At 36.5% G+C, this 72,089-nt stretch overlaps 3 protein-coding genes across 3 annotated transcripts; all 3 read left to right on the plus strand.

The window, feature by feature from the left end:
• The first annotated feature begins 15,527 nt into the window (after positions 1-15,527).
• LOC143627678 (uncharacterized) lies at positions 15,528-18,423 on the plus strand. Its single transcript, XM_077097451.1, has 7 exons — positions 15,528-15,717; positions 15,774-15,867; positions 16,126-16,896; positions 17,140-17,425; positions 17,481-17,669; positions 17,778-17,920; positions 18,060-18,423. Exons 1-7 carry the CDS (start codon positions 15,528-15,530, stop codon positions 18,421-18,423), a joined length of 2,037 nt encoding a protein of 678 aa, XP_076953566.1.
• Positions 18,424-26,672: 8,249 nt separating this feature from the next.
• LOC143627680 (uncharacterized) lies at positions 26,673-31,704 on the plus strand. Its single transcript, XM_077097452.1, has 2 exons — positions 26,673-26,860; positions 31,065-31,704. Exons 1-2 carry the CDS (start codon positions 26,673-26,675, stop codon positions 31,702-31,704), a joined length of 828 nt encoding a protein of 275 aa, XP_076953567.1.
• Positions 31,705-33,988: 2,284 nt separating this feature from the next.
• LOC143627681 (uncharacterized) lies at positions 33,989-34,459 on the plus strand. The gene is made up of 2 exons (XM_077097453.1): positions 33,989-34,184; positions 34,263-34,459. Exons 1-2 carry the CDS (start codon positions 33,989-33,991, stop codon positions 34,457-34,459), a joined length of 393 nt encoding a protein of 130 aa, XP_076953568.1.
• Positions 34,460-72,089: the final 37,630 nt, after the last annotated feature.

Below are 72,089 nucleotides of genomic sequence, written 5' to 3' on the forward strand. Positions count from 1 at the left end.
AGGGCTGAGTTGGATGTTAGTTGCCTAAACGAATCTTAAACGCGCGAGTTAGTATCACCTAGTGCTTCCGGGGGTAATTTGGGAATTCTTTATTCCCGGGAGTATCCAAGGGTCGTGTTGGTGGATGTAAGGCCCCGGGGGCTTTTATGAATGAGTTTGTTGAGGTTGAGGCTTTTGGTAACTCGAACCATATTAGGACGTCTCGTAGGATAAACGAGTCCTTTCGATGTCATTTGTGATGATTGTATGTTTACCGGCAGCCGTTTGAGTTTCGATGTCATTTGATTGATGAACCGTTTAAACTATTTTAAATAGGCTTACTTGTATTGGGTAGGCCTTGGGATGATATTATGGTATGTTTGTAGGTATTATTGTATGGCCAATAATTGGCGATGTTATTAGTCGTTATCGACTAAGGATGTTTACGTATGCCTACTTTGTGTTTGCATACGTTGGATGAGATGTTACGTGTTTGGGTTGTACGTGTGCTCGACCCTGATGTTATTACTTGGATGATATATATATATATATATTGGGATGTAATTATAAGGATGTATATATGTATATATATATGCATATATATATATATATAAGAATGATTATTTATTGATGATGATGGCCTAACTGTTGTATCCCGTTTATTTTAAAACTCTTGGAATGACTATTATAATTATTAGTTAATTATTAAAACTTGAACTCACTCAGCTCAAGCTGACTTTGTGTGCGTGTTAGTGTGAGTTTCAGGTTAGGAGGTGGATGCATTACCCCTTGGACGTGCACGAAGCTACTTGGACGGTGGAGGGCATGCTTAGTTGGAAGTTTTACTAATAATAACATTTTTCTTTTAATGTTTTATTAAATACATTTCAATTTGGTTTTGGGCATGATCCCGGGGTTTGGGAACTCGTTTTATTAATTATGATTTTCCGCTGAATTATACTCTGAATTGGTTATTTTAATGGAATGAACTATTTTTAAGTTTAAGTATTTTTGTAAGTATTTTGGATGAATACCAACTGTAGGATTCCCGAGATTCAGGGTCTTATAAGTTGGTATCAGAGCCATGGTTCGAGGGATCCGAGCATTCCCGAATGCTTGGACTCGAACTGTAAAAGAAGGGACTAGAAATGCCAACTGCGAGTAGCTGCACGCCAAGAGGTTAATTTTAATTATGTAGTCATTCTTACAAGTTAAGATGTCATTTTGTGAATAATTGATTAAGTGTAAGATGCGATGCTGATATGGTTAGGGGCAGGGGGTGCTTAGGATTGGCGGGTAAAGTAAACAATTAATAACACTTGATCAACGTTATTAGTAGTTTACCATTACCTTGCATGTTCTAAATACTACTTGTGTCTGACTATGTTAGGGTTCTGTCTTTGTAGGGATAGGATATGGCTAACGCTCGTGTCATTAGCGTTAAAGTTCATCTCATTCCTTAAATCTCCTGTTCATTTTCCATCCTCTCGAACGCTTTGCGCGTGATTGTTTAGCTGAGGTGTAGCATGCTGTCACTCTGGGTTCCTTTGTACTTAACCGCTTAAATTCCTCGCTACTTCAAGAATGTATGAGTAACGGTTTAGCTAAGTAGGAGTGTAATTTTATCCTAGATACCTTTTTACTTGATGAATTATAGGCTTCGGTCTTATTTGATTCGGGTGCCTGTAGAAGTTTTGTGTCTACCGCTTTGTATTCCACGTTGAATAATTACTTGAGCATGTAGCCGATGTGTTTGAGGTTGAGGTCGCCGTAGGGAAGTCCGTTTTTGTGTCTAGGGCTATTCAGGGTTGTTCCATCGAGTTGTCGGGATATAGATTTCCAATGCAGCCGTATTTAATGCCGCTGGGTTGTTTTGATGTGGTGCTTGGGATGGATTGGCTTGCTAGTATTGATGCTCAGATCATTTGTGGTCAGAAACTTGTACGTCTAAGGGCTCCGGATAGGACCCAAATTACGGTCTTCGGTGATCGGAATGGTGCGACGCCATATATCATATCTATGCTTAAGGCGGGGAAACTGATGCATCGGGGGTGCGGGGCGTATCTGACGTATGCTATAAACGTAATAACCGCGGTGGCTACCATCGGTGATGTTCCTATTGTTCAGGATTTCCCGGATGTATTTCCAGATGATTTGTCAGATGTGCCGCCGAATCGCAAGGTCGTATTCCAGATAGACCTTGTACCGGGCGCAAAACCCGTTGCTCGAGCCCCTTACCGTCTAGCACAGAATGAAATGAAAGAACTTATGACTCAATTAGAAGACTTGTTTGACAAGGGCTTCATTCGACCGAGCATCTCACCTTGGGGTGCCCCGGTCCTGTTCGTCAAAAAGAAGGACGGTAGCATGCGGATGTGCATCGACTACCGTGAATTGAATAAACTTACTGTGAAAAATCGGTACCCTCTACCAAGGATCGACGACTTATTTGATCAGCTCCAAGGAGCTAGTTGGTTCTCGAAGATCGACCTTAGGTCCGGGTATTATCAGTTGAAAATTCGGGAGGAAGATATCCCTAAGACTGCCTTTCGCACTCGTTATGGGCATTATGAATTTCTTGTGATGTCTTTCGGTTTGACCAACGCATTGGCTGCGTTCATGGATCTTATGAACCGGGTGTGTAGGCCGATGCTTGATCGTTCTGTTATTGTGTTCATCGACGACATTCTTGTGTATTCCAAAAGTGAATCCGATCACGCCGGTCATCTCACAAAAGTTATGGAGACATTGCGAAAGAATAAGTTGTACGCGAAATTCTCTAGGTGTTCTTTCTAGTTACGTGAGGTTCAATTCTTGGGTCACGTTATTAACCCGAGTGGTATTTTGGTTGACCCTGTAAAGATGGAAGCCGTAAACAAATGGGGATCTCCTAAGTCCCCATCTGAAATTCGTAGTTTTATGGGCTTGGCGGGGTATTACCGCCACTTTATTCCCGACTTTTCTAAATCGCTTCGTCGTTGACCAAGTTGACCAAGAAGAACGTTAAGTTTGTTTGGGGTTCTCAGCAGGAGGAGGCTTTCCTCGAGTTGAAAAAAAAAATAGGTTAACTCATGCTCCGATTCTAGCTCTGCCCGATGGCACTGAAGATTTGGTCGTTTATTCTGATGCCTCTTATCAGGGGCTTGGGTGTGTTCTGATGCAGCGGGCCGAGTCATAGCTTATGCCTCACGGCAGTAAAAGCCTTATGAGGAGAATTATCCTACTCACGATTTGGAGCTGGCGGCGGTTGTGTTTGTGCTTAAGTTGTGGAGACATTATTTGTACGGTGTCCCATTTGTTATCTATACCGATCATAAGAGCTTAAAGTATTTCTTCTAACAAAAGGAACTGAATATGCGTTAGCGTCGGTGGTTAGAATTGATTAAGGATTATGATCTGGAGATTATGTACCATCCCGGCAAGGCTAACGTGGTAGCCGACGCGTTGAGCTAGAAGGAGAGACCGAAACCTATTCGCGTGAAATCTTACCAGCTTATTCTCAAACCCGATATTTTGAAACAGATAGCCAATGTTCAGAATGAAGCTTTGAAGGTGGAATGGCTTATGTCAGAACGAATTTGGGGTCAGGAAAAAATTTTTGGAAGACGTCGGTGACGGGGTGAAGTATAAGGACGGTCGTTTATGGGTACCCAGGTATGGGGGTTTCAGGAGTAAGATTTTGGATGAAGCACACAAGTCGCACTATTCCATTCACCCTGGCATGACCAAGATGTACCAGGACCTGAAGAAGAATTATTGGTGGCCTGCAATGAAGTATGAGGTGGCTCAGTACGTGAGTAAGTGTTTGACGTGTCTACAAGTTAAGGCTGAGCACCAGAAGCCTTTCGGGAAACTTCAACCCCTGGAAATACCAGAGTGGAAATGGGAGCATCTTACGATAGATTTTGTGACTAAACTGCCTCGTACTCCTAGGGGTAACTATGACACCATTTGGGTAATCGTGGATAAGATTGACTAAGAGCGCTCACTTCTTGCCGATTCAAGAAACTTATAATTCCGAGCAGTTGGTCGATGTGTTTATTCGTGAGATTGTTGCTAGGCACGGGGTGCTTGTATCTATTGTTTCGGATAGAGATACGCGTTTTACCTCCAGGTTTTGGAAGAAGTTTCATGAAGAGATTGGTACCAAACTCCTCATTAGTACCGCTTATCTCCCGCAGAGGGATGGTCAATCCGAGAGGACCATACAGACTCTCGAGGATATGTTGCGGGCTTGTGTTATCGATTTTGGGTGGTGGTTAGGATCGTCATTTACCGTTGGTCGAATTTTCTTATAATAATAGTTACCACGCCACTATTGGGATGCCGTCGTTTGAGATGTTATATGGGCATAGGTGCAGGACTCCAGTCTGTTGGGGCTCTGTTGGTCAGAAACAGTTGGGTAGTTTAGAGGTGGTCGAGGCTACGACTGAGAAGCTTGATAAGATTAAGGCTTTTATGAAGGCCGCTCAGGATCGTCAAAAATCTTATGCAGACAAAAGGCGGAGGCCTATTGTGTTCGAAGCTGGTGACCTAGTTATGCTAAAAGTATCTCCTTGGAAGGGCATCATTCGTTTTCGTAAGAGGGGGAAGCTTAGTCCGAGGTTCATTGGTCTGTTCCATATATTGTCCCGTGTTGGTGAGGTAGCTTATAGACTGAATTTGCCCGATGAGCTCGCGGGAATTCATCCTACTTTCCACGTGTCTCATTTGAGGAAATGTTTAGCTGATGAGGAGGCCCATGTGCTTCTTGGTGATATTGAGCTTGATAGTAAGTTGAACTACGTTGAGGAACCTATCGCTATTCTTGACTGGAAGGAAAGTCGTTTGAGGAATAAGGTGGTCAGGTAGGCGAAGGTGCAGTGGAGGCACCGTAGGGGCTCTGAGGCCACTTGGGAGTCCGAAGATGAAATGAGGAAACTCTACCCGCAATTGTTCCTGTCACATCGGGATTCGGGGATGAATCCCATTATAAGTAGGGTGGACTTGTAACGCCCATTAATTTCATATAAGAGATTTAAAGCATGTAAAGTATGTACATCTCTCGGGATTTATCCGTCATTCCTCGGAGGCTTTCTCGTCATTCCGGTTCATTAAACTAATTAACTTTTCCGCCAAGTTGCGACTTTGTTTCAATTGGAGGGGCTAGAGTGTAAGATTTTCCGCCAAGTTGCGACTTTTCTGCCAAGTTGCGACTTTTTTTCTTTTTTGCAGCCAAGGTGAAGGTGTAAAACTCCAATCGAAGGTTAGTCCCATGTTCCTACAAGTCTTTTACACCTTAAACCATCCATATATATCGCGTATTGATCGTTAAACCGCTTGTTTTAGGCTTACCGGGTGGCTGTCCAATTGGGCAGTTTCGGGGCTATGTCGGCTAAGGTTTTTGCACCACAATCTTTCTAGGTATGTCCCATATAACATACTTTAAAATCATGTGCATTGGTGTTCGTTTGATTGGTCAACTAGTTGTAGTTTGAAAGATTGTTTTAAGTTGGCTAGAATGGTAGATTGTTGCGTTTAACGCGAGATATGAAGTAAGTGATAACCAATTCAGTTAGGATAGCTTCGGTTTAGTGTACGGGCTGTTGGAAAATGATTTTGATAAGTATTGGGGCTGAATTGGTTGTCGGTTACTCAAACAGGTCAATACAACGCGCATTTGCGTTTATTGAATAGTTGGTGCGTTGTACTTGCGAGTTACCGACCCATTTGACTCGTGTAGCGTCATGTGGACTTGTTGGCTGTGCATTTATCATATCAGGTCCACACGGGGCTGAGTTGGATGTTAGTTGCCTAAACGACTCTTAAACGCGCGTGTTAGTATCACCTAGTGCTTCCGGGGGTAATTTGGGAATTCTTTATTCCCGGGAGTATCTAAGGTTCGTGTTGGTGGATGTAAGGCCCCGGGGGCTGTTATGAATAAGTTTGTTGAGGTTGAGGCTTTAGGTAACTCGAACCATGTTAGGACGTCTCGTAGGATAAATGAGTCCTTTCGTTGTCATTTGTGATGATTGTATGTTTACCGGCAGGCGTTTGAGTTTCGATGTCATTTGCTTGATGAACCGTTTAAACTATTTTAAATAGGCTTACTTGTATTGGGTAGGCCTTGGGATGATATTATGGTATGTTTGTATGTATTATTATATGGCCAATAATTGGCGATGTTATTAGTCGTTATCGACTAAGGATGTTTACGTATGCCTACTTTGTGTTTGCATACGTTGGATGAGATGTTACGTGTTTGGGTTGTACGTGTGCTCGACCCTGATGTTATTACTTGGATGATATATATATAGGGATGTAATTATAAGGATTTATATATATATATATATATATGCATATATATATAAGAGTGATTATTTATTGATGATGATGGCCTAACTGTTATATCCCGTTTATTTTAAAACTCTTGGAATGACTATTATGATTATTATTATTATAGATGTTAATTAATAAAACTTGAACTCACTCAGCTCAAGCTGACTTTGTGTGCATGTTAGTGTGAGTTTCAGGTTAGGAGGTGGATGCATTATCGCTTTGACGTGCACGAAGCTACTTGGACAGTGGAGGGCATGCTTAGTTGGAAGTTTTAATAATAATAAACAATTTTCTTTTAACGTTTTATTAAATACATTTCAATTTGATTTTGGGCATGATTCCCAGGCTTTGGGAACTCATTTTATTAATTATGATTTTCCGCTGAATTATACTTTGAATTGGTTTTTTTAATGGAATGAACTATTTTTAAGTTTAAGTATTTTTGTAAGTATTTTGGATGAATACCAACTGTAGGATTCCCGGGATTCGGGGTCTTACATTACCCTTAAACTCTCTGTCACTCATCAAATTCTTGATCAAAAACTTATCGCTTGATATCAGATAACCTATTGAATCAGTTTAAACCGTTACTCAAATCTTAGGAACTTAACACGTTAGACCATAATTTTTTTTTTCATTTTAAATCTTCCTTAGGTATTTAGAGTCTTATTCAACAATTTTCTTTAATTATATTTCGGGTCGAAATTCCCTTAAGTATGGGAGATTGTAACATCTATGCATTTCCATTCAATAAATCGCAAGTCTTTTATACTCGTATTTAATAAATTTAGTGTATTAGTTCACCATATATATATTATTATGGAATCATATATTATTTATTACTATATATTAACATTATTATCATATGCATAATTGCATGATTCTATGTTAATTTCATTATATACATGCTTAATCGTTAATGTGACACGTTTAACCAGGAATGCTTAGATTTAATATTTGTCATTATTAATTTTATCCTCAAAGTAATTTTATTTATATCCTTAATTCATATTAAGAAGAACCTTCTAGTATATCATATTCTTGATCTCCAAGATCTGCCTTATCCAAATTTTGAATTCAAGTCCTAGTCAAATTCTATCTCTAATTTATCCAAATCTCTTCTCGAAACTCCCCTATAAATAGAAATCCCTAGCACCCTCAAAATTCATTCTAAACTTGCATATTCCAAAGATTCACAGCTCTTTTCCTTACTAGTAAGTTCTGATTTTCGCTTAATGTTTTGTTCTTTCATTTTGCAGAAAAAAAACCTTTTATTTCAACGCTTAAATCTTGGTCATAATATATCCAAATCACGAATTTCAAAAGCCTAAGTTGGTTCTTTATGTGTCTTGTATCTCAGTAATTTTTGGTGTAATATTTTAGAAAGTTTAGAAACATTTTGATTATTTTTCTTTAACAAAAGGTCTTGCTGAAAATCCTAACAGATAACTTTAGCCTCAAAACGAATGTCATAAGTCACTCATGTTTACGAATTATGACCCAATTTTTGGATATATTGTAAACCTATGAATTATAAAAATTATCCGCTTGGAATCTCCTTAAATCGTTAAAGTATCGATTTTTAGTGAATTTTCTACTAAACTGACTTCGAATCAGACCCCTCGGTAGAATACGAATTTTCTATTTTTTTAATAAATATTTAAATCTTATAAATATTATATAAGGTATAAAACTCGTACGTTTACAGTATATAAAATTTTCGTGATATAAATCAAAGGTTTACTATTCTTAAAAATTCGTGTTTTGAACAACAAGCAACCTATTTTTTTCTCAAAAAGATAATCTAAAATCTTAAACAATAAAGTTATCATTTGAAACCCTAAAATCCAATTGTACTTCTAGTCAAACACCAATTCTATAGATATTCAACCAAGGGTTCTGTCACAAAGGCTACGACATAAGGAAAAACCAAGTGGTGTGTCCGGACGTGAATTGACCCACTTACCTTTTTCCTAGGAAACTGAGGTTGGATATTTTATTCCACTGAAATAAAGTAACAGCATCCTAATAATAACGTTATTGATCATTAGGGCTCTAAACCTAAGTGTTTCAATTCTCAATTCATCAACAACAAAGGTGAGGTCATAGCCCCTTTTACATGCTTTTAAACGTTTTATAATTTGGGGTGGAAAACATGCATAATCAATTTGTTTTACATGCTATTTGATTCAAGCTTTATTTCATAATATTCGTTATGTGTGATAATTACAAGTGTATACATATTTGTATTGACAGCCATTAACTTGTTAAGCACGTGGTAGTATGATAATAGATCTATTGTTCCGACCCGCCCACTTAGGCCTCGGGCAGAGGCCTGTGTGTTCATAATTCGACAGTCGTTAAACATTAAACGTAATAGTCTAATCGTGAATTGGACGACTCGCTTAACGTGTCAGAGGTTTGGTTGTAATCACAAAAGTATACAAGTAACTTAACACATATGGATTGCTTCCAACTTAAAACTTATTTTTATTAAAACCTATGTTCTCACCAACTACTTTTAGTTGACACTCTCGCATGTTTTTCAGATATTGGAAATTTGTTTGTTGAAGATTACTTGGTGTAAGATATATGATTGTATGATTGGACCTAGCTTAATATAAAATAATTTATTTCATTGTTTCTCTATATTGCTTGATATTGAATTGAATTAAACAACTATTGTAACACGTAGTATCATATGCTATGAGAAATCACCATCTCACCTCGGCGTATTCCTCTATCGGTTGGAGTGTAACAGTTTACTTGTTTTTTTGTCACCATTAAGATTTAATGTTATCTCAAGTTGATATTCAAGTTGAAGAACCATGAAAAGATAGTGTCTACCAATTCTACACTCAGCAATTCTACACTCAGAAAGTTGTAATCTGAATCTCAAGAAATGCCGAACCGCCCATCATTAGATTGTAAGGCTATATTTCCTTTTTGTTGATTTTTTTATTAATTATTGTCGTTCTTTAATGACAATATTTATTAATCATTTTTATGAAGAATGTCCCAATTTTTAGAGTCGCTTTAGACCTTTAAAATGATAGTAATTTATTTTATTTTATTTTTTGCTGATATTGATTTTTATTATTGAGCATATGTTTTAGGGGAGCAGAGCCTAAGGAATTGGCATTTTCTACAGCTTTTGGCATTACTTTAGGAGTGTTCTCAATTGTTTGTTGGTTTTTATCCGTCTCTTTCTTACCCTAAAAAAGGACATGCTTTATTAATTCAGCCGAGTGCTTCGGGTCAAAACATTGTTGGGTTGAAATAGGCAGGGTTATGTTTGGATTGTTCAACAAAAGCAAAGTAATAGGTTTGTAAATAACTTGTTAGCTTAAATGATAAAGGTTCTTTCCTTAAGTAGTTCTCAATTATCTTGACAGTTTTATAAATTAATAGAAAGCAGTGTGCATCACTGCATTGTAAATTAATTTGTTTAATGAGTTGTGATTCCTTCGAAATTGGTTTCAAAATCTGTGTTATTTTTGAAAACCAACTCACTTAAAAGGTGTGTCTATTGTGAATCCTTGGTCATTTCACCACAGCTCAAGGTTCACATATATCAATTCTTTAGACAGATCCTTTAGTGAGTTTAATGTTTTGGTCAACTTTCCAAAAGAGTGTATGAACCAAAATCAAAACAACTAATAAAAAACACAGATAATTGATGTAAAAAAAAGTTAAATGCATAGCATAAAATTCTTAAAAACCTATACTTAATTTTAGCATTATCGAAGTGTTATGATTATTATGTTTCTAAACATATAGTTTTTATTAACTTATGTCCTACGCTTTTTTATTACAACTTTATGGAATGGTGCAGAGACAAAGCCAAAAGTTGGGAAATATGCAGGATCATTTGTGCGTGAGGTTGCTAATGTAAAAGGCAATGCTTCTGAAGTAGCAGAACGGGTCGGGTCGGTGATCAAAACCCGATGGTCATTTTTTAGCAACAATATACACAACAGCCAATGCGATGTTGTTAAAGATGCAAAAGGCAGCATCTCTATTGCTGCTAATACAAGTTAATATGCATATTTATAGGTATTTAGAAATCCACTCATATGTTGCTTATTTTCATTTCATGGAGGATAGACCAATTTACAGAATCGAAAGGAAGAAGCAACATAATCACATGACCAAGAGAATAGAAAATAAAATTATCAAAGAAGAATTGTTAGTTTTCTGGCTCCTAATTGTATTTTCTAATACAAGGAATTGCATCATAAGAACGTGAATGGAAATTCGGGAATTTTATGGTTGGGTAATAACGTTTTTTGTCGTCAACTTAACTAAAATGATATGGTCCATGTCAATGACTTAATGAATAGTTTGTTCATTTAAAAGGTGATTGCACTAATAATTGGATAAGAGGAAATTCTGGAATTTTAATATTTAATTTTTTATTATATTGACAGTAGGCCTGTAAACGAATCGAGCGTTCAGTTAATTGCTCGTAAACTGTTCGGCGGGAAGTTCGTTTATGTTTGTTTATTTAATAAAGAAACAAACATGAACAAAAAATTTGTGTTCGTTTAATTAAAGAACGAACAAGAACACATGTTTCGTTCGTTCATTTACTTTCGTGAACATTCGTTTTTGTCCTCTTATTTATGTTCGTCTATGTCCGTTTACATATTAATAAAAAAAGAATTAAATATTATCCAGACGCACCATCTACTTAATGGTATTATATTTGTTCATTTGTGTTCATTTAAGCGTGTTCATTTGTTAGTTTATGTTTGTTTGTGTTCACTTACATATGTTCATATATGTTTGTTGAATTATGTTCATGTATGCTTGTTTATGTTCGTGAATTGTTCGTTAGATTTAAAAAAAAAACAAACATAAACAAGCATGAACATGTTCATTTCGTAGATAAACAAACTTAGACACATTTATTTGTTTGATTACGTGTTCGCTTTTGTTTAAAGTTAAATGAACGAGCACGAACATGCTGTAAGTCCTGAGAGAGGATCTTTCAAGGTGATATCAAATAACTTAATGATTAGGCGGAAACTAATCACCAGGCCGATTCTACAAAGCAAACACAAACACAAACAAACACGAAGAATAAGCTTCAAAAACACACGTATATTAATACGTCGAATGGTTAAGCCCTTAACAAACTTACATGGGTGGAAGATAAACTTGAACGAACAGCCCTACAATAGTAAATACATGTCCTAGACTACCAACTAGGCCCAAAACAAACTAAAGCCTGCCGAGATCAAATGATCTCGGTGTACATACGAAAGCCCAACTAAGCCCAATATCACAAAGCATAAACCATAATCTTTGTCCCAACAATCTCCCCATTGGTTTATTGCTTTATTCATGCTCAAGTATATCTGCATCTGCCGCATTGAGTGCACCTGCCCATAAGCCTTCACGATTAATTGCTCATATCATACCAGTATACTCCTTAGCAGCTAGCTCATACAGTGGATCAGCTGATATCTGAAATCTGCTACGAGTCTTGAGATCTTTCTCTCCAAACTTCAATAGATCCCTAGGATCAACAAGACGATATTGACCCTTATTCAATCTGATAATAACAGTGGCCGTCACACCATCATATGTCCAAAACTTCATTTCATCATGAGCTCCCTTAGGAAATCTCTTGGAGATCGGAATTGACTTCACTTTATCCGTTGGTGGCCACGTCACATTTACCATGGTCTTGTTGGTATGAGGGTCACGAATACCCTTGGCTTTCTTAAGGAAAGATCCGGCAGTAGGCATGCTTGGAAATCCACGTTCCACTTGAGAACTCAAGAACTTCCAAAACTTGTCAGCTCTTGGTTCATTGTACGGATTGTGAAACAGAGCATGAGATAAGTCAGTCAGATCGACCTTCGTCCAAGAGCCAAACCTTTTCATTTTATCATAATACTCGGTGCTACCAGATTTCCATTTTACCCACCGCATTTCTTTGTCTACCGCATATCCCCACGAAAGAACTCCAGACTGATCACCGTATTCATTAGAGAAGCTCTTTTGTAGATTTACAACAAATTTTTCAGGATGATCAGATGACACCACGTTCTGATTAGAATTCTTCCTTATCAACATCTTCTTCATTAATCGTTCCTTTTGTTCATCTGTCTTCGGTGGAGCAGACAAGTGTTTTTCCATTCCAACAGTGTGATCAATGATCCGAACATGGTGTTTATCCTTTTCAATGTCAGTAGCACTGCTAAATTCATCTCCAAATTTCTGAATAAGTTTCTGCTGAAGATCTAGAAACATCGCAGTAAGACTTCCGACATTAGCTTGAAGTTCTAGAATCTTTGAGTCTTTGTCAACATGGCTCTTTTCAAGCTCTTTAATGTGAACATCCTTTACAGCTGAATCTTGTTCAAGCACAAAAAGTCTATGTTGTAATGCCTGAATATCAACAGGCTCAACTTCTATAGCAATCCTTTTTCCCTTGTCTTGAAAATACTTATCTTGCATTGCCAAAATATAAGCCACCTTTTCAGCTACACTTAAGCTTTCTTGATTAATCCGATTAAATGATCCTGAAGGTTCAGTGTTGGAGTAAATATGAGCCTCAAAGTCAAACTCGTGCATAATGTCTTCTAGAATTGGTTCCTGAGTTTGCTGATCGATGGTAGATGGAACTTGAGCAACTTGATCCTCAGCATTTACGGGCTCAGTAATAGTAGGCAGTATAGTTGGTGTTACATCAGCAGCCAGCACACCCGGTCTCGGATCTTTCTTTCGTCTTTTTCGTGGAATGAGATCGGCGGTCGGCTCTTCTTCACCCTCATCTTTTGCTTGTGTCACAGTGACTGACTGAGGAGGCTTCAATGCAGTCGACTGGAGCTGTTCTTTGAATGTTTCAAATTCTTCGAGTTGTTCAGCAGTAGGCACAGACTGTTGTATCTGGTGCTCAATCTCCATGGGTTGTGACAGAGAAATATCAAAATCATCATCATCAGATAATACCTCAAAGGCAGTGACAAGCCTTTGAATAGGAACCACATGTTCCTCAGCAACAGCAGCACCAACATCTCCCACAATCACATTGGTTTCTGCAAATCTTCCAAATTTAACCAACGGATGAAGTCTTTGATATACTACTTTCGTCCCTTTCCTTTACTGTTTCATTAAGCCGAAAGTGCATGGTCCCAATGCCTTCATATCGAGCGTCTCCACTGATTTGATCAGATCAGGGTTTTTCTACTCAGTTTACCAACAAGGAATGCTTGATTCTAAAACCTGGTATCATTAAACCAGAGGAGTGGGTTCTGGTTAGATCTCAGAGAAATGATAATTCCTACCTGATCGACATGAACAAGAACTTTCCTGATGAAATTACATGTTTGTTTTCTAAATTGTCGGAACATAATGCCATGCTTTGGCATCGTCGCCTTGGTCATGCCAATATCAAAACCCTAAACCATTTTGCAAAAAACAATATTGTATGTGGCTTGCCAGTTAAAGATTTTGTGACTATCGAGAAGTGTGTGGCTTGTGTGTTAGGCAAGTATCATCGAAAAGCACACAAGCCGAAGCTGATTGATATATGGCTAAATATACATTAATCCCGTGTATATTTTATATAATATTTTATTAGTTTATGTTTGGTTTTTATTAGGATTTGTATACTACTAACATAATTGAATAATGTAGGTTTCGGAGGTTGATCGTGGTTAAAATGGGCGAAAAACGAGCTAAAACAAGTCAAACCGGTGAACCGGAGCATCAGAATTGAACCGGACCGCATCAGAATTGAACCGGAGCATCAGAATTGAACCGGACCGCATCAGAATTGAATCGGACCGGTCAGACCGGCCCCTCCCACATTGCCGGAGCGCTGCGCGGCCACAACTGGCTTCCCCGTCGCGCAGTGCGACGGCGATCAGAGTCCAAAAACTTCGATTTTTACCTGTTTTCGGCCTAGAAAACCTATTTAAACACCTCCAAACTTAACCTTAAACATACCCTGATACCCTAGCCGACCAGGATGAATTTGGGAGCATTAGAAGTGATATTTTTGAGGTTTTGGAGGCTTGGAATCATACGGTGGCGAGCATATTGATCAAGAACGAAGACCCCGGGTTTTATCGCCTTTAATCTTTCGTTTCTTTTATTTTCCACCATGATTTCGTTTATTATTATTATGTTTGATTTTAAGATGCTAGGCTAAACATTATAGACTGCCTAGGCTTATGATGAACCTACTTTGACGTTGTGTTTTGATTTGGGACTTATTTATCGTGATGGTTTTATGATTTAGTAAAAGGTTTACTTATATTAAATTGATGCGTATGGATATTTAGGATTGTTTGATTAATTGTTATTATTCCATAGTTGCCTTGATTATTGTTTGTCATTATGATAGGTTGCTATTAGGTCAATTACTTTGTGTTCTTGATTATTTTATGATTGATTTGCAATAAGATCATAGGAATAATAATTATTAATTAAATAAACTTAAGTGTACTGCTAACCTAAATCTGTAAAATGCTAGGTTATTGATAGGTCTTTATCATTTGATCTTGCTAGATTTAGTTCTTCATAAAGAGTCCATCTATGTTTGATTATTTAATTATTGTCTATTAAATCAATTAAATATTTTAAGCTGCCTTTGATTTCCGCGCTGTAAGGTAGGATTTCGTATAAAGGAACTAAATCATAAATAATTAGGTGACCGTAAGGAAACTTGATTTTTAATACTGGTGTGCGTTAAACTTATTAGAAACCATAGGTGCCTCTTGAGAAGGGTCAGGGGTCCTGTTCGGGCTTTCTCTTAGGTGTCTATTTTACAATCCCAGTCCATAACTAAATATTTTTCTGATTAATTAACAACTGAAATTTAGGGGATTCTAGCCTAGGTAGTTATCTCATCATCATCTGAATTAAGTCCAAGTTCTAAGTTTAATCGTTTTTTAGTTTTCTTAATTACTTTAAATTATCTTAAAATTAGCTTATTAGTAAAACCCCCCCTTAAACAAATAATATATAAATAGTCGTGTCTGTAGTTGAGTCTAGTTTAGCTAGTTTACGTAGTTTAAAGAGCCTCGTGGGTCCGATATCCGGACTTACTTAGCTGTACTATAGTCGACCGGTTCACTTGCCGGTTAGTAGTTTTAGTTAAGTTAAGAGTCTAGAATTATTACTTAGTGTCTAGATTAGCGTGTTTTTATTAGACTACTTTTAGCACATCACTGATTAATACCATTTCCAGCATCTTTCAGTTACTTCACATGGACTTGTTTGGGCCAGTTCATGTCTTGAGTCTCTCTCGTAATAATCATTGTTTGGTCATCACCTACGACTACTCTCGCTTCACTTGGGTGTTCTTTCTATCGAATAAAGGTGAGACTGCAGAATTGATCAAGAAGTTCGTGGTGCTTATGGAAAATCAATTGAACTTGAAGCTCAAGGGGATTCGCTGTGACAACGGCACGGAGTTTAAGAACTCTACATTGAATCATTTTTATGCTGACAAGGGAATTCTTCGTCAATACAGCTCAGCTCGTACCCGCAGCAAAATGGTGTTGCTGAAAGACGAAACCGTACTTTGATCGAAGCTGCAAGAACGATGTTATGTGATTCAAAGTTACCGTTATTCTTCTGGGCTGAAGCGGTCAACACTGCTTGTTACGTTCAAAATCGGGTTTCGATAAACAAATCTCAGATGAAGACTCCTTATGAAATTGTTTATGGTCACAAGCCCACAGTCGCACATTTTTGAGCCTTCGGTTGTCCGTGCACCTTATTAAATCTTGAGTCGACTCTGAAGTTTGAAGCCAAGGCAGATGATTGTTACTTTGTTGGTTATGCTGGTTGAACTGCCTACAGAGTCTACAACAAGGCATCAAAACATATTGTCGAATCATTTGATGTGCGCTGGCTCGAAGAAAATGAGACAGATGCTCGTGTGGGGCCTAACTGGTTATTTGACTATAACAAACTGTTCAGGCCATTCAATGTGTTTCTAGTAGTCGATTCAGATAACTCAGGTAGAGGAATTTCTACTGTTGTTGATGACGAAGAAGATGCCCCTATTGACACTCAAGAGTCTCTTATGCTGAGTGTGGACCCGTTTGAATCTTTAGACACCACTCAGCCATCATCAGAGAATTTGGAAGAGACCGTCATCGAGACTGTGTCCCCACAAAGGCCCTCTACAGCAGAGATTTCACCAGTTGAGGGGGAGCGTTTCATTCATCTGATATTCGGTAGCACTCTATTCCCTGATGCCTTTCCAAACGAGTATGTTGCCAGTACCTCGTACTCGCACAGTACAGCAGCATCGGGATGGAAGAACCCTCTCATTGAAGCCCTCGAAGATCCAACTAATTTACCAGCAAACTGTTCTGTTCCTGGTCACTCTATTCCATCAAGAATTCAACGGGATTACCCCATTGACAGTATTGTTGGTCCCATTGAAGCTGGCGTCTCAACCAGAAGTCAGACTGGAACAATCAACAATTGCTTGTGTTCTTGCTTCATTTCACAAATCGAGCCTAAGACAGTTGATATGGCTCTGCAAGAACCAAGCTGGGTTGACACTATGCATGAGGAACTTGATCAGTTTGAGAAACTCGAGGTTGGTCGAGCTACCCGCTGGTAAGAAGTCGCTGGATACAAGATGGGTTTTTCGTAACAAGCAGGATGATACTGGGGTCATTGTTAGAAACAAGGCAAGGCTTGTGGTTCGTGGTTTTCGTTAGGTTGAGGGTTTGGACTATACTGAGGTGTACGCTCCAGTGGCTCGTCTTGAATCCATTCGGATCTTCTTGGCATATGCATCATACATGGGATTCACAGTCTATCAGATGGATGTCAAGACAGCGTTCCTATATGGTGAAGTGAAGGAGGAAAATTCTATGTGGATCAGCCACCGGGTTTTGTGGATTCTAAGCATCCGTCGCATATCTATAAGTTAGACAAGGCTCTCTACGGCCTTCATCAGGCTCCTCGAGCATGGTATGCGACGTTGACAGCTCATCTTTTGGAGCACGGGTATAAGCGTGGAACCATTGATCAGACACTGTTCATAAAGATTGTTGGAAAGGATCTGATCTTGGTTCAGATTTATGTGGATGACATCATCTTCGGTTCTACCTGCACTACTCTCTGTTCTGAGTTTGAAGAAGTGATGAAGAAAAGGTTTGAGATGAGCTCGTTGGGGGAGATGACTACGTTTCTAGGTTTGCAAAATTTATGGATATGGTGGCAAATTTGAGTTTCAAGATTCCAAGAGTGCGGCGACTCCTATGGTTGAAAGACCTCTTCTATTATCAGATCCTGAAGGGAAACCCGTAGAACAAGCGTACTATCGATCTATGATCGGGTCCTTAATGTATCTTACCGCCAGTCACCCTGACATCATGTTCGCAGTTTGTCATTGTGCTCGTTTCCAGGCTAATCCTAAACTCTCTCATTCAATTGCTGTTAAACGTATCTTTAGATATCTGAAAGGGCAACCGAAGTTCGGTCTTTGATAGCCCAAGAATTTAGAGTTTGATCTGTATACTTTTGCTGACAGCAATTATGGAGGTCATGATATTGACAGGAAATCGACGTCTGCTGGATGTCACTTTTTGGGGGATCGGCTAAATCACAAGGAGTTTAAATCCATGATCGTTGGGTTGAACACCTATAGGATTTCTCACGCTTTACGAGAAAATCCTGTCATATGCAAGAAGATGGTGAATGACTTCTGGAAGAATGCGTCTATCAATCCAAGAGGTGCCGGAGGATTAGCTGTAATTGAATCGAACATTTAGAAACGGCCTGTCATTGTTTCTAAATCCATCACCCGTGAGGTGTTATTATTCGGGGATCAACCTCACTACCCCCACAGAGTTTCCTGTTGATGATGTTGCTGTGATTTCTAGAAGAATGAACTACGAAGGAGCTTACCCACCTGCCATCAAGAAGCTCTTTCATCCGTATTGGAGATTCTTAATTCATACGTTCTTTGCGTGTGTCTCGGGACGTAAAGGGCGTACTGATGAGATAAGCCTTACTCAGATGTTAGCTGCTACTGCTCTGATCATGGACTGGGATTACAACTACTCCAAGTTTGTGTTCGATGAAATGTTGAGAAACCTTCAAGGGAAAAAGAAAGAATTGTTTCTCTATAGATGATCTTTGTTTCTCACTATCCTGCTCTGATACCAATTGTAAGTCCCGAGAGAGGATCTTTCAATGTGATATCAAATAACTTAATGATTAGGCGGAAACTAATCACCAAGCCGATTCTACAAAGCAAACACAAACACAAACAAACACGAAGAATAAGCTTCAAAAACACACGTATATTAATACGTCAGGTGTTTAAGCCCTTAACAAACTTACACTGGTGAAAGATAAACTTGAACGAACAACTCTACAATAGTAAATACATGTCCTATATATAGACTACCAACTAGGCCCAAAATTAACTAAAGCCCACCGAGATCATTTGATCTCGGTGTACATACGAATGCCCAACTAAGCCCAACATCGCAAAGCATAAACCATAATCTTTGTCCCAGCACATGCCCATGTTTGTGTTCGTTCAGTTCATTTACTATTGGAGAAACAAGGAACAACATCTATCTTCTTATTGGATTTTATGGACCGGTTCGGTTAAGTCAACGCGGCTGACCGAGTTTTGACCCGTGAGAGTTACACCTTGGGTAACGAGCATAAAACCTGCTTAAATTGGTTAACCGGTATTTACACATTATTAACGAGATGGAAATAGATGGACTGGGCTTTGGAGTTTGAGATGGGCTTGGTGGCCCGGTTAGGTTTAACTTATTTATTAGTTAACTTAACAATTGTTTAGAGACAAGAGATTTGACAAAACCCTAGCCATATGTATGTATATATATATATATATATATATATATATATATATAGGATTAGGTTCATTTCAGAAGTGATTCTTATGGCGAGAAGTGCGAGAAGTGATCTCAACCATTAGATTATTAATCAATGGTTGAAACATTATTGCATTTATTATAATTAATAAAATTTGAAAGACATTAAAATAAATAAGAAAAGGGTAGTTTAGGTAGAATAAAATAATTAATCATTTAATTTATTTTATCTATCCCTAAATAAAAGCTCAAAGCATAAATATCACTAATTTATGATTTGTAAGTTACAATTTATTTATTTTATTATATGTTAGTGTAAGATTAAATTTTGTTCTTTTTTCATCAATAAAGAGTTTTTAATTTATAAGATTTAAGTAAAATAGAATCTTCATCTTTGATTACTCCTTTGTAAAAAAAAATAAAAATAGTTCGAAGATGTGTAAGATGGAAAAAAAAATATGTACGAATAAATTGAAAATGTGTAGGAAAAAAAATAAAATGTGTATGAGAAAATTAAAGATGTGTAGGGAAAAAAATTAAGATGTGTATGAGAAATTAAAGATGTGTAGGAAAAATTTGAAGCTGTGTAGGAAGAAATTAAATATGCGTAGGAAAAAATTGAAGATGTGTAGGAAGAAAAAAAAGTGTACAACGAATGTAGATGTGTAGGAAAAATAATATGTTGTGCATGAGAAAATTAAAGATGTGTAGGGAAAAAAATTAAGATGTGTATGAGAAAATTAAAGATATGTAGAAAAAATTTGAAGATGTGTAGGAAGAAATTAAATATGCGTAGAAAAAAATTGAAGATGTGTAGGAAGAAAAAAAAGTGTACGATGAATGTAGATGTGTAGGAAAAAAAATATGTTGTGCCTGAGAAAATTAAAGATGTGTAGGGAAAAAAATTAACATGTGTATGAGAAAATTAAAGATGTGTAGGAAGAAATAAAAGATGTGTATGAATAAATTAAATATGCGTAGGAAACATAAGAAGATATGTATGATGAAAAACATACGTATGAAGATAATTGAAAATGAGTAGGAAAAAAATTAAGACGTGTATGAAAAATATTAAATATATATAGGAAACATTTGAAGGGGTGTAAGAAAAAATTATAGTTGTGTATGATGAACTCAAGATATAGGGTAAAAACTTATAAAGATAAATTTATTGTTTTATGAATTTATTGATTTTTTAATTATTTTAGTTATTTTGATTATATTAATTATATTAGTTAGAAATGTAACTCATATGGTTTAATTATATATATTAATTGGAGAGAGAATAAATTTATATTACTTTAATATCCCTTTTCATATATTTTAATTATGTAAGATTGAAATTAAATGTGGCCCAGATTGACTTCTCGCTGTAACTTAACTTCTCGCATGATCCATCCCCCATACATACATACATACATACATACATACATACATACATACATACATACATACATACATACATACATACATCTCGGCCACTCCACCATAGCCGCCGGCCAGCCGCTATCTGCCGTTGCCTGCTGTCCGCCGCCTACTTCCTTGCCGCCGCGTCGCTGCCTGCTGTCCGTCGTGCCGCCTCCGCCGCTAACTACAGTCGATTTCGCTGCCTTCGTGCACCGCCACCGTCGGGTCTCATTTGGTCACCTATCGAAGTTTGTTATCCCTCGGTGCCTCAACCGGTTAATTATTAACCGAGGTAAAATTAATTATTGTCATTTAGATTTATATTTATTTGGTTGGTTTCGTATCGTACTCGTATTTTTTTGTAACCGGATCCTATAAGGTTCCATAAAGTGATGATTACTCGTTTATTATTCCGTTACATTCATGACAATATCTAATGAGATTAAATAATTATGAAACTGTAATTAAAGCAGGGTTTAAATGTTAAAATGTGACATTTGATACAAAATCAGGTATACCTTAGTGTTTACGTATTGAATAAACAATTAACCAGTTATTGCATAACGAATAACCAAACGGGAGTGGTATGACGAAGGGCCATCTATAAGTGATATACATTTATTATAAGCTAACATATTGATGTTATGGCCATAGTACAATAGCAAACCAGTTAAACGAAAACATACTCGTTTAACTATCCATTGTGACTTCAAACGGGAAAGATAATTACAAAACAAGCATTATATCTTTCGTTAAGACGAAAAATACCTATAAAACACTTGTTTGAAATGTTCTAATCGATCCATGAAAATACTTTGAATTTTACAATCAAATAGTATGTTTTTCTAAATTTACAAAACTTTAGCCGAAAAACACTCATTTTCGCACTGTTTGTCGTACATGATATATTTTTCTCGCCAAAAACCAAACCCAAAATAAAATTGGACTCGGGATTTTATGTTCGGGCATGCAAACGAGGCAAGTGGGCCAAAATGGAGCCTGAGGAGGCCCAATACCAAGCGGCTTGAATACCTACCCTTTATAGACTATAGCATTTCACACATTCTAAATCATTCTAAAAGACCAAAGTGATATTATTTGAAGTTGCTTCTGCTGTTCTTACAAAAACCCAGCCAAAACCCTAAGGTAATTAGCAAGTTTGATCAATTTTTAACTTATTTAAACAGGTTAAATTACATAGAAACATAGTTTGATTACCAAAAATTACTTCTAACCATGCAAAAAACCCTAAAAATGATCCATAAATATATTTTGATCATACACATGGTTAGAAATATGAATTAATAAGTTTTTTGGCCATAAACACGGATTAGAGGGCTTATATCGCGTTTTTATGGTTCAAAAGTTCGGTTTAAAACCCTAACCGAAACCCTTGTTTCAAGACTGGATTTTTGATGATACATGCTTGGTTTTGTGATATAGGACCTATAGTTACATTACTTAGAAGGACAAGAAACTGGAAAATTAAGGAAAAGACTTGAAACGAATGAAAACCGCAAAGGTATTACCGAAACACTTGTTTAGGGGCTGTTTAGGATTAGATTATGACGTGCTTGTTGTTAACTTGTAAAAATTTTCAGGGATATCAGGGACCATATGAATGAGTCCCTGTCCAAATTTGGTAACTTTTCAACAATTCAAGAATATTTGTCGAATTTATTACCGTTTGGGAACGTTTATTTGAGAAAAATACTTAAACTGCTTGAAAAATTATGAAATTTTGTGAAGAACTCTGGTATGGCATAAATATCACATATGAAATTTGGGGTCATTTGGAGAACCCTAGCTATGTTTTCTGGATTCGCGTTTATTCGAGTTTTTATAATCGTTTTTGGCTCAAAAAGGTAACTTGGCAAGATTGTTAGGTTCTAGAAATTTTACAGGCTATTTTGGGAGTTATTTGGATCACTCAGTAAATTTATCAGAAATTTCAGAAATTGTTTGGTATAAACGGACGATTTACGGGTTAGAAATAACATATAAAATGATTTTTTGTAAATTAATAAATATAATTCCAGAAATATTTCTATAAAAATCCACATATTTTAATTAGTGAATAAATAATTTTTTGTAATTAAACGATAAACGGATAATTAGTTGTGCTAATTTGAAAGTTAAACAAATTCAATTATAATAAAAGCCGCCAGGTTTGTGATTAACAAACCTGTTGGAATACCAGAACACCAAGAGTGATCAAAATTTATATTTTTGGGTTAACTGAGTAAAACCAAACTTTTTGTGAGAAATTCTGACAATTCGGATGGATTGTGCACATTTTTCTCCAAACCAAACTAAATAAACAGAAATGAGCCCTATAGCGAATCCAGACATCTAATCGATGATCTTCCTTTATAAATTTAATCATTTTATCAACCAAGATGTTTACCCAAGTTTATGTGGTCATACTTGTTTTCTAAACGCGTAAACGATCAACTTGGATCAGCAGGTAAAACGGTGAAACTGAGCCAAGTTCAGTTTTAAGCATTAGACATTGAACAACGTCACAGTCTGAGCCTATTGACATGTTCTTGGCGTGACAGCTATACCCAGACTAGATATACAGCCCAGTTTAGTATGAAGATTATAATAATATTAAAATATTAATATTATTATAATATTGATTATAGGGACTAAGTGATAGTGAGTGAGAGGAACCAGGAGCTGATTCGGTACTGAATATCTACTAAATTATGAGTTTCATGACCCATCTTTCTAAACTATTTTACGAACTTTTGGGGTGAAAAGCAAGTTGTTTATACTTCTATACTTGAGAACATGTGATGATGTGAATTATCTAAGTGCTAACATATAAAAGTCCCCACTAACACAGTGATTAACTTCGACCCAGTGGCTTGTGAATAGTACTATTGGTTTGACAAACCCAAACGGAATTGGCTTGGTTATAGTGTCACACATAACACCCTTTGGACATGAACATAATTATACAAACATGCTATGTAGTGTTAGACATAGCCACTTGGGGCATGTTGTGGGCGGAAGGAGGGGGGGCATGGTGGTTGATTGCACATGGGAAATGGAGCCACGCAACACGAATGAACAGTCAAGGCTTCACTATAGCTTAGCATAATTACATCACATACATACTTACATACTTGCATGCATATAAAAATTATGACTTGTGACTACGCATAACTGATTTCTTGAAACTCGTGAAACTCACCAACTCTTGTGACTACGCATAGGTGCACCAAAGTTGGAAATAAATTGATGATGTGCTACTTGTTCTGGAGCATGATCGATGCTATGTGAATAGTTACAAGCGTACTAGTAATGAATGGGACAGTCAATGAATTGGTTTTGTTTTGTATCACCTAGATTGTAAACGAAGATAGAACTATGTAATATATTGTAAATTAGTTTGTAATGTTTCTTTATAAACAATGTGGTTGATACAAGAGGCGTCTGTTACATTCCCGTTTTACGCTTCCACATTTGCTAGTCGGGGTGTGACATAAACCGTTGACGATCACCACTGGAACCCAACAGTGGTATTATAGCCTTGGTTACAACATACAAGTCGAATATGGTTCCATGACCGGTTCTCCATCACAAACTTCAAGGTTGTTGAAGTTTTTGATCTAGATAATATTTTAGGGCAACATTGGTTGGTCAAAATTTTGTTTATTTTATTTGACCAAAACGATTGCCCGATTTTTATTTTTATTGAATATGTAAATCTAGCCCGACCTTGTGTGTTTGGTTGATTGTTTTGGTTTTGTCCATATAGATGGTTCAAAAGTTGTATTACTTTTGGTTTTTAATTTTTTATGTCTTTTGACCATTTTGATGGTTCAAAATTGTAATTGGTAGGGTTTATTTTTTCATTATATGTATTAGTAGAATATTGTAATGAAGAAGACCCGAAGGAAAAACTGAGGATGAGGACATGGAGTTCTTAAAGTCAGTGGGAGATACTAAAGATGACGGGATGCACAAAGAGTCCATCCTTGTTGTTGTTTTGTGTTGTGACCCCTTGACCCGATTGATCTTGCTAATAGGCTCTAACAAGATCAATCATCATACTTGGCCATTTAAGATTTACATATTCCTATTTGCTATTGTGGTTGCTTGCTTTATTATAATTAGTTATAACACCACCAACCTAATACTAAATATTATAAAATAAACTTATTAACCAATCATGTTTTTCAAAATTAAACTAAATTTGATTTTCCAAAACTAAAAACTTAATAGTTTAACTATTATCTTAAAATTGTTACTTATATCGCAACAAACTTAGTTCTAATAGGTTATATAAAACTACAGTAAAACTGGACTTTTTATACTATTCGGTAATATTTAAAAAATCCCAATTTTAAAATCAATAGTCTATTCCATCCTACTATAAGCCACACTTGAGGCATACTGTGAAACTTCAAGTGTTTGGAGCTATAGCACCGAACTTGATTTCTAGCCTATCCCTTCAAGGTGAAAGGGTTTCGTTGACACATCTGGCCATTTCACAAGTGACTGTACTAGGGAAACTATTACTTTAATCTCTTGTTACATGCTACAAGTGTCTGGAGACTAATATGGACATAGATTAGGCTAAACGTATCTACTTCGGCAAGTGTTGTTGACGGGTGGATTGTAGAGCCACCCTTAAGTGTAGTAACTTTAGTTAAAACGTGTGCGTTTATGTTTATTTTTAAGGATTTGGATTACTACACTATGTTTTGTGTTTGTAGGTACAATGGCTGAGGAAAGACGATTCAAGTGAACTATGATGAAGAGGAGCAAAGGACTCGAGAGTTGGTGATAGCAGTCAACAAGTTAAACTAGCAAGAAAGTTTTAGTCCTAAGGCCACCATAGCTTATGGTAGCCACCGTAAGTTACGGTAGAGGTCCAGTGTAGGATGGCTGCCCTACACAGAAAATTTCTGGCGTAACAACTTTTGAAGCCATCGTAAGCTACGGTGGTCACCGTAGCTTACGGTGGACCCTGCGCGTGGGTGACTGTTACATCTCGAAAAAGATGTTATATTTGCCTTTTTACATGCCATTCAGGCTATTCCGTTTGGAGACAATTTATTCGGGTGATTTTGGGGCTTGAGAACAAGTTTTTGAGGATTTTGAATTGAAGATAAACATCATAATCTTGGATTGCTTTGGATTAAACTTGGTATGATGATTTCAATTATGTGTGGCTAAAACTTTTAGTATTTCTCTTGGTTGTAAGGTTATTACAAAACTCTTTATGTTTATTGTTCTTGCACTTGGATTGATTATCTAATCGTTTAGGTTAATATAATCACGATGTTTGTTTGATTGTTTGTAATTTGTCCATATCCTTTTAACCTAGTTTCATTTTATACGTTCTTGGTGTTGTTGACAATCGAGATTTAGTAGAAGAAATTAGGGTTCAGAATATATTGATTGATTACCAAGTAACGACCTCGCGTTTTAGGAATCCGAGTACTTAGTTCTTGATTAATCACAAACAATTACACTTACACAAAATCAAGATATTATGATTTATCCATTGAACTTTAACAAAAGTGTTGCGTAATAACCGAACTCCAAGAAAATGTTCGTTTAATCAACTGTTTACAACTTTCGTTTAGTTTATTTAGTTTATAAAATCAAATCAAAACCAATTTGAGAATTACTTTTTCGTCATTTACATTTATATTAGTTATTTGTTGAGCTACTCTATTAACACATCCACAAACTCCTCGTGTTCGACACCCACTTACCACTATCTAGTTAGTTGTATTTGTTTTATTTTTGCGCGAGTCTTCGACCTCACGTCAGTTGTCTTAATAGGCCTCATGACCGAGAGTTATGCTTTATTCACAATTGGTAATTGTTTTCTGTCCACCTAACCACATATTAATGTTGTGTGCTACAGCTGCCATTAGTAACTGGATGCCAGATTCTCAAGTTCCTATTTTATTAATGTTATTAGGTCATTGATAATAGGATTAAACATCAAAAATAATTATTAGATTACTTTTGCTTATTTAACAGATGTAAACTGAAAATAACTCCTCATTCACCCTCAAGACTATTCTTGAGAAAGAAAAGTTGAATGGCACTAGCTTTCTTGAATAGCACAGCAATCTGAGACTTGTTCTCATAATGGTAAAGAAGCATTATGTTCTCAATGGAACAGTTTCAACCGAGCCTGTAAACAATACTGCTGCTGGCAGAAAAGTTCTTGATAAGCATGATGACGACTCTACTAAAGTCGCCTGCATTATGATAGCCATCATGTCCTCCGAGCTTGTTAAAGGCTTGGAGGATCTTGGTGCCCATGAGATGCTTGAGCAACTCAAGCGTATGTTCCAGAAACAAGCCCGTCAAGAATGTTTCGACACCATGAAGCAACTAATTAGCTGCATAATGGAACAGGGATCCTCTGTTAGAGCGGATGTCGTCAAAATGAAAGGGTACATCGACAGTTGAAGAAACTTAATTATCCCCTGTCAAATGAAATGGCAACAGAGTTCATCTTGAACTCTCTCCCCAGCTCTTATGACCAGTTTGTAATGCATTTTAATATGAATGCGTGGGTGAAGACAGTGCCAGAGCTTCTTGGTATGCTCAAAACGGCTAAGATGAATATTCCAACTAAAACTAATCAAGTTCTAATGGTTCGATCTGCTGGTGTCAAGAGGCCTATTCCCAAGAACCGGGGTTATAACGGTAAAGGAAAAAAAGAAGGTTACTGTTGCTACCAAGAATGCCAACAACACTAACAAGGGTGTTGTGAAGGTACCACCGTCGCCTCCTGAGGAGCGCCAGTGCTACAAGTGCAACAAAATGGGATGCTGGAAACTGTCCCGACTATCTTGTTGAGCTGAAGAAATAGAGGACCAATGGTGAAAGATCCTCTAAAGGTATTTCCATTTACATTATTGAATTTTTCACTGTTTCTAGCAACACATAGGTATTTGATACCGCATGTGGTTATCGCATCGTTAATGTCTTGCAGGAGCCTGAAAACCGGAACAAGCGGAAACAAGGCAGCATAGAACTCATCGTTGGTGATGGGAAGAGAGTCCTAGTTCTTAAAACTGGCACGTATCATTTTTCTTGTCCATCTGACCTTGTAGTTACTTTGAATAACTGTTTGTTTGCACCTAGTTTGACCAAAAATATTATTTCAGTTTCTTCACTTTTTGAACAAGGATTTAAGTACGCTTTTAATGGTATTGCTATTTCTACTTACCTGAATGATGTCTTTTATTTTGAGGCAAAACCTTGGATGGTATTTATGAGATTGATGTTCAAATAAACAATAATGTATATAATCTTTATAAACATAACAGGTCTGGCATCAATGATACATTTCTATGGCGTTGCCGACTTGGTCACATAAGCAAGGCACAAGTTAAGAGACTCCAATCCGAAGAGATTCTTGAATCCATAGGACTAGACTCTTTTGACGACTACGAGTCTTGCTTAGCTGGCAAACTCGCTAAAGACTCCTTCACTCATAAGAATGAACGAGCAAGGGATCCACTAGGACTCATACATACTGATGGCTGTGACCCTTTCAGAACCATGTCCAGAAATCAAGAAAGATACTTTGTTTCTTTTATTGACGATTAAAGTCGATATGCTTATGTATATCTTATGAAACACAAGCATGAAACTTTTGAAAGGTTCAAAGAGATTCAAAACGAAGTAAAAAACCAACTCAGAAAAACAATTAAAATGCTTCGATCAGATCGAGGTGGAGAGTATCTCAGCTCAGAATTCATCAATCATCTAAAAGAGCATGGAATTGTTTCATAGCTCAATTCACCCGGCACACCCCAACATAATGGCATGAGCGAGAGGAGAAATCAAACATTGCTAAACATGGTCTGATCGATGATGTGTAGAACTAACTTTCCTCACTCCTTTTGGAGCTTTGCCCTTATGACCGCCACCCGCATTGTTAATCTGACTCCAACTAAAAAGGTAAACGAAACCCCAAATGAGATAGGCATGGACGTAAACCCAATTTTTCTTTCCTTAGAGTATGGGGATGTGATGCGTATGTCATCAGTGATTCTAATGACAAGCTAGATCCTCACGATGTAAAAGTTGTTTTTGTCGGATACTATAACCAAAGCAGATATTATTTCTTCCATCCTGATTAAAATTTGATTTGTATCAAAAAGAAGGATCACTTCCTCGAGAAGGAAATTCTTGATCGAGTAACTGGAAATAATATTGTCGATCTTGAAGAAATTTAAGAACCACGAACAATGACTGAGGAAGTTAGAACGTCTGATCAATAAGATGTTGTTGTTGATACATCAGACATAAACACAAGTGTTTGTAGAAGTAGTAGGACTCGTGTACCAAATTCTAAATACCTATGGCATCTAGATGGTCCCCCTTTTGGTAGCCGAGTCAAATGAAGAACCTACAAGTCTGTTGTCTTAGATCCGGAATCTGAAAAATGGCAAGAAGCCATGAATATCGAGATGCAATTTATGCATGAAAATCAAGTATTGAACTTTGTTGAGCTACCCCCCGAAGGTCAGGCAGTAGGGAGCAAGTGGATTTTCATATGAAAAACCGACATGCATGGAAATGTGCAGACCTATAAAGCACGGCTAGTCGCGAAAGGTTTTACTCAAACTCAGGGTATTGACTATGATGAAACCTTCTCACCCATTGCTATGACTAAGTAAATAAGGATATTGCTAGCCAAGCCGTATATTATGACTAGGAGATATGGCAAATGGATGTCAAAACCGCCTTTTTTAATGGACACCTTTCTGAAGATGTCTATATGGTTCAGCATGAAAGTTTTGTAGATCCCAAATATCCTCATAGGGTGTGCAAACTGAATAAGTCCATTTATGGACTTAAACAGGCGTCTCACAGCTAGAATCTTCATTTTGATGAGAAAATCAAAGAGTTTGGTTTTATCAAAAATTAAAATGAGCCTTGTGTTTACAGAAAGGCTAGTGGGAGCACTAAATCATTCCTCATATGTATGTGGAAGATATACTGATAATTGGAAACAACACTCCTATGCTTAAGGAAGTTAAGCACTAGTTGGGATCTTGTTTCGCAATGAAAGATCTTGGTGAAGCTGCTTATATTCTAGGAATCAAGATCTATCGAGATAGGTCTAAACGGTTTCTAGGGCTAAGTCAAAGTACATACATAGACAAGGTAATGGCTCGCTTATCTATGGATAACTCCAATAAAGGAACCGTTCCCATTGCTAAAGGAACCGAGTTGAACAAATCGCAATCTACGGCAACGGGCATTGAAACTAAGCAAATGCAAGCAATTCCATATACTTCAGCGATTGGTTCTATCATGTATGCTATGTTATGAACTAGACCTGATGTCTCGTACGCTCTAAGCAAGACTACTTGTTTTCAACAAAATCATGGCTTTGCCCATTGGACTGCAGTAAAGAACATTCTAGCGTACCTGAAAAGGACCAAAGATATGTTCTTAGTGTTTGGAGGAGGGAAAGAAGAGCTCACTGTAAGGTGTTACACTGATACTAGCTTCAAGACTGATGATGGTTGGGTAAAAGTTAGTTATTATTATATATTATTTAGTTATATTTAGATAAATAAATGAATAAACATTGGTACTTCAAGCATTGTTATATGTTTCAGGACATTGGACGCTATGGAGCTTATCGGGATGATTTACGAGCTTGGAATGAAGGCTTAGAAGTGTGGGAATGGAAGTGTACGCATCACGAGGCATAATAAAAAACAAAAATAAATTATGCTGAAGTGTTTGTCCTTCGCGCGACGCGAACGAATGAGAGGATTCTTCGCGCGACGCGACGTTCTTGGATTTCTGCCTCGACTATTTTGTGCTTCGCGCAACGCGAAGGACATGACCATTATGACTTCACGCGACGCGAACCGACCTATATTTGAAGAAAATTAGAGTTAATCACTATATAAAACCATTCAAACCTCCATTCGTCATATCACTAATTCCTAAAGCTAAAGAGGCATCCTGGGGTGCTTTTGACCATCCTAATGCTTCCGGTTAGTCTTGGATTCACATGTTCATTAAGATAAGTTGTTTTAATGATATGTCGATGATGAGGTCGAAACTGAACCGAAAAATAAACCGAACAAAGTAATTAACAAAAATAAAATTGAATCGGTAACTAAAACGGGAACACCAACCGACAAGGATACGGGCTCAACGAGTAAAACCATTCCATTCCATCGGGCATTGGTGAATCCCGAGACCTCATCGGCACTTAGAAAGAGGGGCCCACAAAAGTAGGTAATGTGGGAAATATTCAAACAAGTTAAAATCAATTTACCCCTCATAGATGCAATTAAACAAGTCCCTGCATATGCAAAATATTTAAAAGACTTGTGCACTCAAAAACGAACTCACAAGTTGCCAAAACAAGTTGACTTAACTGCAAATGTGAGTTCGGTTTTGAGGGTATCCTCCCACGCAAGCTACAAGATTCGGGAAAGCCAATCATACCCATTCAAGTGGGCGATTTTAAAATGACAAGGGCGTTGTTAGATCTTGGAGCCGGGGTGAGTATTCTCCCGGAAGCTTATACGACCAATACGACTTTGGTCAATTTAGAAAAGCCGACACCACCGTGGTGTTGGCCGATTTGACACTTAAGCTTCCTAGAGGACTCGTGACCGATGTGATTGTGATGACAGAATATTTATATTACCCGGTTGACTTCCTGGTTCTAGACTACGTGACAGTTGACCCCAAACGGCAACCGAACGTGATTCTCGGTCGCCCCTTTTTGGCCACCGCAAATGCTTTAATTAACTGTAGAACCGAGGTAGTGGACATGGGTTTTGGTAATAAGAATCTTAGGCTTAATGTGTTTTCAAACGTTTCTAACTCTCTGGTGAGTGATGAATGCTTCGCGGCTGAAGTTATTAACGGGTTGAACCCTCACGAAAGTGAGGAAGATGCCACAGAGGAGTGTGCTATTTGTTGCTATGCATTGCTATTGCAAGAAGAAGAGGAGGCGGATGAGTTATATGCTGCAAGTATTGGGAAACCGCCATGGTCTCAACAGGTAGAGAGGTTGCCCGACACGATTAATTCTAAGTTGAGACCATCGTTGGAGAGTCCGTCGGCTGTGGAGTTGAAGGAGCTCTCGAGGCACCTCAAGTATGTGTTTTTGGGAGAATGAGAGACTTTACCGGCCATGATCACCTCAAATTTAGAAGAAAATCAAGAGAAGGCATTGGTGGAAGTCCTGGAAGAGCACAAGGCAGCTATTGGTTGGACGATAGTTGACTTGAGAGGGATCAACCCATCCATCGTCATGCACAAGATCATCAGAGATCCCGAGGTAAAACCCGCTCATGATGCACAAAGACAGTTAAATCCAAACACGCGGGAGGTTGTGAAGAAAGAGGTTTTGAAGTGGTTAGATGAGGGCATCATCTTTCCGATTTTAGATAGTACATGGGTAAGTCTAACACAAACGATTTCAAAGAAGGCAGGTATCCAGATAACTCGTAATGATAAAAGTGGGGAAATTACCACCCGACCGGTAACTAGGTGGCGAATTTGTGTTGATTATAGAAAGCTTAATGCGGTGACATCCGAAGACCATTTTCCTTTGTCGTTCATTGACCAAATCATCGAAAAACTTGCAGGTCAGAAATTTTATTTCTTTCTAGATGGCTATTCGGGGTACAATCATATTGCTATCCACCCCGATGACCAACATAAAGCCACTTTCACGTGTCCATACGGCACTTTCGCATTTAGGTGAATGCCTTTTGGTTTGTGTAATGCCCTGGCTACCTTTCAAATGTGTATGATAAGTATCTTTTCAGATATGCTCGGGGATTAACTTGAAATTTTTATGGACGATTTTTCGATTTTCGGTTCATCTTTTGAAAAATGCTTAAATGAATTAACTAAGGTTTTAAAAAGATGTGTGGAAATGAATTTGGTCTTAAGTTGGGAAAAAAGCCACTTCATGGTGCAAGATGGGACGGTATTGGGACATGTCATCTCAAGTAGGGGAATTGAGGTTGACCAGGCTAAAATCCAAGTCATATCTAATTTACCTCCACCTACTAATATAAAGGGGATAAGGGAATTTTCGGGTCATGCCGATTTTTAACGACAGTTCATTAAGAATTTCAGTTTCATATCTAAACCGTTGTGTAATTTGCTTTTAAAAGATGTGCCATTTGTTTTTAATGAAGAATGTCTTAATGCTTTAATGTGCTAAAAAAACAAATTGGTTGAAGCCCCGATCTTGTTGTCACCTAATTGGTCACTTCCCTTTGAGATTATGTGTGACGCAAGTGACTACGCGGTCGAGGCCGTGTTGGGTCAACGGGTGGATAAGAAGCCCGTTGCCATATACTACGCGAGTAAAACCCTTTTCGATGCTCAAGTTAATTATACCACTACGGAAAAGGAGTTGCTTGCGGTATTGTATGCATTAGATAAGTTTAGATCTTACATTTGGGGGAGCAAGCTTATTGTTTTTTCAGATTATAGCGCAGTCAAGTACTTGATGGAGAAGAAAGATTCAATGCCGCGCTTGATCAGATGGATTTTATTGCTACGAGAGTTTGATGTGGAAATCTGTGACAAGAAGGGGAGCGAGAACGGGGTAGTAGATCACTTGTCGAGACTAGTGGGGACAAGAAGAGAAGAATGATGAGAGGGCCATTAATGAATCCTTCCCTGATGAGAAATTGTTTTATGTTTCAACTTTGCCATGTATTGCTGATATTATTAATTTTCTTGTTGCAGATACAATTCTGGAGTTTTGGCCGAGGAAGAAGAAGCAACACTTTCTCTCTCAGGTAAAACACTATGTGTGGGAAGATCCGGACCTATTTAAGGTTGGCGCGGACCAAGTAATGAGGCGTTGCATACCGGAGGGAGAGGTTAGGAGTGTCTTACATCATGCCCATTCCTCAACTTGTGGAGGCCATTTCAGCGGTCAGAAGACAGGGCATCACGTGCTTGCATAAGGATTCTAGTGGCCTACCATCCTTAAAGATGCAGCAGCATTTGTTAAATATTGTGTTAGATGCCAACAGATGGGTGGTATTTCAAAGAGGGACGAGATGCCCGTGCAACCGATCCTCGTTTTCGACATCTTTGATGTTTGGGGGATTGAGTTCATGGGCCCGATCCCTAATTCATTTGGTAATTTATATATCTTGGTGGCGGTCGATTATGTGTCTAAATGGGTATAAGCAATCGCCACCAAGACAAACAACCATACCGTTGTTTGTAAGTTTGTCCAGTCAAACATATTATGTTTTTGGTGTCCCTCGCATTATTATTAGTGATGGGGGTTCCATTACAAAATTTTTAATTTTGGCAAACTACTTAAACGGTATGCCGTAAACCACCGAATCACCACTCCGTATCACCCTAAAACGAGTGGGCAAGTGGAGGTTTCTAATAGGAAAATTAAAGAGATTTTATAAAAAATGGTAAGACCCGATCATAAAGATTGGTCAAACAAATTAAATGATGCTTTATGGGCTTACCGCCCTGCTTATAAAACGCCTATTGGAACCACCCCTTATCGGCTGGTTTATGGGAAAGGGTGTCATTTACCTGTTGAGCTAGCCCATTGTGCACTATGGGCGGTTAAGAATATTAACCTAGACTATGAGCGTGCAGGTAAGCAAAGAAAGCTGAACATCTGTGCGCTGGAAGAATTGTGATATGAGGCTTATGAGTGTGCATCCGCGTACAAAGACAAGATAAAAAGAGATCACGATGCTAAATTGAGGAGAAAGACGTTCAAAAAAGGACAGCGAGTATGGTTGTATAACTTGAGAGTGAAGCTTTTCCCGGGAAAATTGAAGAGCAAGTGGGCGGGACCTTATCAAGTCAAGCGGTTTGGCAAGTTTGGAGAGGTTGAGATAGAGGATTTCGATAATCATCTGAGATAAGTGGTGAATGGGCATCGTTTAACTGAAGAACCAAGGGATGCGGATTTGAACAAGGAGATGCGGATTTGAACAAGGAGATACACGAGTCGGAAGTTTGCTTCTTGGCGGACGAGCCGACTTTTTCGGTTGACTGAAGAACCAAGGGATGTCAAGCTGTAGACATTCAATTTAGCGCTAACCGGGAGGCAACCCGGTATTTGTAAGTTGTATTTTTGTGTATTGAGTCTAGTTAGTTTAATTGTTTTCCTCGAAACGTGCAGTGTAAAACAAAGATCGAGTGTGGGGACGCGGCATGTTGATCTTCTTCAAGAGGATTTGGTAATTTAGATTGTCGCTAGAGGGAGCCCCAGGTACGTATTGTTGAGTATATGGAAACCGAAGTTGGTGACGGGGAAAGGTAACCCAAGAAGCGTAAAAGATAGATACTTTCGAACACCAAAAATCGTTAAAAATTGTCTGTGAAAATGCATCTTCGAGCCACGCGAAGTCGTTTAGATCTGCAGAAAAAAAAATTATAAAACCGATGGCTATCATTATCAAACTAGATTTTCTTATCCCCATATCACTATCACCATCAAAAATCCGGCCACCACCACTCCCGTCACTACCGTCGCCGACCGCCACCGTCACCACCACCATCATTCTTGCCTATTTCCGTCATCTAGAGATAATCCGTGTCAAAGGTATGTTAAGTATTTTCATTTTAATTTGGATAGTTGTCATGGTAAGATTGTTTCAGATTGTTTTGATTAAATGAATTTGTGTTGATGGGTGTCAGGTTGTTGGGATTATGTGAGCATTTGGTGCGGGTTGACGAATTTCGTTTGTTTGAGTGGGTGTTTAATGTCGGGATTAAGCGGGTTGGTTATCGGATTGATTTATGTTTTTGCCCGGATTTTGGTACCAATGGTTGTGTTTTTGAATTTTTGGGTCGCCAGAATTATTTTCTAGCAAAGTTTTGGTTAGAATTTTGGAAAAGTTTAGTGGATTGTTGGTCGGTTTGTTGGGTTTTGAAAAGTTTGCGACTTGTGTGTGCATTTTTCATTAATTATTAAGGCTAAGACAAGTTTTATAAATTTGTTGGGTTAACTTTTATGATAGTTACGGTTTTGACAAATTGAGAATGCGGGTATTATGTTTTTGGTTGAAACGGGCTTTTCATGAAAACAATAATTGTGTTGTACATGCGGTTTTGAGGAAATATTGTCCAACTTTTAAGAGTCTTATGGTTATTGATTTAAAAAAAATCCTAAAAAATTTTCCTTGTTTTATTATTAGTTTTATTTATTTGGTTTTATTTCTTATTGTTTTACTTTACTTTATTGTTGGGGGCAATCGCAACCGAAATGCTATACGGTTGTCACCCAAGGTTTGTCTTGACATGAATTAATTGTTTAAATTTATTTGCAGATGTCGAGGAAAAGATCGAAAAAACAACAACGCTTGATTATTCTTCTCAGCAGTACGTGCGGGCACCGATTCAGTATGAGGTTGACGAGATACATGTTCATGGTGTGGTTGTTGATGATATCACAGGAGGAGAGGATGAGTACCATATTATCCTACGGTTCCGTTTTAACACCCCGGAGAGGAAGATTTTTGAACGGATTTGTAATGTGGATTTATTGAGACATCGTACATTTGATGGGGATTTGTTGGCATCGTTGGGACAACTAGAGAGAGTTTAGAACTACTTGGGTGGTCGCCGGTCTGATGTGTTATAGTTTTGTGAGACGCAATATGAAGATCTAGTCTATGAGTTTTATTCTACATTTCGGCACCAAATTGGATAGTTTGATGAGTTACATGTTGTGAGTATTTCTCTAGGATGACAGTTATATGAGATGTCTGTGCCGAGTTTTGCGGTTGTGACAGGATTATATGGCAAAGATGAGGTTCATGGTCAGGCTTTAAGAGAGAGCATTCGGGTTCTACTACTGCTTCTCGTCCCCATTGGATTCTGACGGCGAGATTGGGTACTTTTTGGAGTACCATTGCTGACGGGGGGCACTCAAGTAGTGTTGTTTCTTCTGTGATCCAGGATCGGATACACAGGTACATTCATCGAGTTATTTCTTCCACTTTCGTGGGCCTCCAGTCGGGTCCCGATAAGTGTAGTAATTTGTATTTGATGTGTTTGATAGGGACGGTTGGAGGCGTAAACGTAAACATGGCCACTTTGTTGCTGAATTCTCTAAGTCGAGGAGGTCGTCGGACTGACACTGCTGTGACATGGTTATTTTTGGGGGCCATCATCACGAGGATGGCCCGGTATTTGATGGTTTTTGGAAGATACCCTGTGGAGTATACGGAGGTTGTTTCTCTTAAGGATGCCCGGAAGGCGGAAATTTGTATTAATGATGATCCACCATAGTTGGTTGAAGTGAGAGGTCAGGGTAGTTCTAGACGGTAGCTCGTGGAGAGGCCAGCTGCCCAGCCACATCAGCGACAGCAGCAGCAGCCCCGACAGCCCAGCCCCCCACCAGTGCAGCATCAGCACCCGCAACCTATGACCCTTGATCATATGTTTGATCGTCAGTTGTAGATGCAGGATGAATTACATGATTATAGGAATGAGTTTCATGAGTATAGGGATGAGACCAAAGGGTATTTCCGGACCATGTTTGATCACAGGAGCATCCTGTTGCCAGATTTGTTGCAGCCGTCACCACCTAATACTGGTGGCTATGGTTATATGGGAGGTGGTTATGGTGGAGATGCTGGATATGGTTCTATGGGTGGAGGATACGGTGGTACAGGTAGTTATGGAAATGTGTCTGCAGCTGGATATGTTGACTATGGAGGTTATAGATTAGGTGCTTATTATAGAGAGGCAGGAGGATCAGGAACCGGCGGGCCCGGAGATGATGATGATGATGATGATGATGATGATGATGATGATGATGATGATGATGATGATGATGATCTAATGAGGAGCAGTAGTTTGTGATGGAAGCAGCCAGCCCAACCGTAACTTTGGTCTTATTTTCATTTTTCTCTTATTAATGCTTTTATTAATATTATGGGTTGTACTAATATTTATATTCTTATTATGTTAATGGGGTAAATGAATCGGGATGGTTTGGTTTGGTAACTAAAATGGACTTATTTATTTACTTGGGTGGTCGCTTGTGTATATTTTTGTTGTAGTTGAACTTTGTGGTTGTAGTTCACTATAAACCCTCACGAGACCATACTCGTCCACCCGAGCTACCGAGGGGTTTAAAGGGCTTGTTGTATACGCTAAATGTAGTCGTGATCCCTATGAAAGTGAGTTTGGTCTTTCAACATTTTTACTCGTTTAACAAAGTTTATTATGAAATTTGTTAATCTTGGTTGGTAATTTAAAATTAATGGCTTTGCAAACGGTTTAAGGACCTATATTTTAATACTTGTGAGAAGCGTGCTTCTACATATTTGAGAGTTTGCAGATTTAGTTTTGAAAGTTGAAGAATTAAGTTTACCTAGAGCATCACCGAGGGCACGAGAGTTGCACATGAGTGTTTTATTTCCAATCAGGTGATTTCGTTTTCATAATCTTCTTTGTTTTGCTAGTTTTTGTGTTGTATTATGTATAATTAATAATAACCATCACATTATGCCTGGTTTTAAAATTGATCAAAGTAAATTTTAACCCCGTCCATAGTTATGTTCTGATAAATTTTAAACATTGAGGGCAATGTTAGCCTCAATTGTGGGGATGGCGGAGGAATTGAAAATTTTAAAAGTTTAATTTTTTTTTGTATTAAAAACTTTTTCAAAATAAATGGAAAATGATAGAAAAATCGGGGATTGTTTTTCAAAATTATTATATATATGAGATAATTAAAACAGGAATGCACTTAATTTGGGATGTGTCGGTAGGCTTAGCTTTAAGAGTGAAAGGATGGTCTGGTTGTTGACTTAATTGAACCTTAAAAACGCTTGATTTTTAGTGGAAACACCATCAGGGTTTTGTTTGTTTCACTAAGCCTGCGTAAGGACTGGAATAAAAGATTAGGCCATACTTAAGCCTTTTGTTACATTTGATCACCAAAAATAAATTTTAAAATATGAATAGTCTATTGTACAGTGCTTGGATAGGCTTAACGTTAGAATATGCTAGATGACTTGTGATATAAACTTAAATAAAAATACTGCTTGTTTAAATGGTTAAAACTTCATAGGTGTATGGTTTTATAGCCTTAAATCCTGTATTGATGGGATGCTCCGGAATTCGGAGACCATGGGTCTGTATGCGGTTTATCTTCCGAGTATGCATATTTCCTAAGTGGATTTATGTATATTAAAAAAGCTTAAAAAGAGCAAACCTGCAATTTATCTGCCAAATCATAAGTCATTAAACATGATCACTACGTGCTATAAAAAGTACAAATTCACTACTGACTTGATCATCCACGCTATTAGTCATATGGGGTCCCCGTGCTCGCGTCTCATTACCATTAAGAAACGGACACCACGGGACACGTCATCTGTAAGCCCTACAGATGAATTCGTGTATACTCACCTATGGTGATGGACTTTTGGGTGTTGCTTGATAACTGGGGTATGTCATGTAGTGGGGACTATTTGCTAGTTAGTTACTTAATTATACCTTAATCGTATCTAATGGCCATTCTGGTAGACTTTGATGCTTAAGTTTACGTTTGGTTCGATAAAATATCCATGATTGTCTTAGCTGTTACATATGGGCTTAAAAAATTGTACAAATTATGATTGTCTAATCTCAAGGCTTAAGTCAAGTTAGGGTGGTCTGGTTTGGTAAAACCATAATGAAGCATGGTAAGGCGGCTTCAGGGCTTTGAGGTATGGGTCCCATTTTAATCATATAAACTAATAAAACTGTCACACCTTATTTTTCCCGGTAAGTATTGAGGCATGGGTTTAAGTGGACAAACAATATCGGAAATCGCGGTTTTTGTGTTCCTTGTGCTTAATTAAGATAACCTAAAAACCATTTTTTAAAAATAATCTTTAATTCTGATTCCATTGCAAAGTCTTTTTCGGGATGAAAAAGGATAAGTGTGGGGATGTGATTGTTAGGTAAAAGTTAGTTATTATTATATATTAATTAGTTATATTTAGATAAATAAATGAATGAACATTGGTACTTCAAGCATTGTTATGAGTTTCAGGACATTGGACGCTATGGAGCTTATCGGGATGATTTACGAGCTTGGAATAAAGGCTTAAAAGTGCGGGAATGGGATTGCACGCATCACGAGGCATAATAAAGAAAAGAAATAAATTATGCTGAAGTTTTTTTCCTTCGCGCGACGCGAAGGACTGAGAGGATTCTTCGTGTGACACGAAGTTCTTGGATTTCTGCCCCGACTATTTTGCCCTTCGCGTGACGCGAACTGACCTAAATCCAAAGAAAATTATGGTTAATCACTATATAAACCGATTCAAACCTCCATTCGTCATATCGCTAATTCCAGAAGCTAAAGAGGCATCCTGGGGAGACTTTTGACCATCCCGAAGCTTTCGGTTCATCTTGGATTCACATGTTCATTAAGATAAGTGGTTTTAACAATATGTCGATGCTTAGCTAAACGTTTGTGTTCATTCTAGGTTAAGGTTTTGTGTAATTCTTCTTAAGACGACATTCATTGTGCTTCATGTTAAGAACTTGATTTAGTTTATTGATTTTATGTTGTTCTATTATTGCTTGGTTGTTTAAATAATTTGTGTTTTAGATTATTGGTTAAATACATCACTTGTTTGGTTTTGTTCATTAACACTTAGGGTTAGGCACTTGTGTCATTGGACTAATAATCATCAACTATTGTCACTTAATTAGTTTTCATAAAACATAAATTGGTAATTGGGTAGATCGAGTTCAGTTGTGTCAACAATCCGGTTAAGTTATCGTTAGTCATCACAATCAAGCTAATAGGTCTAGTAATTACTGTTCAATCAAGACAAGTGAATCTGGTATTAAGTTGAATATGGCATCACCTGAACCTAGAGTGAATAGCTTTTAATTAATATTATTCAGAAATCTTTAAAAGTAATCGTTTTAGTTTTAATTAATCTTCTAAAAACAACTGCTTGATATCGTCTGTTCGCCTTGCATTTAGTTAAATAATTAATTTAGTTAAAATCATAAAATATTAAATTAGCACTTTTCTTGAGTTCCTGTGGAGATGAACTTACTTACCCATACTCATAGGTATTTAAGTTAATAAAAATCTATTGTTTGAGTAAACCACGACAGCCTACATCAACTGACCGAGATGATTTTCGCTCACAATCAGGATCTGTATTTACTCTCAATGGAGAAGGTATTTACGGGAAAAGCTCCAAGCATAGTGTGGTGGCGGATTCCAAAACTGAATCTAAATGCATAGCTGCATCAGATGCTGCTAACGAGGCTGCTTGGAAGAAGAAGTTCATCATTGACCTCGATGTGGTTCCAAGTATATGTTTAAATCCATGAATATTGTATTCTAAATTATCCTTAGTCGGTCAGACTCGTGAACAATTCTGAATTAAGACTATTCTGACTTTGGACTCAAGGAGTTGACTTCCGAACTCAACCTCATTATGAATGACGTTTGATGTAACTCGCATCAAATCACCTTCATGTATCTTAGTCATAAGATGTTTTGATAATTGGTATACTCATTTAGTATCCTTAGACCTGAGATACATATTAGAACTTTCATTTACTAAAGGATATTCTTTAATCAGTGTCAACCGTTGTTGTGTAACTGCCGTTGTTGAGTCGGAATTTTACAAGGAAGATTTGAATCTTCTCAACCCCCTCAAAGAAATGGCTAAGTATGGACTTCGAGCAAGCTTGGACGTTTGAGCATGGTCTTACTACCTTGAGCATGATGTCTTATGCTTATAAGACTATTTTCTGGAATTTCTTCTAAGTGTTGAAGGCTTCGAGCAAGCTACACTTCATCTAGCAAGGATGTTCTTCATCGAGTATGGAGTGTCAATCTAGCAAACAACTTGATCTATCCGGCTAAAACCAAGTGTTCCGAGCACATTGGTGGGTCGAGCATGGATACAATAAAAAAAGATCTCAAATGTTCTAAGTATAGACTTCGAGCATGGTTCAGTCCCGAGCAAGCTTCACACATGAGTATGCTGAAGATTGTTCTCAATAAGTCACAAGGCAGGATTGAAGAGATATAGAAGAACATGCTTGCTCATAGGACTTATTCGAGCAAAGCAAGGATTTGTCATGAAGATTGAAGTCTGCTGGAGGAGAATATTTTCTATCTGAAAATATTCTAAGTAAAGTATGCTCGAAGACTTGTATCGAGCATGCTGTGCATTACAAGTCTGCTCGACAAGGATAGATCATACTCGAAGACTTGTTTACACTTGTATTTATTTATGTCATTCATTATGTAATCATTAGGGTTTCTAGAAGAAAAAATGTCTGGGCCTATAAATAGGGTCCTAGGTTTACACTATAAGGACGGACCTTTTGCTGAATAAGAGAGCACAATCACCTAAGCGAATAATCTCTTTATGTAACCTCGTACCGCCCTCGTCACGAAACCCTAGACATTCCATGCATTAAATCACTGTTCCTTAAACGATCATTTAATATAGTGAATCTTTGTCTTTGTCTTTGTCTTGTATGTTCTTTACTGATTATCTATTATCGTTCAAACCTTTATTCCCAACCCTTGAATATACTGATTCTGCCGGGATATTCAAGTGGCCTTGAAATATTAGATCTTGTGTGTTCTTGTCAACATACATAGGTTTTGCACTAGATCTGGTCCTGACAAGTGGTATCAGAGCATTGTAAGCTCTCTGAAGGCCACATGTTTGAAGGTTTAGAGACAAAGTTTGAAGCTTGGAAGCGTTTACACATGATTAAGTTCAGATCTGAAAAGATGGATGAACAAGAGGTTTCAACGAACAAAATACCAAGGTTGCTCGGTCAAGAAAACTACATAAAGTGGAAGGTATTGTTCGAGGCTACCGTCAACTACAACGACACAGAACTATGGAATTCCATTAAGGATGGACCATATCTTCCATCTCAATCACCAAGCAACAATGCTACCGTGGAAAGGCAGATGAAGAAAAGAGATGAAAAGGCCTTATCCATGTTGAAATTGGGACTTTCATGGGAAATCTTGACAAGTGTGAATTATCACACTAATGCTAAAGATATGTATGATGCTGTTGTTGAATTTTTGAGGGAAATATTGAGTTGAGGGACATAAAGAAAGATCGACTGAAACAACAACTTGACAGATTCAAGTTCAAGGAAGGTGAAAGATTAAAATCTGTTTTAAAAAGGTTCATGGCTATTGTCAATGAAATCAGAACCACTGATCTACATATATCTGATTTCGATTCGAACAAGAAATTGCTTACTTCTCTATCCGGTGAATGGTACACCGCGAGCAAGTTCATTAGAGAGAAGGTGAATTTTCAAGTTGGATGATGTGATATCATTCTTACAAGCTGCTGAGCATGAAATGATTGAGAATCACATGATTAAGGAAGAAAAGCCAAGTTTCCCAGTGGCAAATGCACTAGTTGCACCTATGGGCAATCTTTCTACAAAGTCTCAACAAACGCACCCAATTGTTGAAGAACCATCTGATACTGGATCAATGTGTGGAGGAAGTCGGCCAAGGTTCACAATACAGATGATTGAAGATGATAATGAATCGACTGCTAGTGGACATGCACCGTATGTTCAAGCTTCAAGTCAGGGGAATGAATACCAAACACTGTTCTCAATGTTTACAGAGTCATATAATGCAATTGTTGCCAAGAACATCATTCATACAAGTGTGGTTCAAGAAGACTTGGAACAAATAGATGTTGATGAATTGGAAGATATGGACTTAAAGTGGCAAGCTGCATGCTAGCAGTGAGAAGTAAGAGGTTATTCAACAGAACAGGAAGGATAACTTTTGCTGGTCCAAATGATAGAATTGGGCTTGACAAATCCAAAGCCATATGTTACAATTGTCAGCAACTTTGTCATTTTGCAAGAGAATGCAATCTTCCCAAGCAATATGGGAATCAAGTGAACCAAACACAGTTTTACCAGAACCAACATCAAAATCAGTAAGGTTATCAGTAGAGAATCCAACCTATAAACCAGAATCCCTATCAACAGAATAGGCCCCAACAACAAGCCCAGCCTCAGCAAAGGAATAATCAATTGCAAGTACAGGGGAACCAAAGCAGGGGAGTTACTAATGTTGTCAATCAAAACAGGGATCAAGGAAATGTTGTTGTAACCATGGTTCCTCAAGATGGTGATTTCGACTAGAGCAACCATGCAGCTGAAATGAAGAAGGCTAATGTTGCATACATGGCAAAAGTGAATGAAGCTGGGGAATCCTCAAACTCTAAGGTAACCACTGAACCTTCTATTTATGACCTTCTAACAATCATTGATGATCTTAACAAAGAGGTTGGAAACTGGAAAAGTGAATGCGGAAGAAAGGATGTTATGTTGAATGTATATGGTGCAAGTGAAGCTACCTATGATAACCAAATAAAGAGTTTGGAAAAGGATTGTATGCAAGCTTATTTAACTCAATCCAGATTGAATGTTGAAATTGAAGGGTTAAAAAGGATTATAGAGAAGAAAAGCTTATGAACACAGAGCTTCTTATTCAAGTAGACTTCCTAAAGAATCTTGTGTCCATAGGAAATATTGGGGAAAATATAGAAAGGTTGAATCATGAAGAGAATTATAAGAAAATGACACCTCCCTTTTGTGACAAATATCCACTTAAGGTGGATAAAGAGCAAAGAGAAGAATACTTGAAGCAATTCAAAAGTGTTTTTGAGGACAAGAAGGATTTTTTGGAACTTTATGACAATGTGATTGTCAACAAAGAATGTGAGTTTATGATTAATGAGAAGGTTGCACCAATTGAAAAAGAAAAGAAACATGTTGAAGTTAAGGTAAGATGGAGTGAATACTCTAACTGAGGGAAGCACCTGCAGTTGCAAAAGTAATAAGTCAAGTGATGAGAAGATTGTAAGGAAGGCTGTTAAGAAGAACAGTGGTGATAAAATTCCAAAGGTGCCAAGATCAACTCCTAAACTAAAGAAACATTTTGAAAGAATGAGGAGAGAACACAAGGTGTTTGACCTTTGTGAAAGATCTAGACCCATGAATAACAAACCTGGAAGTTCTTCAAATGTTAATCTTACTACTCCTATCTATCTAGTATTTTCAAATCATGAACTATTTGACATAGGAGATGTGGAGTATGTGCCAAGAAGAAAATTTGTGAATGAGAAGAAGGAGAGTTCATCATACACTCCATTGAAACAGAAAGAGATCAAGTTTGTAAAAGCAAAAGATCCACAAGTATTGGAAGTATGTGGACCAATTCAGGTTGATTTCAGCAAGACCACCTATGCAAAAACATCCTTGGGATTTGATTTCCCAAGACCAAGTGACAAGATCAAGAATGAAAAAGAACTTGAAGAACTTGGGAGCTTTGCAAAGGTGTGGTGCAAAAAGTGTGATTCTTATGGACATCACACAGACTCATGCTGGATGGAAGAAGAAGAGAAGTATGTCATTCCTAAGAATACTGTGGACAAAATATGAAGCTATACAGAGAAAAATATGAGAAGTACTTGAGAGGTGAAGAGGATCCAGCTGATGATGAAGCAAACATAATGAAATTGGAGAGAAGACTGAAGGCTGTCTTGAAATTGAGTGAATCATCAAGTGAATTAGACAAGACTATCAGAGTAAAGAGGTCTGTCTAGCTTAAAAGGAAAAGGCAAAGAAAGGCCTAGAATTCTAAATGGTGATGAGAAATTTCTGCTGAAGCAAGGTTTTGAACCAAGAGGTTTTCAGTGGAAGACCAAGGAATCTGTGATCAAGAAAGAGGAATATGTGATTAAATAGATTGAAGTTAAGAATGATGGAGTAAATGTGGAGTTTGGCTATGAATCCGATGATTCATGTGAGATTGTGCATGAAGATCCAGTTCCACCTCCTGTTGATGTCTCAAATGATTCTGATGTACAAACTGATGAAGTTTGTACCCCAGACAGTAACTAATCATTTTATGTTTGTATGTGCAGGGACAGTCCACTAATGGAAATGATATATGGTACATAGGCAGTGGGTGTTCCAGGCACATGACATGTGAACAGAGATGCATTTGTCAATTATGAACAAAAATTTGAAGGACCTGTTACCTTTGGCAGTGGTGAAAATGGTGGAAAGATTGTTAGAAGAGGCACATTGACAAATGGAAAGGTATCCTTTGAGAATGTGTTGCATGTTAAAGGACTTTAATATAATTTTCTCAGCATTTCTCAAGTCTGTGACAAAGGATATAAGGTTGGATTTGATGATGCCCACTGATTCTTCCTAGAGCCTGAGTTTGTCATCCCACCTGAAATCATTATGATGATGGCACCAAGGAATGGAAACCTCTATGAGCTGAGAATGAAAAATGCAATTTCAAGAGGTGGTTCATGCTTTGTGTCTAGAGCTACTGAAAATTAAACAAAGATGTGGCATAGGAAGATGTGTCATGTGAATCAAAAGAACATGAACAGACTTGTGAAGAGAGAGGATGTCATTGGTCTTCCTACAAAATATTTCAAGCTGGAAGAAAAATGCTCTTCTTGTATCAAAAGGAAGCAACACAAGTCCTATCACAAGAACAAATTGATAAACACAATTGAAGAGGTACTGGAATTGCTACACATGGATCTCTTTGGTCCTATAAGTGTCCCAAGTATCGGAAAGAAGAGATTATGTCTGGTGATAACTGATGACTTTTCAAAATGCATATGGGTATTCTTCTTAGGGACAAAGGATGAGACAGCTGAATTAATCAAAGGTTGTGTGCTAAGAATGGAAATTTACTTGACAAAAAGGTGAAAGTGATTAGAAGTGATAATGGGACAGAGTTTAAGAATGGAATCATGGATGAATTTTGCACTTCAAAAGAGATCTTTCAGCAATTCAGTGCTCCAAGGACTCCTGAACAAAATGGTGTTGCAGAGAGAAGAAACAAAACACTTATAGAAGCTGCAAGAACCATGATAACAGATGCATACCTACCAATTACATTTTGGGCAGAAGCTATCAACACTACATGTTATGTGCAAAACAGGGTCCTCTTGAACAAGACTCACAACAAGACTCCATATGAGATACTGTTCAAAAGAAAGCCTTATGTGAAGTTCTTAAAGCCTTTTGGCTGTAAATGCTCACTCTTGAACACAAAAGACTATCTGAACAAGTTCCAATCCAATTCATTGGAATGCTTCTTTGTGGGCTATTCATCACAGTCAAAAGCCTATAGAGTTTATGTAAAGGAACATATGTGTGTAATTGAGTCCTCAGACATAGTTTTCAATGAAAATCATTTCAATAATGTTGATGAACCAAGTTGGTTATTTGACTTAGAGAAGTTGATCAAAAATTCTTCAAGATTTACAGTGAAGACATGGTTGAAAGTCTGTTCAAAACAAGTGTGGAAGAAAAGGGAAAACAGAAAGAGATTGATCTGGACAGATTATGGTTAAAGGTTGCTATTGGAGAAAGCGAATTTGAGTTTGAGAAGAGTGTGAAAGAATCAGAAGAAAATGAAATTGGTGAACCTGAAACAGAAGTTGAAGTTCCAAATGTAGTAGAGAGTGAACCAGTGCAAAGTCAGTCTAAAGAGATAAATGTGAATGAAGACAGGTTCCGATCACTATTTGACTCACTACAAATTGGAAGTAATGAAGCATCTACATCAGGGCATGCAAACAACCAAGAACCTGCTGAGAATGAAGAAGAGCCACAGGTTGATGTTCCTGATGTAAACATTTCAAATCTAGATGCTGAAATTGTTGCAAATCAGATTGTTCAGACTTCCTCAGTGCAAAGAAATCATCCTGTTGAAAACATAATGGGAGACTTGCATGAAAGAGTGACCAGAATTTCTTCTGAAAGAGCTAACATTTGTCTTTATGCCTTATTTCTTTCCCAAATTGAACCAAAGAACATTAATTAAGCATTAAAAGACAACAGTTGGGTAGAAGCAATGCAAGAAGATTTGGCTCAATTTAGAGACTTACAAGTATGGGAATTGATAGAAAAAGCCAGGGGAAAGTATGTAATAGGCACCAAGTGGGTTTTCAGGAACAAGAAAGATGAAAGAGGAATAGTCGTCAAGAACAAAGCAAGACTTGTAGCCTTAGGATGCTTATAGGAAGAGGGAATGGATTATGAAGAAGTCTTTGCCCCAGTTGCAAGATTGGAAGCTATCAGAATCTTCTTAGCCTATGCAGCATCAATGAACATAAAAGTCTATCAATTGGATGTCAAATCTGCATTTCTGAATGGAAGGATTGATGAAGAGGTGTATGTAACCCAGCCTCCTGGCTTTGAAGATCCAAATTTTCCAAACAGGGTGTACAAATTGAGCAAAGCTTTGTATGGACTACATCAAGCTCCTAGAGCTTGGTATGATGAGCTCTCAAATCACATTTTGGACAATGGATTTTGCAGGGGTGCGATTGACAAAACACTGTTTTATAAAAGAATGAAGAAGGATTTGCTGTTGGTTCAAGTGTATGTAGATGACATTATTTTTGGTTCTACCAATGAGCAAATGTGCAAAGACTTTGAAATAGTGATGAAATCAAAGCATAAGATGAGCTCCATGGGTGAGATGAACTGCTTTCTTGGATTGCAAGTGCAGCAGAAAAGTGATGGAATATTCATAAATTAATCCAAGTATGTGAAAGAAATTCTCACCAAATTCAAGTGCCATGACTTAAAAGTGTCCACACCAATGGACACACATGAGAATATGGTAGCTGATGAAAAGGGGGAGCAACTTGATCAGCATGAATATAGGGCCAAGATAGGATCACTCATGTATTTGACAGTATCAAGGCCAGATATCATGTTTGCAGTATGTGTGTGTGCAAGATTTCAGGCAAATCCGAAGGTGTCTCACATGCTAGCAGTGAAGAGGATTTTCATATACCTTAAGGGTAAACCAGATATGGGCTTCTGGTATCCAAAGAACAGCTCATTTGACTTGATGGCTTTCACAGACAGTGACTATGATGGTTGCAACATGAGCAAAAAGTCAACTTCAGGAGGATGCCAATTTCTGGGAAATAGGTTGGTGTCATGGCAATGCAAGAAACAAACCACAGTGTGAATCTCAACTTTTGAAGCTGAGTACATTGTTGAATCTGCTTGCTGTGCACAGGTTCTATGGATTCAAAATCAGTTGCTGAATTATGGTATGAATTTCTTACTCACTCCTATTTTCATAGATAATACTGCTGCTATGTTTATTGTGAAAAATCCTGTTCATCATTCTAAAACTAAGCACATAGAAATTAGGCATCATTTCATTAGGGATTGCAATGAAAAAGGGCTGATAGAAATGAAAAGGGTTGAAACTACTGATAATTTAGCTGATTTATTCACCAAACCTTTAGACAAAATCAGGTTTCATTTTCTGTTAAAATGCCTAGGAATGATTAATGCTGATGAAGTTTGATTGATGAAATGTGCTTAGGTGAGATGCTTAATTGACTATATGATGATTGCTCACTGTTTATGAATGCATGAATGTGTGATATGTGCTTACTGATTATGCTTTGTTTTCCGTTTGTGATTTACTTGCTAGAAAATTGTTTGACTAATTGCATGATTAATATGCATGATTTGGTTTGAAATTGAAAACTTTTGTTGTGTCTGAACACTGATTAAGTCAACTGCTAGGATTTGATATATGCTGATGTCATTTGATTCATGGTATATGTGATTTATATGTGCTTGAGTGAGCAATCATTCATCTTGAATGAATGTGTCTGATTAAATGAATCATGTTTGAAGTTTTGAAAAAGTTTGTAAGTCGAAATTGATCATCCTTGAAACACAAAGTTGTTTTCAAAATCAAATGTGAAATGAATTTTAAAGAGAAGTGATTTTTGAAACAATTAAATGATTTTTGGACTAAGCAAACTGTTTTTTGTGATCTCAAAAGAGAAATGATAAGATTATTCAGTTATAAGCTTTATAGAAGCTTAAAAAGTTTTAAGATAGAGATAGTATCCAACCATTTAGGAAATGATAGAAAACTGATTAAGTCATGTAACACATGGATTATAGACTTAAAAGGCTTAAAGTACATTCATTGACATTGTATGGTAGTTTTCCATGGTGTGTAGTTGCCTAAGTGATACAAATATAATGATCTTGCTAATCCTGATGTGATGATACATTTGAAGATTAAGGTATGTTCTCTTACACATCTCTCCAAACGATAGGCAGAATGGTAATTATTCAGTCATACACAAGCCTGTTGATGTTATGGTTACCAAAATTTGTTTTTTTTATTACCACGAGAAACCCCTTCGAGAAATAGATTTTAAACAAGAAATCCAAATGATATTTGAACAGTTGTATATATATTAGCTAATATAGCATAATTTATATATATATATATGCTTATTATAAATATTATGTTCTATAAAATAATCAGACTTAAAGAGGCATCAGGGAACTACAGGGGTGAGGCATACAAATGAGTCCTAAACACCAAGAATGTAAGGCATGTAAGTCCGGATGGCATGTAAGTCCAACGTTCAACCTTAAAGTCTGCTTTTTCAAAACATTGTTCACATAAATAAATCATTTTTACCATACATCAGGGGGTTGAAGTCAAATTTGGGTGATTTGGAGAGAGCAAAATAAGCTTTGAGAAGAGATTAGAGACAACCTAAGTCCATAGTGTTAACCATTCATACCTTATGCATTTAATTGAACCTTAAGCATATCACTGAAAGCTATGATAATCATGCTAAGTTTTAATACCTGTTGTCAACCTGACTTGAGTCAAAATAATGCTAACCATGAAATGTTGTGAATTGTTTAGTCAGTATGATCCCATGTTGAGACCTCTCTGTAAAATGTTTTGAAATGACCAATAACTGAAGTTTGATCACTAATCCATCTTAAACTTATGCTTGAGGCAAAACAGTGTCTAAAATGATAAACTTAAATGATTTGAGCAACAATTTGTGTATGAAAAAGTCTAGCTTGCTAGATAAGTGATAATTTGTTTCAAATGTCTGATATGAAAAGTTACAAGTCTTTTCGAGCATGTTCTATGTGACACCCGGTAAAATAAGAAGTATTATTATATTCCATAATCGAGATTAAGACATGGTTAGACCGGGTTAAGTGAGAAATTAAGACCATAAGTTAAGATATTATTTTATTCTAAGAATGAAGATAATATATATATAAAGGAAAGCACGTGAGAAGTCAGGCCGAATAAGGAAATTTTGGTGATAAGTTAGAATAAACGAACACCTTCGGTTAAACGTGTGAATATTCAACCCGACATTCGAGGAAATATCCACGGGTGGACCCAATTGGATAGTGTAGAGGATTGAAAACCGAGAACGGAGGCGAAAACGTGACTCAATTCTGAGTTATAACGAAGCGGGAAAATGCAAATTAGTATTTTCGAACACGGTCGTTAGAGCACCTGTACCGATAAGTTTGCAAAAGTTAATACCGTCACCATATTTTGAGGTTTATTATCTGGATAAAATAAATAGAATAGATACCATAAGTTTGGATGGGTTGTTTATGAGAAAAACAACTAAACTAGTTTAATTTAGTTTTGCAGTAACACGGAACCGACACCGACACTAGAAAACGATCGATAATAACTTATAAGTGGAAATAATAAATTAACGAGACAAATTTAAGTTGGGAATGGAATAATTATTTTGACGAAATGTATTTGGAAAATACAACGCCACTTGAAGTAGCGGGATCGTGGAAGCAAGAGACCGAAACACGATCGTGAAACTCGTTTAAAACCGCCCCTATATAAGAGGGCTTCCCCCACTTTTTCATTCATTTTACATCACAAATCTGCATTATTAGAGAGAGAGAGAGAGAGGGTAAAGAGAGGTTAGAGAATTCCGGCAAACGTACAACCCAAACACGTAACATCTCATCAACGTATGCAAACACAAAGTAGGCATACGCAACATCCGTAGTCGATAACGTTATCGACTACTAACATCGCCAAATATTGGCCTTACAATAATATATACATACATACTATAACATCCCAAGGCCTATCATATACGAGCAAGCCTATATAAAATAGTTTAAATGTTTCATCAAGTAAAATCGTTTAGGTATGCATGCTAGCCCAAAACTTAAAAAGAGTTAAAAAGGGGCATCATGAACTTACCTGACACTTGACACGGATTCACCACGAGCTAGAGAATCCCTAAGTAATCCCAAGACTTAAACACCTACCGGTTTACATTCAATCGATACTAATAACATCAAGATGACTCATTTATCCTACAAGACGTTCTAACGGGGTTCGGCTCACCTAAAGCCTCGACCTCATCAAACTAAATCACAACAGCCCCCGAGGCCTCACATTCACCAAAAAGATCCTTAGACACTCCCGGGAATAAATAATTCCCAAATTACTTCCGGAAACACTAGGTGATACCAATACGCGCGTTAAAGAGTCGTTTAGGCCATTAACATCCAACTCAGCCCCGTTTGGGCCCAACATGATAAAATCACAGCCAACAAGTCCACACGACGCTACACGAGTCAAATGAGTCGGTAACTCGCAAGTACAACGCACCAACTATTCAATAAACGTAATTGCGCTTTGTACCGACCCGTTGGAGTAACCGACAACCAATTCAGCCCCATAACTTATGAAAAATGATTTTTCAACAGCCCGACATCAAACCAAGTGTCCCCGAGCTGAATTGGTCGTTAATCACTTCAACCCTCGCGTTAAACGCATCAAACTATAATTCTAGTCAACCGAACACTAACAATCTAACTTCAACTAGTTAACCGATCTAACGAACACCAATGAACATGATTTTTAAGTATGTTATACTAGACACACCTAGGAGGATTTTGGTGCAAAAACCCCACTCAAAACAGTCCCGGAAATGCTTGTTTGGACAGCCACCCGGTTAGCCTACAACAAGCCATTAATCGATCATTACGCGTGTTATAACGACCAATTATGGTGTAAAAGACTTGGGGAATCATTGTACTAACCTTTAATTGATGTTTTACTCTCACGACTTGGCAAGAAAAGGAAAAATCACAGGGGGGGGCTGAGAGGCTGCCGATTGGAATAGGTATAAGGGTTAGGGTTTTTTTTTTTGTTTATTGTTATAATATAAAAATAATTCATCCAAGCCCCTCAAATTTGAAAGATTTGGCAACTTGAACGGAAGGATTAGATAACTTAACGTACCGGGAAAATGGTCGGGTCAACGAAAGATGCCGGATAACTCCCGAGAAATATACATACTCCACATGCTGAAAATCTTTAAACCAAAAAGTTAGCGGGCGTTACAAGTTCAAAGTCCTTTTAAATCTCGGGAATCATAGTTCCCAACATGAGGCAAGAAACTTTCACTGAATCCTCATTGTGCTTAACCCAATCGTTATGATCTTGGACATCGTCAACGCTAGGTTCATCAGGAATAGGATCCTCTAATACATAGTATTTGTTTTCTTGCTTGAGAACGATTCTCAAGTTTCGATACCAATCCATAAAGTTGGTAGAGTTTAGAAGATCCTTATCAGGAATAGATCTTAGTGATAGGTTATTAACGGGTGGGATAATAACGTTAGGTGGATTGTTGATTGCGGCTATCTACAAATATAACAGAGCTCAATTTTAGTATTTTCGATATCAATAGTTTTAATAGTTAATACCCTTTATGTCTCCAAGAAAATTAATGATTAAAATCTAGAACCCAACGTTACATTCAAATAGTAGTTAGGTGACATTTATCCTACTATTTAAATTAACAAGGTAGTCAACGTTTAACGATTGCAACCCTTTGCAACTTCTGGTTTTATGGGATCGGTTAAACATCTTATGTTTAGTCGGCATGTTTAATCCCATCAACACCATTGTACACCATGCTTCGGTGACCCTATTCACATAATTTTCAATTTAAGTCTTCCTACTTATACACACATGTGAGTTTACACATACGAGCGGTTAGGTGACCTTTATCACACAAATATGGTAAACCCACCTCAAACTCACAAGTTTCCTCCAACATGGTTAGGTGACCTTTATCCCATATCGAGTTCCCAAGTGATTCGATTGTTGTATAAAAGGATGGTGTTCAACTTATTTTATAAAAGGGATTTTAGTTTTCTAAATTCTAGATTGGAAAACCTTTTATGTACCTTCCATTTGCATGCATTCAAATGTATGGTACTTAGTTGAAAAATCCATTTTCAAAGTTCCTATTAATAAAACCCATTTTATTATGAAATCATTAGCCTTTAATAAAACCAATTTTATTTCCTAACAATTTCTAAGGAACCAATTTTATGCTAGTTGATTTTAGGTTGTTAGCAAGCCACATTGCATTAACACAAACAAAAGTAAATCAACCATGCAAGCATAAAACATACAACCACAAGTTCATAACCATAGCCTCCTAATTGTGACTACACTTGTTGACCGAAGACAAGTGTGTCAAAAGGTCTCTCCCGAGGGACTCAAACGGAGATGTGCTTGTGTCGGTGAACTCCCACTTGATCCCGCATCCTAATGCTCCAAGTGTTCACCCCCGTTTGTGGTCTCCATCATTTTATTTGGGCTTCCTTCCTTGCATCTTCTTTTACAAAATATATCCTAATACATTTTTCTAGTAAAAGAAATGTACCTAACCTACTTATTATTACAAACCAATTGAAATGAATAAATAGATTACACAACCTCAATAAATTACAACCATATTGAATGAACAAACAACCATTTGAATGAACAAACATATCAACACAATCATTCAACCAAACACAAGGCCATGGCTAGGTTATGAACTTCTATTACATATCCAAATATGCAATAACACACGACCTAAAATGGTTCCCCTTCACCCCTTGAAACTTTCGGCCCAAACTTGACAAAACCGAAAGTTTCGGGTTTTGTCCAAACAACACATTCAATCATCCAAATGACTTGGTTTTTCAAGATTATCACATGCATGTAAAGTATAACCTTGAAAATCCATGGGGTAACCAAAACCCCTAAAGTTTTCGGCCATATGGTAAACCCCACCATAAACCCGAAAATTTTTGGGTCTAATGAAGCGTGCATCCGTATAAGCGGCTCTTGATGCCATTGTTGGGTTTTAACAAGATTATCAAAGTCATAAAATCCCAATTTTATGAAAAACGCAACGGAATTTAGTTTAAAATCTTGTTAATATAAAGTGTATAAACAAATTTTATACATGCAAAACCCAAGCCCGGATCCAAATACGAAATACATGCTATCAAACACATGCATGACACTATAAGTTCATGCATGTCAAGATACCTTTCAAGTAGACAAATCCGGGTGAAGAAGGAGATGATGGAAGGGCAAGAGCTCCAACGGAGAAGCTCCTCAAGCTTGTATACCCCAAGCTCCAACAACACACCTTGATTAGCTAGGATTTACATTTGAAATCTTCTCCTTCCTTGCCTTTGTTCTTGGCCGAATCCAAGAGAGAAAAGAGAGGATGAGAGAGTTTTGTTACTTGTGTTTTGTGTTGTGTGTGAGAGAAGAGAGGGAAAAATGGTTATAAAAGTGCACCACCCAAGTCCCTCAATAAGATCCTTTACATCTCTCCACTAAGTGGAAAATAATAATATAAAATAACCAAGAAGGAGAAAAGGGCCTTCTCCTTGTGTTATTATTATTATTATTTTTTACAACTTTCCATATATATACCTTACATTGTGTTATATATAACTTGTATTGTGTCATATACACTTATATTGTGTTATACACAATGCTTTGTATTATACACAATGACACATTATAGGTAACATGCTTAATATATTGTTACTTAACCATCTTATTTAACAATATGGAATGCTTTCTCTCAAAGTATAAATCATCCATATGACTTATTTATTTCACAAGTTCATTTTATTTAGAAAACCCTTTCCAAATAACTCAAGTGTTAATATTCATTTGTTATGATAAAATCATATGCAAACAAATATTATTAGTGTTTGTCTAGCTTGTTATTGGGTATGTCACCCGACTTGGATCATGATATAGTAGCCACATCAATAATAATATATGTCTTGGACATACCGAGTCCAACAGCAACGACGGACCCAACGGAATGTCGACTGCAAACCTCGTGTCGTGGTTAACTACTGTTGGAGCTGGTACAATTGATAGAAACATTACGGCGGAGGTTATTCATGGTGATGGTAGAAGCTTGCTAGTGTGTTTTTTTTGTATGATGGGCCTGCAATTGGTGGAAAAAATATCCTCTAATTTACCCCGGGAAATACGGTATTCTATAGGTTTCTTTTTCGGAGAAGACGGCGGCGGTGGTGGCTGCCAAAGAACTTGGTGGTGGCTATGGAGGAAGAAGAAGAATGGGGGGAGAGAGAGAATATAAATATATATTAAGTTTTTATTGTTTTTGTTTATTTATTAAAATATTTTTTAATTTAATAGGTAAAATGACCAATTTTCCCTCATGTGCAAGGCACATGACCTTATTTAACGAGAAAAATTAACTAGGTTAGGGCCAAAGTACAAACGCTGTTGGATTTATAAATGTAAACGATAAACAGATCAATTTTGAATATAATTAACTGGGTTAGATAAAGGACAATTTCTGTAATTCTGTCGTATTTTTCTTTAGTTTGTTTTTATTACCACGTGATCAAGTAAAAGGTCATCAAGTTCTAACATAATATTATTTTATCAGCAACCCCAAAAACACCCATAGGTACATAAGAAATGTATTGAATCGATTCTTTTTAATGAATAGATCCGGTTGCAACTTCGAATATGGAATTCAAAGGGATCAAATAAGAAAGGAGACTCTGAATCATAGAACTCTAATGAAATATACGATCAACCAACATTTATCGAATTTGAAAAAGAGTCAGAAGAGATGGTTCGATCCTCTTATTTTTTTTCTCGAACCGAGAGATCATTTAGGGGCCTTAGCTGGTGATCCGGGCTGTTTCCCTCTCGACGATGAAGCTTATCCCCCATCGTCTCACTGGCCGACCTTGACCCCTGTTATTTTGAGGTCATATCTAGTATTCAGAGTTTGCCTCGATTTGGTACCGCTCTCGCGGCCCGCACCGAAACAGTGCTTTACCCCTAGATGGACTTTCCGAGATATGTTTCATATGTGGAAACGCTTATTTGAAAAATGGTAGGTGATATAGAAGCAATTTTCGATTGGTTTAAAGAGGTCCTAGACGCGAGGATCAAGGGCGGATCTTATAAAGCCTTGGCCCATCCAGCTTTTTCACTTAGTAGGGTAAATTTTTCCCAAAAAATAAAAAAAAATTATATGTATTGAGTTCGGCCCATCCATGTCCGACTCATCCATATTATTTGTGTCTGGGCCACACTTGAATTTTTTTTATAATAAATCCTGAAAGCCGAAGAGCAAGAAACCATTTACCTAAGAAATCTTTCCCATCGCATCTTGTCTTTGTTTTTCTAAAAAGTTGGTTTTTTATGTGTAAGAACGTTAAGTTTAATGATTGAATTGGTGTTTTAGTTGAACGATTGAATATAGAGTTTTTATTGGTTAACCCGACCTGAAACTAGATTGCTGACCTGAAACTTAAAAGTAGGAAAAACTTTTACTTTTGTGACTTTCGGCCCATCCATACTAAATGTTGAAGATCCGCCACTGGCGAGGATGAAAAAATGTTTTTTGGTCTTACATAAATGTCTTTAGGGAAGAAATTCCCTAAACTAGGGGAGACTGTAACATCTCTGATTTTCCACACCCGTATTCGTTTATGTTTAACTCGACCGGAAATAGTTTAGATCTTTATTATTCAACAAAAATCAAATATTTATAAGTATTTAAATTTCTAATATTCACTTTAAGCCCCTCAAAGTTTATTTAATGTTCATTTCTTCTTATTTCATAGAAAGTTCAATAGTTGACCAACAACCAAACTACAAGGACCAAATTGTCAAAATTTGAAATCTCCACCCTATGGTGGCCAGAGCGCCGCGTGGGCAGCCTCCCCATCTGTAAGGCCCCGAACCCCGGGAGCCCACAGTTGGTATTCATACAAAATACTTATTAAAATAGATAAAACTTGAAAGCAGTTCCTTTCATTAAAACAAACATCTCAGAGTGTAAATTCAGCGGAAAACATAAATAGTGAAGCAAGTTCCCTAAAACCCGTGAATTTTGCCCAAAACCAATTTTAAATATAATTCATAAAACCATTTAAAATAAAATTATTCAAATTACATTCTTCCATCCACGTATGCCCTTCACCGTCCAAGTAGCTTCGTGCACGTCCAAGCGATAAGGCATCCACTTCCTAACCTGAAACTCACACTAACATGCATACAAAGTCAGCTTGAGCTGAGTGAGTTCAAGTTTTAAGTAAATAATATCAGTAGTAACAATTATGATAGTCATACCAAAAGTTTAAAAATAAAAGAGTGCATCTATTAAATCATCATTACCGAAAACAAACATTCTCATACATACATATACAAAATGTATATATAAACATCCTTTCAAGTACATCCCTATATATATAACAATATATATATATATATATACATATATATAACATCAGGGTCAAGCAAACGTACATCCTAAACACGTAACATCAACGCATGCAAACACAAAGTAGGCATACGCAACATCAGTAGTCGAAACGACTACAACATCGCCAAATATAGGCCAAGCAATAATGTGTATATATATATATATATATATTTAACATCCCAAGGCCTACCATATACTAGCAAGCCTATATAAAATCGTTTAAAACATTTCATCATGTAAGAAAACACTTAGGTGTGCATGCTAGCCCAAAATTTAAAAAGAGTTAAAAAGGGGGCATCATGAACTCACCAGAAATCAATCGAACATCTGCAACGAGCTAGGAAATCCCTAAGTGCACAATCACAAGCAAGGGCCTGTAAATTATACACAACGCGTTACTAAACTAGACCGTAAGAACACTCTTGCCTAATGGGCCGTTCAAGCCCAACACTTTGGCCCAAGGCCCAACAACTTGGCCCAAGGCCCAACACGTTGGCCAAAGGCCCAACTGTAGGTTCCCTTGGACAGATCGCACGAGATATCTCGATCAACTCAGGTGCGGAATCCCTGCGTAGATCGTTACGAGTATAGAACACGAATTACACGAACACACGAAACGAACACACGTTATATATTATAACTCAAACACGTGATGTAATATCACTGTTACAGACTCTCGTCCTCACGTTACAAATGAACTCGAACTACTGAAACAAACAACTTCACGATTAACCTAACCAAGCCGTAAGCTAGGTATATAAATACACGACAACTTCGCCTGGCATGTTCAGGCGAAGTTGTCCATAACTTCGCTTGACTAACAAGTTCGCCTGTTAAGTGAACTTGTCAGTAACTTCGCTTAAACATACAAAACATAATTAAACATTACAGACTCGATTACAGACACTAGACTATGAACTACTGACATTATGCACCAACACCAACACTTGGCCCAAGGCCCAACCCATACCCAATTACTTTACCTCGGCCCCTAAAACCTTTCAACTAACCAAATCCACCGGTTAAGCCTAAAATGAACTTATCGATTAATAATGAGTAAAACGTGTAGATTTTAGCATGCGAAAATGCATTTAATTACATAGGATAACCTTTGAAATAAATTATTAAATTTTTACCAGACTTTAATAAATGTCTTAGGTTTATAAAAATATTTTTATTATATTTTTCTGTTGGACACAAAAATTATAAAAATTCATACAACACAGCAAGGTATGTGCAGCTATTTCAGTGCGCAACAAAATGATTTTATTTTTATAAAATTCATTACCGAACCAAATTAAGCGATTCTAATTGGGTTTGGTTCTTAACTCAAAATATTAACTTTCAGAAGTGGAACCAACCAATTTGTACCTGTCGAAAAAAGGTTATGACGTCGGGAAGACAGACCAGAATCCGTCATCCCGCATCAGCTTTGACACTCGATTTTATAAAATTCATAAAAACCATTCAAATCTCATCCAAAAATTATGTATTATACCTTTATGGAAACTAGACTCAAAATAGAACATCATGGAATCAAGAATCGATCAAAAACAATGGATTATCATCGCGTTACAGAGCCTATAATAAACGTATACGAATCTGTCAGCAAACTGTTGTCATCAAAACTCAACCTTAACGACCAATAAGCGCGTTAATATGATCAATTAAGGTGTAAAAGACATGGGGAATCATAAAACCGACCTCGAATTGAAGTTTTCACGGCTGAAACTTGGCTGGGCAGAAGAAAAACGAGCAGGGGGGGTCTTGAGGTCCGATCGGCTGCTAGAAAGGGTTAGGGGTTAGGGTTTATTTGTTTTATGATATAAATAAAATAGTTACATCCAAGTCCCTCCAAATTGAAGTGTAAGGCAAAATAGAAGGAAAAGTTAAGTTCTTTAACGTACCGGGATAACGTAAACGCTTCCGAGAAACGTCGGATAAATCCCGAGAATTATACATACTCTATAAGCTTTAATTCTTGAAACCGGAATTAACGGGCGTTACACCATCCCCGTCACGCAGCGCCTTTGTGTTGCTGCACAGAATCGTTACATGATCTCGTTTCCTAGTTCGTTTTTGGTATTAAAATCGAGTATTTTAAGCATTATTGAGTGAATTAAGGTCCAACAAAACATATTCTAACCAAAATATAAGTCCCTAATAATTTCTTACTGATCAAGATCATATCTTTCAACTTATTTCATTGGTTTGGTCATTAATATCGTATTTAGTAACTTAAACGAGTAAATCTTCCAAATATGGTTCATTTTTGCTAACACATATAGGGTTCCTAACATATGTCTAGGACCATTTCTAACGACCTATCTTATAACCTTCGGCTCTAATACCAGTCTGTCACACCCCAACCTAAGGCGGAAATGTCGGGGCGTGATCCGATTGCTCACAGCATACTATCATAATATAAAAGTGACAATATCTAATTAATTATTTTATTACAATTATACACACAATATCCAAATACAACAAATAATTTAAATATATAAATATAAGCTCAAATAAAGATTAACTTGATTATATCCTAAGGTCTTGTCTACATGTCCAAGCTTCAATCTTCAATACAAGCAACCTGCATATGCGTATAAAATGGAGTTTTGTCAACATAAAGTTGAGTGAGAATATCACCAGTTTTGACACAACAATATAAATAGCATAACGTGATAAGTGCGGTAAATATAATCAAACCATAAACAAGTATGTAGACCGTTGCCAAGCGAATTGGGCGTTGGTCACCAGCAGGAACACCCACTATATGATTGATTGAATAGTAATCCCAATATAAGAATGATTGAATGGTAACACAAGTAAGGAAGTAGCGCGTATGTTTGATTAAGTCACTCACAATAACATATATGCATTTGTTTGAATATATATAGTATGAAATACGGATACGTACGCATATCTCCCCAAAAAGTTTAGAAAAGTTATAAAATAGGGGAATGATAAACACACCTTAGATTAACGTCAAATGAATATAAATACAAATAAGCGAGCTAACGAATAAGAGAGTCGTCCACTACACGTCAAACGATATAAGAAATTCAGAATATGGAATTTTGAGTTATAATAATATAAGTAAAAACGAACTTGTTGCCACTGGAATCAATCCAAACGGACGTTTAGAATTCAAGTTATGTTTGTTTTAAGATTTAAGCGAGCTGGTACTGACCAGAATCTGAACAGCGAGTCGGAAGTCAGGTTTTGATCAGTAGCATTAAAATGTCGTTACAAGAATAAAAGTCTTCTGGACCGAACGTTGAATCCGATCAAAAGTATGAGAAAACGTTAAGTCAAACTTGTTGACTATTATGCCCTTAAACGGGCTTGAGTCCAATTGACCACCGAGACTCCCTCAATCAGCAAACTTGATGGAGGGCTTTTGTTTTACAGATAGGAATCTACAATATTGAAGAAGACAACTTACCCGAACAATGAACGGAACAAGAGATAATCGAGGTCAAAGGGTCTTGAAGCATGAAAGTCAACGAAGGCATGAAGAACTTGAAAAAATTGAAGAAACCGACGATGGTGAAAGGGAAATTTCGTGGATTTTAGATGTGGTGGCTGGTATTGAAGTAATAATCTAGGGTTTTATGATATGCCTTGTTTAAATATTAAGAGTTAAGGCTTGTTTATTAGGAAATAACTATTTTAGAAAACCGAATAATCAATTAATGACAAAATCTGGTATAATAACTTAAAGATTTCGGTTTGGACAGCAATAAAACGAAATTGGAATGTTTATAACATTAGTTGACATGTCTTGGAGCTTAAGTGTAACATTCGTTACTTTTCAAACTTGAAAAACCTGATCCATTTTAAAATTTTTGGTTTTTGTTTACATATATATATATATTATTAATATCTCAAGTTTCGTTTAATGTATTTTACATTCGTTAATCATCATTAATAAAGCATTTCCGACAAATTTAACGTTATTACCCGTTCGTTTTATATTACTTTTGATCAACTATTAACACCTCCAGGTTATAACATTTGGTATAATATAACCCAAATTATATATATACTTTTAATCAACTTTATAACCATTCAAAAGTTCAAGGTTCATGTTGTAAATATAGTTTAATAAATGTTTGTATATAACTTTAAAGTTGAGGGGCCTAGCCTGTAAATTATTAAAAGTATAATAAATCAACCCCAACCCATCCCCAGTTCCCGTTTTCCCGGCCAAAGACGCCGGCGATGGCTGCTGCTATTCCGACCACCTTAAATCTCTGCTAATCCCGTTCCTTTGACCCATATAAGTTGCTTAACGAATTTTGACTTCAAGATTTCAAGCTAACTCATATACTAATTGTATCTTAACGTCCTAATAACGTCAATGGATCCCGTAATCTTCGCCGGAAAACGGCCATACCCACCATTAATGAGTAATTACTCCAATTAAAAGTATAAATAAGGACCAAAACTTAATCTAAACTCGCTACAATCATCATTCTAATCTATTATCCTCTCAATAATCCGTAATCTTTCATCCCATCTCGTTTATCCGGCAGCTATAGTTCGTCATCAAAGAAACACTCTTATAGGTAAATTAAGCATGCATTTGATTAGCTTTTAGCCTTAATCCAAAACCCCTAACACGAATTCTACAAACATAGATCAGATTAACAGAATAAGAAACCTAAGGTTTCAATGGGGAAGATGAACTCTTGAATCTTAATATATATTAATCTGTTTCTGGATCCTTATCAATTACCAAAACTGGTCTAGTGTTTATGTACTCTGTGTGTGGTTGTAAAAGACCCGGGTTCGAACCAACCCGGGTCAGGCTGGTTTTGGGTATATATTTTTTAAAAACAATTTTCTTTAATTGTATAAACCAATTTAAATTTGTTTAAAATTATTAAAAATCAAAATAAATTAAATATAATTATTTTTAACTTAAATAATTTTTTTATAAGTTTTAATTTATCACTTTCAAATAAAACCCAACTTCTACACTTGTTAAAAACTAATTTATGTTTCCGACTTTAAATTATTATTTCGTTAACTTTAAACCCGTTAATATAATATTATTATTGCATCTTTATAATACACCACCGTAATGGTGTTCGATATAATTTTGACCGGTAAAGTTCGTATTCCATAAATATTAAAGTTCTCTTATTAATAATAAATTATCAATTAAATAAATATTTAAATAATATATTTCATTAAATCATTAAAATTATTTATAGCATGATTCGTTAGTTTTAACTCGTCAACTTTAACTTGCTAATTTTATTTCGTTCGTTAAAATTAAATTTGTTAGTTTTAATTCATTAAACTTTGATTCGGTATGTTAATTAGTTCAACTATAATTCGTTAAACCTTAATCCGTTAGCCTTAATCCATTAGCACAATTATTGTCCGAGATAAAAAAATGCATGCCTTGTAAATAAATTACGTCTCATAATAGCGTTAGTTATAATATTAAAATAATTCATTAAAATGCCGGTAAAATTCAAATATAAGATTATAATGCCAAAAATGCCTTAAAATGATGCAATACTCCTAAAACCAAATTAATAATCAACTTTAATAATCCCATGAGTTTGGTCTTTAAATATTCGTATTTATTTTACTTATAGTTCGAGAAGTTCAATCGTTTCGGATTCTTTAAAGTACTTTCGGTTGCTTCGGTTTCGTTATTGTGCTTACGGCTTTTATTGCAAGCTTGTCTTCGATTTCGAGCTGAGTTTTCTCACACCCCCTTTTTAAACATTTTCATATTTTGGGGGTAGTATATGTATCCTATCAAACTTCAAGAGTTACAATTTTGCTTACAAACTACAATTCATATCATGGACTTGTGTGGTTACTTGCTTATTTGTTATATATGTGAATTTCAAGTGGTTTCCTCAATAAGTATGATCATACACCCCCCTTTGTACTCAGGTCCATTTGTATCGAGTGGAAAAGGGACCTCATATCCGAGTACGTTGGTAGCCCCAACTTGAAAGGACCTTCGTTTGTTCTTTACACTCAGGTCTGTTGCATCGAGTGTAAAGAACCCTTATGTGCTCATTTCACAAGTTTCATGGAATTGTATGATTTTTACGTATTATATCAAATTTTGGGATTCTCACCAGCTATGTTCATAGCTGACTTTATTTTATACATATGCTACAGGTAAAGTGATACGTGGATGAAGGTTAGAAGACACATAGCATGCTTATAGGATATTCAAAGAACAACTTATTGTTTCATTTATTTATTTGTTTATAACTTGTATTATTTGATAAACTTGTGTTACATGATGATTTAAATGAAATAATGTTATTATGGTCACCTAATAGTGTCACGTGTGTTTGAGCAATCTATACGTCACACTCAGGCGTTTCCGCTTTAGCCGGGGTGTTACATATTGGTATCAGGTAGCTATAACTTATTTGTTAAATGTCTAGGTTGCATGATAGAATTATGTGAGCCTCTACTTGATTGTTTAAACGCCCTTACTATTACTGTATTACTGTACTACTGATTTCATTAGTGACTCATGAACACAAGTACACACACACAAGTCCAAGGCTTGGGCCTAAAACAAGTTTTCTCAAAAGTAATTTCAAGCAATTTTCAAATTCGGTGTTCCGATATTTCATCTTCTTAAAGACCATGTCCCCTTTGTGATAAGGATATGGTTGCACTTCTTAGGATGTCACACAAGTCATGGTAGTTCATGCGATGTGTGACTCCGACCCTCAATGTTTTACAATGTGTTTTAACTAAAAGTCTGACAAGTCGTGGTGATACACGAATAACCAGCTTTTGGTTCAATTTAATTATGCATTTTGATTTATATGTTTTAACTGAAAGTCTGTCAAGTCGTGATGATACACGAATACCCAACTTTCGGTTCCAATTGATTACACATTTTTATTTTTATTAGAACATACAAATAATAATGATTCATACAACGTGTGATTCCAAAGACTTAATTGTTCATATCACGGTCTTGAAAAGTCATTAGGTTATGTGAATAGTCAAGTTTTTAACTCGTTTTCTGTGGTTATATATTCACTAAAATTTCTAAAAGTCGTGCTATTACAAGAATTGTCAAATTTCAAGTTGTTTTCTTTATTTATATATTCATTTACTGTTTCGGGTTTAAAATTTAAAATTCGAAAATTCATGGTGTTACATAAATAGTCGATTTTCAATACTTATTTTCTCATGTGTTTTAAAATTGAGAATTCGAAAAGTAATGGTGATCCATGAATTGTCGATTTTCAGTTCATTTTCTTTATATAATTCGTTTATTATTATGGTTTTAATTGAAAATTCGGAAAGTTATTGTGGTACATAAACACCCAATTTTCAATTCAATTTCATACTTATATTAAGGTTGTACTAATTCCATGTTTTTATTTCAAAATTTGATATATATTTTTCTTCATATGTTTATTCCAAGATTAATTAGATTATTATTGAAATGCGAAAACTCATAAGCATTTCAACTTTTGCTTCATGCGTTTTCATCTTTATTATTTATAAAGATTGATTCTGATTTTAGGAATCTTTTATGTAAAGTTTCTTTTGATTTTGATACGAATTTCATATTTACGTTCCGTGTCACGCTTCGTAGCATGCCTTCTCGCTTTCCTCGACGTTGCCCTCGAAACTCAAACCACGAAAAAACAATCCAAATCATCAAGCATTTGACCATCGTAATCCCGACCATGACAAACCAAGATTCATTACCAACCACAACAATACATTCAAACCTCAAAGCCATACCTAAGTAAATCCAAACCCAACCTGACACTTGGATACTCAAACCCAACCCAACCAAGGTATTTACATGAGAACCCACCCTTTTGTATAACACGGATGATTCTCCCACTCCGCTACCGCGATGTCAAAATGTCCCATATAGTGTTAAGTTCGGCCAACTCATCAACTTTTGCCTCATAACTATACATAGTCAACCCAACATCTTTATTCCTACGACCTGTTACCCAACCATTTATTTCCCACCTTCTGCCTTACCTCATGCTCGTACTTCAAACTCGCTACTATTGAAGTAACTCAAGCACACCCGTTAAAAGGCCTAACTTATTTCCGCCATGCCATACCTTACCCCGCATTCCTTTACTACTAAAGAGTTTATTCATTTTCTGACATCAATACCTAGTCTTTTCAAACTTATCAACCATTCCTAAATCTTAAATATATAAATTTTCATACATAATTTTCCACATTTATTTCTTTAAGAAAAATATCATAATATAGAAAAATATCATAATCGTTTTGAAAATAATTTAAACTTTTAAGAAAAATATCATAACATAGAAATTCTAATAATCGAAGCAACGCTCCAAATGACAATCCGATAAGGGCACTTATATATAGGATGTACCAGCGGCGTATCCACCATGTCCTTATCATTTCATCATTCGTACCGTTACCCAAGCTACTTTAGGTTCTAAATCATGACACACAATTGTACGCGTTATGATTTCCATACGAGGACTTGAATAATTATGTTCCGGACCATAATTACTCTTGTCGTCGGATGGTCCGCATAACTCGTCTCATCGTGTGGGTTATAAAACATTTAAAACTATCATTTTTAAATAGGCAAACGCTTTGATAACTTTAAACTTAATAAATGTTTGATTTGTATAATTAAAATCGTAAAATTTTCTAAAACATCTTTTATAGCAAAGTTACGAATTTCAGAGATAAAAATTGATTTCTTGAAACAGACATTCGAAATGAATTATGATGATCAATAATAAGCTAAGAGTGGAATATGAAGTTAGCCGGGATAGATAAAGGAACTTGGTTCATGAGATGGTATGCGCAAAAGTTTAATTTATAACAATTCCTAAGATCGAGAGTATAAATTTAGACGAAGATTTTGGTGAGTCGAGTTTAGTTAGTTGAGAACTTATGAGATTTAAAGAGAAGTTAATATAAAGTTATAGCCTTTCAAGTTTGTGATTTTGAGATGTGATAATTCAATTTTTATAATAAAATTTATTAATCTAGTAAATAATAATATTAATAAAAATGCGAAAATGTACTTATTCAAATAAATCGTTAATAGATTAAACTGGGAAGCGGATATTCTCGAATCACCGAGATAATTCTATTCCAATTAAATATTTAAAATTAGATAAAATATAAAGTGAGTAATTGAAGATATTAAATTAGATTAAATTAGAAATTCGCGGATTTTTTCCTTTTTTCACAAAATCGTTATAAATATTAGGAAATATATAAGTTGAATTATTGATAATGGAAATTCAAGTAAATAAGAAATAAGATAAATGTGAAGCTAGAAATGCATGAACCACCATAACTATTCTAATACTACAAATTTATCATTTAAAACGTTCAAAATTTTCAAGGTGTATTAAAATCAAAGTGGGGAGTTGAAATATTTATGAACCTACTTTCAGTTTCAACTAAATAACGATCTTAATCAATAAATAAAGCGAGTAATAGGTTTTAATGGAGATTAAACCAAAAAGTCAATTTTTAATGGTAAAAGTTTAGTTAATAGAAGTTTTAATTTAATAATGAAAATAAAATTTTTTAATAATTAAAAATTTATTTTTAATAATAATAAAAGTTACAATAATTAATTTTTAATAATAAACACTTATAAAATGGGAAGTAAGTTGTGAAAACTAACATGAGGTTGAGGAAAATAAAGTAGTAATAAAATATTTTATAGTTAAAATTGATGGTACGGATTTAAGTGCACTTGGTAGTTTATAGTTTGAGCAAATAAATGAGAGTAGATAATTTAATTAACTTTATAACATATATAGGTTATTATAAGATTTATTGTTTGAGGTATTTTAGTTTTGTCGAGGTTGGCGGTTGGTCGGTTAATAGCATGCAGCAGCAACTCGTTGGTGATTCTAGTAGTCGCATGGTGATCGTGAAAAGCAGATGAACGACATTGATTTATGATGATGGATTCTTAGGGAAAACATTCTATGACGGCCAAAGATGAAACTTTACGAGATGATGGGTAAGTTGTGTGAATAAGTTGATGTGAGATAATGGAGAAGTGTACCTAAATATAATTGTGCAAGGGATGACTCGAGGACGAGTCGGGATTTAAAATAATGTGAGATTTTTTTTTTGATTATTTAATTTAAAAAATAATTTTTACACAAATTCAAAAGTAAAATGTTATTAGGTTGGGCTTTCCATGGGCTTCCCATGGTAGCTCAAGAACCCAATTTAAAATAACGAAACATGTTCAATGAGTTGGCCTCCCATGAGCTTTCCATGGCAATTTGAATGGCCCAACTAAATAAAATAACATAAAGTTTGTGAATTGGCCTCCCATGAGCGTTCCATGGCAATTTGTTGGCCTAATTCAAATAACATGTAATAAACTATTGAGTCGTTCAGCCCATGAGCATGTACATGGCATTTAACTGACCCAATTAATTAACGAATTACCGAATCAATGGAGTTGTTCATACCATGAGTGTTACATGGCATTTAACCGACCCAACTAAATATCGAATCAACGAATCAAATATAAGTAGTTGGTATGTCTCGGTAGCCACCCCGGACGATACGTTCCAACTCAAAAATCAAATCGAAAATGGTTTAATAAATGAATATTTGGAGTGCCCATGGATTTCCATGGATTTTTCACCCAACTAAGCATTTAAAATAATTTAAAAACACAATTTGGAAGTATAATCGTTTAGCCGTTTATGTTTACCACGCAATCGTTTAGCAAAAACAAAACACGGGAATTCTTAAGGAATTTCCCACAATAAAAGGCAATCTACTAAAATTAAGAGGATTTAAAAATATTTTGAAAGTGAGGCGTAACCTCGGAATTTGTGTGTGTGTGCAATAAACAAATAAAATACAATACAATAAAATAATTAATCTAAGCAAACTGTAAACAATTTATTAAATAGCACATAAGGCAGTTCAGATATGCATGTATAGGGTGTTGGACTCGGTATTCCCAAGACACATATTATTATTGATGTGGCTAGTATGTCATGATCCAAGTCGGGTCATACCCAATAACAAGCTAGACAAACACTAATTATATTTGTTTATATATGATATGATCATAACAAATAAATATTAACACTTGAGTTATTTGGAAAGGGGTTTCTAAATACATTGTACTTGTGAAATGAATAAATCATATGGATGATTTATATATTGAGAGAGAACATTCCATAGTGTTATTTAAGATGGTTATATAACAATATGTGAATAATGGTTACCAAGCATGTCACCTATAATGTGTTATAATATAATATAAGTTATAACATATATATATATATATACACATATATATATATATGGATATATATGGAAAGATAAAATATAAAAACAAGAAAGGAAGGAAGGGTGGCCGCCCCCCCCCCCCCCCCCTTTCAATCTTCATTTTATATTATTATTATCAAGATAGTGGATACATGCAACCATTTCTATTGGTCACTTGGAAGGTGCGTTCAAACAAAAGGAGTTCTTCCTTCTCTCTCTCATTAGTAGTACAACAAAAAAACACAAGACACAAGAGGAAATATCCTATACTCTCTTCTTCCTCCTCCTCCATTTGGATTCGGTCAAGGGAAGGAACAAGTAAGAGGAGTGCTTTCAAGTGTAAAATCCTAGCTAATCAAGGTGTATTGTCGGAGGCTTGGGGTATGCAAGCTTGAGGACCTTCCCTTTGAAGTTCTTGCCTTCCAACCATCCTCTCCTTCACCCGGATTTGATTCTCCTGAAAGGTAGCGTTACATGCATGAACTTATAGTGACTTGCATGTGTTTGAAAGTATGTATTTCGTATTTGGATCCGGGCTTGGGTTTTGCATGTGTAAAATCGGTTTTATGCACTATAAAATAACAAGATTTAAAACTTTTATCCGCTGCGTTTTTCATAAAATTGGGATTTTATGACTTTGAAAATCTTGTTAAAACCCAACAATGGCATCAAGAGCCGCTTACACGGATGCATGCTTCATTAGACCCAAAAATTTTTGGGTTTATGATGGGGTTTATAATATGGCCGAAAATTTTAGGGGTTTTGGTTACCCCATGATTTTTCAAGATTATACTTTACATGCATGTGGTAATCTTGAAAAACTAAGTCATTTGGATGATTGTTTATTTTGTTTGGACAAAAACCCAAAACTTTCGGATTTGGTTTGTTTGGCCGAAAGTTTCAAGGGGTGAAGGGAAACCATTTTGGGTCTTGTGTTATTGCATATTTGGATATGTATTAGAAGTTCATAACCTAGCGATGCCCTTGAGTTTGGTTGAATGATTGTGTTGATGTGTTTGTTCATTCAAGTGGTTGTTTGTTCATTCGATATGGTAGTAATATTTATTTGGGTTTGTAATCTATTTATTTATTTCAATTGGTTTGTAATAATAAGTAGATTAGATGCATTTCTTTTACTAAAAAAATGTATTAGGATATACATTGTAAAAGAAGATGCAAGGAAGGAAGCCCAAATAAAATGATGGAGACCACAACACCGGGGTGAACATTTGGAGTATATGGATGCGGGATCAAGTGGGAGTTCACCGACATAAGCGCATCTCCTTTTGAGTCCCTTAGGAGAGACTTTTGTTGGTACATAAATGTCAGTAGTTCATAGTCTAGCGTTTGTAATCGAGTCTGTAATGTAATTATGTTTAAGTTTATGTTTATGTATGTAAGCGAAGTTGTCAACAAGTTCGCTTAGGCGAACTTGTTGAACAAGCGAAGTTGTCGACAAGTTCGCCTAGGCGAACTTGTTGAACAAGCGAAGTTATGGACAACTTCGCCTGAACATATCGGGCGAAGTTGTCGTGTCTATATATACTGTAGCCGACGGATTGTTTAGGTAACGAGAGAGGAGTCAGTTGTTGAGTTCAGTGAACGTGCCGAGAGTCTGTAATAGACGTGTTTCAAGTTATAATATATAACGTGTTCGTTTGTATCGCGTGTGATTGTTTTACGTATTCTACGCTCGTAACTACCTACGCAGGGATTCCGCACCTACGTATAGCGATATCCCGTGTAAGATCCGTCCGGGAACCTACAACTTTTTGACACACTTGTTTCGGTCAACAAGTGTAGTCAATATTAGGAGGCTATGGTTATGAACTTATGGTTGTATGTTTTATGCTTGTGTGGTTGATTTACTTTTGTTTGTGTTATTGCAATATAGTTTACGAACAACTTAAAATCAACAACTAGCATAAAATTGGTTCCTTAGAAATTGTTAGGTAATAAAATTGGTTTTATTAAAGGCTAATGATTTCACAAATAAAATGGGTTTTATTAATAGGAACTTTGAAAATGGGTTTTTCAACTAAGTACCATACATTTGAATACATGCAAATGGAAGGTACATAAATTGTTTTCCAATCTAGAATTTATAAAACTAAAATACCTTTTATAAAATAAGTCGAACACCATCCTTTTATACAACACTCGAATCACTTGGGAACTCGATATAGGATAAAGGTCACCTAACCATGTTGGAGGAAACTTGTGAGTTTGAGGTGGGTTTACCATATTTGTGGGATAAAGGTCACCTAACCGCTTGTATGTGTAAACTCACATGTGTGTATAAGTAGGACGACTTAAATTGGAAACCATGTGAATAGGGTCACCGAAGCATGGTGTACAATGGTGTAGATGGGATTAAACATGCCGACTAAACATAAGATGTTTAACCGATCCCATAAAACCAGAATTTGTAAAGGGTTGCAATCGTCAAACGTTGACTACCTTGTTAATTTAAATAGTATGATAAAGGTCACCTAACTACTATTTGAATGTAACGTTGGGTTCTAAATTTTAATCATTAATTGTCTTGGGGACATAAAGGGTATTAACGATTAAAATTAATTGATATCGAAAATACCAAAATTGAGCTTTGTTATATTTGTAGATGGCCGCAATCGACAATCTACCTAACGTTATTATCCCACCTGTTAATAACCTATCACTAAGACCTATTCTCGATAAGGATCGTCTAAACTATACCAACTTTATGGATTGGTAT

Source organism: Bidens hawaiensis, unplaced genomic scaffold (assembly GCF_021521415.1).
Source record: "Bidens hawaiensis isolate Kalapana, Puna unplaced genomic scaffold, B.hawaiensis_p1.1 tig00004702_1, whole genome shotgun sequence".
NCBI classification, from domain to species: domain Eukaryota; kingdom Viridiplantae; phylum Streptophyta; class Magnoliopsida; order Asterales; family Asteraceae; genus Bidens; species Bidens hawaiensis.

Excerpts from the sequence above, each read along its gene's own strand:
- LOC143627681 (XM_077097453.1), top strand. The coding sequence starts at position 33,989 with ATGGTAAGACCCGATCATAAAGATTGGTCAAACAAATTAAATGATGCT. Across the intron at positions 34,185-34,262 it reads CCTAGACTATGAGCGTGCAG|ACAAGATAAAAAGAGATCAC; the intron begins GTAAGCAAAGAA and ends CCGCGTACAAAG.
- LOC143627680 (XM_077097452.1), top strand. The coding sequence starts at position 26,673 with ATGGTAAAGAAGCATTATGTTCTCAATGGAACAGTTTCAACCGAGCCT. Across the intron at positions 26,861-31,064 it reads GGTGCCCATGAGATGCTTGA|ATCTTGGAGCCGGGGTGAGT; the intron begins GCAACTCAAGCG and ends GGGCGTTGTTAG.
- LOC143627678 (XM_077097451.1), top strand. The coding sequence starts at position 15,528 with ATGGACTTGTTTGGGCCAGTTCATGTCTTGAGTCTCTCTCGTAATAAT. Across the intron at positions 16,897-17,139 it reads GTTGGTCGAGCTACCCGCTG|TGAAGGAGGAAAATTCTATG; the intron begins GTAAGAAGTCGC and ends TATATGGTGAAG. Across the intron at positions 17,921-18,059 it reads TTTAAATCCATGATCGTTGG|AAACGGCCTGTCATTGTTTC; the intron begins GTTGAACACCTA and ends TCGAACATTTAG.